Source organism: Seriola dumerili, unplaced genomic scaffold, assembly GCF_002260705.1.
Source record: "Seriola dumerili isolate Sdu_G_001 unplaced genomic scaffold, Sdu_1.0 BDQW01000230.1, whole genome shotgun sequence".
Taxonomy (NCBI): domain Eukaryota; kingdom Metazoa; phylum Chordata; class Actinopteri; order Carangiformes; family Carangidae; genus Seriola; species Seriola dumerili.
In genome coordinates this window covers 3882858-3951345 of record NW_019174485.1, presented here as the reverse complement: position 1 = coordinate 3951345, position 68488 = coordinate 3882858, and the positions used below count along the sequence as shown (strand labels likewise).

At 39.6% G+C, this 68488-nt stretch overlaps 5 protein-coding genes across 10 annotated transcripts in view; all 5 read left to right on the top strand.

Moving 5' to 3' along the window:
* The first annotated feature begins 10332 nt into the window (after nt 1-10332).
* Nucleotides 10333-29462, top strand: gne (glucosamine (UDP-N-acetyl)-2-epimerase/N-acetylmannosamine kinase). 2 transcript variants are annotated; one of them, XM_022755709.1, is made up of 14 exons: nt 10333-10432; nt 20993-21064; nt 21566-21714; nt 21920-22166; nt 22442-22649; nt 22742-22894; nt 23124-23336; nt 23591-23678; nt 24140-24350; nt 24621-24750; nt 24833-25054; nt 27262-27444; nt 27728-27844; nt 28123-29462. In XM_022755709.1, the coding sequence occupies exons 2-14, from the start codon at nt 21011-21013 to the stop codon at nt 28356-28358; spliced, it is 2211 nt and encodes a 736-aa protein (XP_022611430.1). In that variant the 5' UTR covers nt 10333-10432; nt 20993-21010; the 3' UTR covers nt 28359-29462. The 2 variants fall into 2 exon arrangements, with proteins under 2 accessions (XP_022611430.1, XP_022611429.1); XM_022755708.1 differs by lacking the exon at nt 10333-10432 and adding an exon at nt 19404-19427.
* A 2015-nt stretch (nt 29463-31477) lies between these two features.
* Nucleotides 31478-42684, top strand: clta (clathrin light chain A). 3 transcript variants are annotated; one of them, XM_022755500.1, is made up of 7 exons: nt 31478-31745; nt 32511-32539; nt 33818-33935; nt 34271-34382; nt 37225-37278; nt 39799-39834; nt 41423-42684. In XM_022755500.1, exons 1-7 carry the CDS (start codon nt 31568-31570, stop codon nt 41592-41594), a joined length of 699 nt encoding a protein of 232 aa, XP_022611221.1. In that variant the 5' UTR covers nt 31478-31567; the 3' UTR covers nt 41595-42684. The 3 variants fall into 3 exon arrangements, with proteins under 3 accessions (XP_022611221.1, XP_022611222.1, XP_022611223.1); XM_022755501.1 differs by lacking the exon at nt 39799-39834; XM_022755502.1 differs by lacking the exons at nt 37225-37278; nt 39799-39834 and having other exon boundaries at nt 31479-31745.
* An 834-nt stretch (nt 42685-43518) lies between these two features.
* Nucleotides 43519-55505, top strand: LOC111229269 (sialic acid synthase-like). Of its 2 annotated transcripts, none has more exons than XM_022755526.1 (6): nt 43519-43541; nt 51594-51809; nt 52051-52150; nt 52531-52685; nt 53638-53904; nt 54484-55505. In XM_022755526.1, exons 1-6 carry the CDS (start codon nt 43524-43526, stop codon nt 54667-54669), a joined length of 942 nt encoding a protein of 313 aa, XP_022611247.1. In that variant the 5' UTR covers nt 43519-43523; the 3' UTR covers nt 54670-55505. The 2 variants fall into 2 exon arrangements, with proteins under 2 accessions (XP_022611247.1, XP_022611246.1); XM_022755525.1 differs by lacking the exon at nt 43519-43541 and adding an exon at nt 51165-51416.
* A 321-nt stretch (nt 55506-55826) lies between these two features.
* On the top strand, nt 55827-59858 carry LOC111229256 (sialic acid synthase-like). Its single transcript, XM_022755507.1, has 6 exons — nt 55827-56060; nt 57157-57372; nt 57451-57550; nt 57832-57986; nt 58474-58740; nt 58878-59858. Exons 1-6 carry the CDS (start codon nt 55929-55931, stop codon nt 59085-59087), a joined length of 1080 nt encoding a protein of 359 aa, XP_022611228.1. The 5' UTR covers nt 55827-55928; the 3' UTR covers nt 59088-59858.
* A 6495-nt stretch (nt 59859-66353) lies between these two features.
* The window catches only part of LOC111229278 (sodium/potassium/calcium exchanger 2-like), a 12842-nt gene continuing 10707 nt past the window's right edge, over nt 66354-68488 (top strand). For both annotated transcript variants that reach the window (XM_022755544.1, XM_022755543.1), the window contains exon 1: nt 66354-67308. In XM_022755544.1, coding sequence (XP_022611265.1) covers nt 66388-67308 — 921 coding nt within the window. In that variant the 5' untranslated portion in view covers nt 66354-66387. The remainder of the gene's footprint in view (nt 67309-68488) is intronic.

The following is a 68488-nucleotide window of genomic DNA, read 5'->3' as shown; positions in this document are numbered from 1 at the left end:
ATTAACGCCCACCACACAACCAAATATGAACATAAAGGTAGTGCAGTAGACAGCAAGAGCAGAGATTTAGATTTCTCTGAGCAGATTTAAGACAAATTTAAATAAAACCTACAATAATGTGTGTAGCTTTGAAATAGTGTTATGCAGCTGGGACTGCTCTGCCCTAGTAACCCTCATGGGTCAGGGAAAACTACTGTGACCGAGAACAGAATAAATTTGTCCTCTACACCTGTCTGAAGAGGGACTAAAGAATCACATTTTAAGAACGTGATTGTGGCCAAACCGTCGACAGGCAGTACATGCACTTAGTTCCCTGAATATAACTCTATTAACGGTTTTATAGAGACTTAGTGGATATTTTTATTGGACAATATAAAATGCAGAGACAGAGTGAAAAATAGAGTATGTGGTTCACAATCAACAATCGATGGTTTGCCCCTTTGGCTCATCAGATTTAAGCAGCTCAAATGACAACGTCTGAGGATGTGTCACGAATTTGAATCTAGCTCACAGACCGCTGTGAATGCTTACTTTAGCTTATTGTTACATAGCAATACTGCCTCCTCAGCCACCTCCCCCCAAAAAAGAGAAACAAAAGAAGCACAAAATATTGGATCAGGAACAAAGTGTCATGTTTACCTGAGGAGACAAAGTGCACTGGAGGCAGATCCTTGCAGGGCACCTCTGACAGGTTGGGCCTGTCGAAACAGATGCTCCCTTCAGGTAAACGAGAGGAGGAGACTGTCTTTTACTGGACTGCAATCATTTACACATTGGGTAACAGACAAAGGTTGTCCGGAGTTATATTCCACAAGAGGAAAATATTGTGCAATAAATGATAAAAATGTGGAAATAAGACACAAGTAGCTACATTAACTGATGTTTTAACAAGGTTTGTTTGCAGAAAATCTTTCTGATCAATGGGAAGATATGGTTTTGTCTTAATTCTGGAGAGCAACTGGGAGTTTGGCAGATCCCTAACTTGAATTTTTTCATGGCTTCATAATGGACACAAATCAGACAGGACTTAAAAACACAGCTTGTTTTCACCTGTGTTAAAAGCACACTTGAAGTGTCCAACCTGGTATTGTTTGAATTGAAGTCAGAGTAGAAAAGTTGGACTGACTGCAGAGCTGAACAGACTTCTGAGTCAGGTGAGGAGAGAAAACATGACGACAAAGAAGAGCCAGTATGGAATGTGATGCATGAGATATGAAACTCACCACCCCCAGCTTTTAGAGTGCCTACTGTGTGTGTGTGTGTGTGTGTGTGTGTGTGTGTGTGTGTGTGTGTGTGTGTGTGTGTGTGAGAGAGTATCTGTGTATTTGGGTGTGTGTCTCTATGCGTATATGCGTATATGTGTATGCACTCTTATGAGCATTGGAGCATCAAAGAAACAGCCTACAAGTGAGACAGAGCACAGAAACGAGACAGAGGAGTGTNTGAGAAGCTGATAACAAGGAGAGAATGAAGAATTGTGTGTGTGTGTGTGTGTGTGTGTGTGTGTGTGTGTGTGTGTGTGTGTGTGTGAGAGAGTATCTGTGTATTTGGGTGTGTGTCTCTATGCGTATATGCGTATATGTGTATGCACTCTTATGAGCATTGGAGCATCAAAGAAACAGCCTACAAGTGAGACAGAGCACAGAAACGAGACAGAGGAGTGTGTGTGTGTGTATTTGTGGGCTGTTCTGTGAAGTCATCCTAATTAATAGCCGAGAGTGTTTGGCTGAAAGCGGTGTTACTTAAATTAGAAATCCCTCTGATGTCCAACTTGGCAGGGTAAACTAGCCACATTAGCACACATGTTCCTGAGAGTTATCATCATAATAATAACAATAATAATAATAATAAAGATAATATGTTAAATATCTTTGTACAGTGCTTTCCTAAACAGCTACAGCTACAAAGTACTATTCACGAAAAGAATAATCTATCTGTCTGTTTACGGCCTTTAAGTAATAGTGAACTTCAATCACACTGACAGAGACTCTGCATCAGCAATACAGGGAATGGGAGCAGGTAATAGTGTGTGTGTGTGTGTGTGTGTGTGTGTGTGTGTGTGTGTGTGTGTGTGCTAGTAGTGCTGTTTAAAGGAGGTCTTGGTGCAGTGATCAATACACTATGGGTCATAGTTAGTAGTTTTATGAGCTACTCATCCTATTGCCTTTTATTTTATGTGTCAGTCACCAAATGCCCCCACACCACCACCACCCTCCCCCCACACCTCTTTCCTTTGTCTCATAATCCTACACACACACACACACACACACACACACACACACACACACACACACATTCCATCCATCCATTTGGCAATAAAGATTGCGCTGACTGAGCAGCCTTACAGTAACCACCCATGGCTCACGTCCAGTGAGAAAAGGTGTGTCCGTGTGTGTGTGTGCGTTTCCCCCATATGTCCATTGCCATAGGATAAAAAAGGGTGAGTGAGTGAAAGTTTTTATTCCTATACTTGGCATTTTCAGATAATTCTGTGAAACGTCAAACTGAAACACCAATAAAATTACTTATTTTTTTTATTTTTATTTTTTAGTTCACAGGAATAGTATATCTGATCAAAGTGTGGCTGGATAGAGATTGTTACAAAAAGAAAACATTGAAATTTGGGCAAAGGGAAGTGGAAACTAAAATCAATAGAGAGTTTAGTTGTTACTTAGAGCTTTTCTACTCACAAGAGGATTTTAGCATTGTGTATTTTTTTGATCATCCTTTTAAAAGGTGTGGTGTAGCATCTTACTTTTAATATTTTAAAGGAGCTATTTGTAAGTTTTGCTATATTTGCATAGCCAACATTGACATCAACAGCTGCTTACTCACCAGTCTGGAGGGAAGGGTGCAAGTTCAGCATCAAACTTCATTACTTTACTTGCCAAGAGCTGTCTCCAGTGATGGAAAGCGACAATCTTGTTTTCCTTCTATATACTTCTATAGCTTTCTTTCCTCTACTGAAGTTAGCATGCTAACCAGTTAGCCCCGGACCAGTCGGACTGTCTCAATGCTTTCCATTACCAAGTCATTGTCGGGGCCAGGCTGCCCTGAAGAAGTAGCGAGGCCCAGACAGCATATTATAACCTCTTTTTCTATAAATGCAGTGATTGGCTGAAGTACCTTTTGCAAGACTGGTGAATAAACAGCTGTTAATGCTAAAGCTGGCTATGTAGCTACAGCAAAACTAACAAATAGCTCATTGAAGTATATTTTGATGACAATATGTCACAGTCTGTTTACTCAAGTAGAAGAAAGTACGATTTTGAATGCAGGAATTTGCTTGTCATGGAGTATTTTTAAATATGGAGTATGGAGTACTGTGGTCTTACTATTACTTACAGTAAGTAGGTATCTGAGTTCTTCCACCACTGAGGATGGCAGATGGTCAAAGATGGTGGTTGAATGGACTGATGGAAAAGTCTCTGTGTTACACAAGAAGCATATTGGACACATGGGAAACAGGAAGCAGTGGGGTTTATGGGAATTATGGCTTTAATTTTAAATTTTTTGAAAAGAACCTTTTATGATATATTTTAATGCTTTAATGGAAATTAGTAAAACGCACTCACACTTGCTGACAGACACAAGACACAGGCCACCCACAGTTTCTCTCTGTCTCTCCTTTGAAACTCTGTAAAATGACTCCATTCTTCAAGAAGAGCACAAATCAGTGTTCATTGATTATGTTTTCTGTCTTGTCCTCGAGAGACACACACACACCCACACACACACACACACACACACACACACACACACACACACACACACACACACACACACACACACACACACACACACAAACTGCTGATGGAGCGAGCTTTCCAGTGCAGCGGAGATCTGTGAATACATTATATAGTATGTACACTCAGAGAGGCCATGCATATTTGATGGCTATAAAAAGGTAAGGTTGGGGGAGAGTCATGTTCGCTCTGCCCACTCTCTAAGTACAGCACACTTTCTACCTTACAAAATTATGCTTCATTATTCAGAATAGCACATAGATTTGTAATCACAAACAGCATAGTGAGAATTTTCAATTGCTCTATTAGAAAACCATATTTGTCTATTGTGTCAGCAGCCCTGCTTATCACCTTTAGATTACACTTGTCTGTGCGTCTGATTTCTTTTTTTTTGCTCTCATTCAAAGTTTCACCATCAAATATCTGCAACTACAACAGTGTGTACTATTGCATCAGTTTTAGAGCTATTCAATGAATGTCTGGGCTAAAAGCATTTTCCTCTCCTGTGAATTACTCTGTTTGCTCCGGCTGAAAACGCCCATACAGCCTCTCTCTGCTTTACATGTGACTTTGCAGATATGATGTGTGTCCTTGAAAGAGACCTTGGCTTGCATTGCAGTCATGATGATGGCAATGAAACAAGCTCTCTGGCTATGCTACTGCCCCTCAGTGGACAATATAGAAAAGTGCATCTGATTAAAAGAGATATTTGCACGGCATGATGGAACTAGTTTGGTCACATGGGTGGAGGGAATTCCCAGAGTGATTATGTATGATTATAGTCTGAGATGTAAATCATTCATGAACATTTTTTTTCTCTTTGAATGACCAAGTAACTCCACTCTGCGTTGAAAAAACTACTTTGAATGATGGAAAGAAATCATAGAAATAACATGTATGTGACTGACAATAGAGAGGTGAAACATTATGTTAGAATTAGACTTAAAATGCAAATTTTAGCTCAGTTTCATATCTTTTTAACTCTCACAGTCTGGTTCTCATTCTTGCACTGGGCTATTGAAGCAGAGACTGAGAGGACAAATACATTTAATTTGTTGTTTGATGGAGAATGCTGTGAAGGAACTCGTCATCAAAACATTGTTTTTCAGAAACTGCTGGTTATAATTCTTTGTGTTTTATATCATGTAAATATGACCAATGCCAAAATATTCTTCCCAAAAGTATTGTGCCCCCCCCCCCCCCCCCTCAAAAAAAAAACTGTAAAAAATACAGTGTCTGAAACAGGCCAATATAAATGTTACTGTGAATAACAATTTCCTCATACCAGCAAACTGCACAGTGTTGCTCCCACCCGAATGCCAAACTGTCCCAAAAGTGTCAACAGCTTATAGGAACAAAAGATACTCTGTTCTTATGTGCAGTCTGTCCTACTTTCCTTAGTGTTTTTCAACTTCAACACTCCCCCCATGAGGGATCATTAAAGTTTATTCTCTAATCTAAATTGATTCAATCAGATACAGGAAGCAGTCACAGCCCTGCTACGTCAGGGTCTCAATGTGGAGCTGCTATTCACCTCTCAAAATGCCTGATAGTGTCAGAGAACACGTTATTAGTGTAATAGGAGATCAGCAGAAGAGATATAATATACACACTGTCCCATTATCATCTACTGTAGCATCGCTGAATGTCAGCCAGCATAACCTGATTGCTCCTCCTGATGTTTATCTTGGTGAATAAGATGCTGAAAAAGAAAGAAAAGAAACAAAGTCACCAATTCTCCTTTGAAAAAGAAAGACAAACAGATTATGTGGACCTCTTGTATTGGCAGATCTTTCCAATGAGTCGCCCCCTTCGTTTTGTCTTCATCAGTGATGCAGCAGGAATGTGTTAAAAAAGAGGTGAGCAAAGAAAGAGAAATGGACAGACCATTAAAAGGAGGTGAGATAAGGTGATGCTGAGCGGTAGCAATTGATAATCTGTGTGTCCGGATAGGATTTTCTTTATCTACTGTGTTGGTTTGTAGTTACTCAGCTTCAGCCAGGGGAAATCCTGCTTGTTATCGCACACAACTGCAGTAATGAGATGCTCTCTGCACCTTAACCTGGCTGAGTGAAAAACACTACAACTGGGGTATTTTTTATCCATGCTCTGTGTGTGTGTGTGTGTGTGTGTGTGTGTGTGTGTGTGCGTGCGTGCGTGCGTGCGTGTGTGTGTGTGTGTGTGTGTGTGTGTGTGTGTGTGTGTGTGTGTGTGTGAGAGAAGAAGAAAGAGAGATGCCTTGTGGTTATCCTGCATCACATGAGCATGATTATACAGCAGGGAGGGGTGCTGAGATCTGCTGAAGAGTTTGCATTTATACTTGGGATTAATGGCACATGGTAACATTAGGTATTTGATGTAGCTTATTCTATTTGGGTTAAAAATTGACATTGGAGTTTTTATCATTGTAGTGGAAAGAACAAGTAAACACTGAGAGAAGTCATTTTGGAGCCTTATCAGAAAAGGAAATTTTTTTTTTCAATTTTGAGAGTGAGTTCAGGGTTTTATAACTCAGCTACTCAATCATCACTCAGTCAGCACCAGAAGAAAATCTTTCACTAGAGGAACTTCACAACAGGATAGATTAAATTAAATTGGCAGAAAACCAAAAACTCACTATAACATGATGTGGACTATAAAAGAGGAAGCATGACCTGAATGGCAGCTCTCATTCTGCTTCTGCACAAAGCCAAAACCACATGACAGTCACAAGTTGTAAACTCTTGAGTTTCGTGCACGCATGTCACACATTTTCAAGCCAGCCCTCTTTCTTCTTCTCTTTTACTTACTCCCACATCATTTTTACAGCAGATATTGCTCTATGTTCAATGGTTATGTAAAATCATTGTAACGTATTCAAATGTCCACATTTACACATTTTTAATTCATGTTTTTTATCCCTGACATTGACATGAAATATCCTCATATTGAATCACATGAGTTTTATGGCCTATATATCATATAATACATCATCTTTTTTGTTTGTTTTTTAGCATTACTTACAGTGATCATATAAGCTATCCAAGCTTTGACACATGTTAAGTGTGTGGAATTTTCTAAACTCTGGTTGGACTTGCTGCATTTTCCCATATACAGACTACCAACTAGGAAGAGCAAACCAGATACTGTGACTGCAGTGGAGTGCATCCCATTCAGTGCAGCGAAGCCCCCTGGATACGTTTTCTCTTTTAGTGCATCAAAATGTATCAGTTCCTTCTCTATCCCTCCACAGCTGCTATAAAACGGATGCCATGGATGTTGCCAGAAGGGAGGGTCATGCTTCATTCATGTAGATTACATCGCGATTACATCAAGAGAATTTTACACTTTCACATTTGCAGGGTAGAACAGGTGGAAGGAATAAGCTCATGAAGGACAGTACAGCACAATGCAATCAAGTACTAGCTTACACCGAGTATCAAATAAACAAAAACTGAATTGTCCAGGAAGGGAAATTAATATTTCACCTCATCACAGCAACACTAAGTGTTAGGGAGAAATCTTATCATCGGGGGTCGAGGTATTTCAGTGAAGAAAGAGCGCTGGAGCCCAGGATGTCTTACGCTGAAGATGTTTATTGAAGCTTGATCAAAGAGAAAGGAGGAATTATCAATACACATTTCTGTGCATGATGTCACCTCAATTCTGAAAAAAAGAAACCCTGTGGCTGGTCTTTATGCAGTTCCAAAGATTACAATAGATAGCTTACACCCCATATATAGAAGAGGGAGAAGAGGGATGTGTGAACATTCTATTGGTCCATTAGCCATAAACAAGGAAACATGATTTACACACACACACACAGGTGCTGATCCCAGAACACCAAGCCTTGTTACTGATCATCCAAGGTCTTCTGTTATCAATCATGGCACCAGCAATATCAGCATAAAACCACAGCTGTGTCTGGAGCGCCTGAGCATCTCCTCCTGTAAGATTTAATGCAATAGCTGTGGCACTGTGACCTAGGGCCTTATACTGACCTTTCACCCTGAGTCATTCACTCACTGTGGACATACAGAATATTCCCTCACACTAAGAATATGTACTATATATGTATCAGGACATGAAATTGGAAAAACCAGCAGTGAACTACAGCAGAATGTAAGAAACTAATTATACATACCTGTCATGACTACCATCACATACATGGTTATGCCTGTGAGGGTATTAATCAGGTAGTAGCCTAATGCATTTGTCCTCAGGAGGGATACTACAGGAATGCTAGTACTGTAATATAAATTGGTTTTATTAAAGAATCAGGGAGTTATATTTGTTTCAAGATAAATTTTAAAAAAACAATTATTTTATACAGTATTATATAATAAAATTTAATCAGGTCATCTGCTATATCGAGGGAATCTATGGTGTATGATGTTTTTGTAAGTGTACAGCCAGAGACAGCCAACAGCAGTCCTGCGGTGCAAACTCACTGTTAAAAGCTGTGGCCCAGGCCAAGAGTATCCCTTCACTTAACACACACATGCACATGCACACACGCACGCACACATGCACATGCACACGCACACACACACACACACGCACGCACGCACGCACACACACGCACACGCACACGCACACACACACACACACACACACACACACACACACACAAACATAAATAGCAGTCTTTTGTGATATCTCAGGGTTGAGTGGAAGGAGGAGAGAACAGAGGGGGAGGTAAAGTAAGTGCATTGCAGTGTCTGTACACGTCCTACTGCGTCACACACACACACACACACACACACACACACACTCACACTCTCTCTCTCTCTCTCCCTCTCTCTTTCTTTGACAGTGACTCATCCCCCAGGCCACTCCCCCCTCTTACCCCATCTCTGTTCATCCTCCACACACCTAACAAGTGATTTGTCAACACTCTCTTATCTGATCCTTTCCCTCTTTCTTTCTTTCTTTCTTTCTTTCTTTCTTTCTTTCTTTCTTTCTTTCTTTCTTTCTTTCTTTCTTTCTTCAGCCCACAATCCTTCTACAAACTTTCTGTTAATTCTTTCCTAACTTTTCTTTTTTTCTTCAGGCAAATCCCAACCCAAATCCCAAACCTTCTCCATCCAGCTCCCTCTCAGGACTCCTCCAAACCACCATGATGCCGTCAGTTCTTATGCAACCCCAGTCCTGGTTGTGGGGGGGAAATAGCCCTGCAATGCAGCACAGTTATAAAATAGCAGTAGGCATTCTGGGGGCTGCAGCTGAGACATAACCCTGCCACTTCTACCACTGCTGTGTGGTTACACTGCTCTGCACTGGTGCTGCTGTGATACTCTCTTTAGCCTTAATTTATTTGTTCCTCTGTGACAGACTGAGGTCGTATTCAGAATGAAAGTAATAATACATTTTCTTCAAGGTCAAATCAGTATAACCTTCTGGCAGGATTGTTTTCAGACACACTACATCACATGTTCATATGTTCAGACCATACCCAGTTACACTGCAATAAACACATAACTCAATTTATAACACTCAAAAATTGAGAGCATTTACTTTTACATAAAATAATATTGTAGCCACAGCTAACATCTATTAACAGTACTTAACATTAGATACTTATTTACAAATCTGTCCAGCATGAAAGTGTAAATATAGTGATTTGCTCATATACAGTGAGGTCCAAGAGTCTGAGCTCACATTTGCTATTCACTTGAATGGGAATGCGGATTTCCCTTATATTCGGCGTTGTTGCCAGGTTTCATGACGTAGCTGAGCGCGGGCCTAAAGGAGCATTAAGTTTGCCAAGATACGGCAATACCACTTCCGTTTAGTGTTCAAGAAAATAAGAGCTTGATTGACGATTCTACATTACCAAACTTCCAATATGTAATTATCTGAACAAGGAAGAATTGTATTTACTCTGTACTTCTGCTATTAATTTGTACAGTTGCTCGTTTTGGTTCTTAAGTTACAGTTCTAGAGAGATGACAACTTGAAATCGCTTTGCTATCTCAGTGGGCCTCAATTTGGGTTCTCAGGTTACATGCCCAAGAGCTCTGGCGTTTAGATCCACATATGTGCTCAGAGACTGATTTACACTTGCTTGGTGGCAGTAATAGAGCAATATTCATAGCCTACCCTATTCTTTAGTACAAGTTGATATATGGCATTAGAAATATACTCTAGGGCAAGTACAAGTCTAACATTCAAACTGTTACTTATAACTGAAAAAATAGAAGTTTGAAAGAAATTTACTTAAAATATCCAACAGTAGTTGTTCTGCAGAATGGCCCCTTGTAGAGTCTTACCTTATTGTTATATATATTACAGCCTATTATATATTTTGTATTGTATTGTATTGTATTGTTAACCTAGCATGTTAATAACTGTAACTACCAGGGGTAATTTTCTTTATACTGTGCAGTGTTTTATCAACTGTGCATTTTTTATTTTATTTTTTATTTTTTGTAGTATGTCTTGTATGTAAAACCTGAGTCTGTAAAATTACTAATGCTTATGCTAGCAAATGTAGCATTTTCCATTTTTGGTTTTATTATGAAGATCCAAAGCACGTACATCCGGCGGTCCTCCTAATACTTGACGGTGCTCATCGCTATAGTGTGAGCCCCCAGATGCCCTAGAAGTGGACTGATAACGATTGTAAACCCAAAGCAGAGGAGAAAGAGGTGGATGTAACCATCGATGGTTTCATCATAGAGCACAGCGTCTCTGGATAATTCAAGGTAACAGTTATTACGTGGGAATCCGCAACAGTTTTTGTATAATGACCACCAAAGAGTGGCTGAGAACTTGGGCTAACTTGACTGTTTTGGTTGGCAGTCACCGGCTAACGTTAGCTAACTTCACAACGCTGCGAGACATTTCAGTCAGTGTGTGTGTGAGGGGGACCTGGGCAACGTGTCCCAAACTCTAGCAATGATGATATGATGGTATTAACAAAGGTATTAATCCGTGTGCTTGCTTGTTAACAGGATAGTAGATCCTAGCATAACATTGTAATTTTAGCTAAAGTCGGAGCTTTGTTCGACTGTGGATAACGTTCATTTTGACACAGCGATTAAAAATGCCAAAATAAGAAAAATTAAGTCGGCGTGATGCTGTCTCGCTGTGCTTGTCTGAAATTGCTCACACTTAACTTGAATTTCAGGGATGGAATTTGGATCAAACTGGTCGCAAAATGAATTTTTAACTAACAAACTTTTCTGGCCGCACAAAAAGATGCCTTTGTGTTGTAGCCACCGAATTACGAGGGAATTTGTTTACATGTATATTAAAATACATTAGTTATATTACATTTAGTTATAGCTAGCTAACTACCCAAGTGCTAAATAATGCACACTGTCTTGCTTAACATTATATTACAACGTTAGTTTGTCACCATTTGTCGAAAACCTTACCAAAAAAAACATTACTCTATCCACAGAATGTGGAGATGTGTTGTGCTAATCAGACAGTTGCAACGCGCCTGTACAACCAGGCCACATCAACATCGTTCTCAGTTAACCCAATACAATGCAACATAGATCGGTTACTTCATCTTAATTGAACCAGCGAGTGTGAAGGAGAGACCTAGACGGTTTCTCACGTTCAAATATTTAGATAAGCAGCTGTACCTAAAAGACCCCAGTCACGGAAATAAAGTTAGTGTTTGCTTCCTTCTAAAGTTGACATTATGCCAACATTAACGATGATATTACACACTGTTCTTTCAGACTTTTGGGTTTGGGGACTACAACGACTTAGTTATTTGGTAAGCCAAGCCAAGTAAAGGCATTAAGAAAAGATGTAAAACAAGAAACAAGGCAAAATTGAAAGACACATAGGTAGGAGCCAACCCATATCAGAGTAGCAGACCAGAAAGACAGTGTAAAGCCTAATTATATCCTGGGTAGCTGTTCCTTACAAGGCTGCTTGGAGAGCTTTGTGCTTGGACCTCACATATTGGTGAACAAGTAAGTCAATCTTAGAGTCTTTTTAATTTTACGGTTATCCTGCAAAGAAGCAGATTGAGTGCACAGTTCATGGCCCATTGCTTTGTTTGCCTCATTGGAGTGGGTTGTGTACCCAGTCAGTGTTCCATTTTGCAGCTAGCATGTTGATGTGGTACACACATTGCCCTTCCTTTATGTAAAAAACAGACATACATATATATATATATATATATAACAGGTGCAAACATTCACTTGATGTTATGTGTATGTTGTGTATGTTGGTGTGTCTGTGTTATAGTACTGTATGTTTGGCAGCAATATCCACTAGACCAGGGCATCTCCACTGCCCCTCATTAGTTAGGATTAAGGCTGTAACTAAAGATTATTTTCATTTTTTATTAATCTTCCAATCACAGTTTTCTGAAAACCCAAGACAACATTTTCAGAGCAGCATTCCAAAACCCAAAGATATTCAATTAACTGTCATATACTGTAAGACAAAGAAAAGCAGCAGTTTCTCACATCTAAGAGGTGTAACAAGGTAATACTTGCCTTTTTTGCTTGGAATTTGACCTCACAATTAATTATATATATATACTATATCATATATATTATATATATATATATATATAATAGTATATATATACATAAAATAGTTACAATTAATTTTCTGTCAATCAACTATTCAGTTAATCAGTTAATTGTTTCAGCTTTAGTTAGAATCCATCAGATATTATGTTTTTTTTCCCAAGGGAATTAATAAATTGAGTCATTAATTCATTAATTAATTAAGTAATTAATTGAATTTAATTAACTAATCACAGACATCAGTGGAATTTACCCATTGAGTCTAGCTATATTTCCATTCAACTATTTAAATGAACTGCAGTTACATTTCAACAGATAAATGCATTTACAACAATAGAAACAGACAATGGCACTCTCAAGGAAGCCACATAGCAATTAGAATGGATGAGAGGCTTGCAGCTTTACTTCAAAGTGACTGTAAACTTCTCACCCTAAGGGCAACTCTCAAGGATCCTGACTGTTTAACACAACTGTTCCAGCAGAAAGAATTTCCCTTCGGTCATGGAAATAGTCTTCGTACTTTTAAGGCCTTCACGGCTGTACTTTTTTGTAGTTTTCATTACTGTGAATGTCTGTGGGATTTTCTCTTGCCTCTTTTAATTTTTTTTCTCTGAAATGAATTAATTTTGGAAAAGAATATGGCAAAGTTACCTTGAACTCTTTTGGCAAATAGAGGAAAGCAGAAGCCTGCAGGTCCCTGAACTTCTTAAATAAACAGAGAACTCTGTTTAAAGTAAATTACACTCCTGTGAATCAGATGTGGCAGATTATGTTAGCAGCATTGTTTTTTATGGCTTTTTTTTAATGGACCTCTGCCAACATATGTCTGATCAAGGTGTTACAGTGCATCCTGTTACTACAGGAAAGACCGGAGTTCAACTGTGACTCTGTTTAGGTTTGTCTGTATGGGAGTCTGGTGGGAATGTGAAAGTATAGACAGAAGCCGTTTTCAGATATGAACTATGTACACTGTCCAGAATTGCCTTCTCACACATGCAGCGCACAACTTGCGATCTCATCCATGTCAGACACTTTCTCAACTACTTGAAATACTCGACGAGGGGTGGCGGCTGTGTAAAGCATGCAGGAATAATGATAAAAACGTCATCAACATGACCACTGGCTCGCTGTTATTTATCTGGACATTAACCCGCTCTATTCACTCATCGGCTCACTCGGACATTACATGGACTTTGCACTGGGGAACAGGCAGGGTACAGTCAGTTCAGTGTCCTGTTCAGCTGACTTGTACATTTGCGCACACATCCTCCAGGTAATTTCTGGAAAGTTCAGGGTCAAAGTTCATGTGTGAAAGCAGCTATAGAGACTAACTGGGATGATTAACAAAACTAACACTCAGCCTGTAAATGTATATGGTCGAGAAGATTTGCATGATCAACGTGCTTCATCAGGATGTTAAAAAGATATGAAAAGCCTAGTACTTAAACAAGAGACTACCTTAATTCATGTGTGAATGAACAATATGTATGTTTAATATGATACAGTAATATAATAAAGTATAAATCAGTGTGTTAATTAGACAAACATCATAATTCCATTTCTTTATGAAGCACAAAAATTAGCAGTTGGAAAAAGAATATCGAGAAGGGAAAAATTAAATAAAAATACTGAACTAGATGTTTTTCACTACCCTATGAAAAGCCCACACTTCATACATTGCATGTTTACACAACCAAAAGATGCTGAATGAAAAAAACTGAGCTATTCATATTTAATTAATCCTGGCCCTGTATGGAGCACACAGTTTATTAAGAATGCTGGACATTAATGCGAGCCCGCTAAGTAATGCATTATTAAGAACCCAGGAGCCCAGCTGCTATTGTAACCAATGTGGAGATACAGTGTATGCAGAATAACACAACTACAGCTAACCTAATGAACAGAGCACATAGCCACAGGTTTTAGAGCCATCTTAGAAGATTAGAAGGCTATGTAAATATACTTTCGCTTACTGAAGTCTTTGATGGAAATTTGTGGATAGTGGAATTATCCTTTATAAAGTGTGTTGGCGCATGTGGTGCATCTGCCACATCTATAATCACCCTGAGTGTTGAGCTAAGGCTTAGGCCATGTTGTGATTGACTCTAGCCTTAGGTGAGAAAATGCTGCTCTCCCATTCACTTGAATCAATCTGTCCAACGCAGGGGATTCTGGCAAAAATTTAAAAAAAAAAGATATACAATGAAGGGCTGTCTGGCAAAAATGTTGAACCTGAGAGTGGTGTTAATTCAGCTCAGCAATGTCATGAATTTATGTTAATTATTCCCATGTTATTTCTTTACCTACACTATTGTCTTTATTTCTTGGTTTGCGTTTGGCACTGTTTTGTCACATAGGAAAAATGGTGCAGATAGGGACTTTAGGACTTCCCAAACATTGAATGGAGATAGGGATATTATACTACAAAGGATATGTGTGTGAAGAGTGAATTCCAGCAGATCTGGAGACATTTATTTTTACAATGTGTGCCATGTTGTTCTTGTGTTGCTCTGAGCAACCTAAAATGTAGCATTATTATTTCTTACAGTCTTCTTGATTTTATTTGCATCTAATTCTAATAAGAATTACCTTCACTGTTTCTGGATGTTCACAAGAAAAATGCAAAAAATCTATATTATTATTATTTTTTGTAATTATTTTATGCTTTTATAACTTCAGATGCTTTGCATCACATTTATTCCTTCACACAGATATGAAAGAAGCTGTTTCCGGTAACTTTGAGTTTCTCACCTCTTCTGAAACTGAATTTTGGTGTGGTAGAAGACGAGGCAATACCTGCTAAGTATTTTCTGAATCTCAGCAAGTTTCATATAAAGCATATTGTTTGTGACATTTGTCATTTTATATGTTTATTATATATGTATTTATATATATATATATATATATGTAAAATATGTTATAGTATAGCTACTGCTCAGACTGCTACAGCTACTGCTGCATATCTGGCAGGATGTCACATGTTCTTTCTTTGGTCTACTCAGCGACAGTGTGCTTTAAGCCTAAACAGCCCAACCTCGATCTCGCGCAGCTCCTCCCCCCAGCTGTATGTCTGTGTCACCCTACCGCCCTCTCTTCTTTTCTTCCTTCCTCTTGCCGCTTGATGGATCATGCATGCCCTCCCTTTGTTGCGGCTGGGCTAAAGAGAGAAATTTGAAAAAAAAAAGAAAAAAAAAAGGAGGATTGGAAAAAGAGCAGAGACTATCCACAGAGGCGTGGGATGGAAAAGCATACGGGTTCTTTGTGTACAAACCCTCATGTGAGTCAGATGGCTTTTTATCTCTTCCCTCACTATTTTTTGCAGTTATTTTCTTATCATTCTCTTCCTACTCACTGTCCATCCTCCCTGTCTTTATTCTGTATGTTCGGTATCTCTGCCTCCATTGCCATGTTATCCCTGCCTTTGCTTTCTGCATGCGTACCTACCCCCTTACCATAACGCTGGCTGCTGATGCTGTGTTGTCATGCTTGAGTAGGTGTCACGGTGTGCTGAATGAGATTTGGGGTAAATCACAGGATTCAGTCCAAAAGGTGTTTTTTTGTGTGTGACCTGACACATGAACATTGGAGAAAGGAACAACAGCAAAGAATGAGTGTTGCTTTGACTACGTGACACAGATATGATAGACTCAGATAAGTTAACATTCATGTGGTGATGTTACATTTTTAAACATCTGGTACCCTGTGTTCATAGTAGAATGCATTTGAACTTTGTTGTTTTGTCATGTTTAATAAGATGCTGTCCAAATGGTGTCCTAACCCTCCTGAACCTCGTTTGTGATTTCGTATGTCTGATTATAATTGGGATAATCAGCAAACTTAAGGTGATGATGAGGAAGATGATTAACAACATTAACATTCAAGACGAATATAATGATTTAACTGAACTAAAACTAAACAGCAGCACTTCAGGGGCACTCATAGTGAATGAAAAGAAGACAATTTGTATAACCAAAAAAAACTAACTACATCTCCTCAAAGGTGTGTGAATGGCAGAGATGTAAGTCAGTTCTTAAGTAGTGTACAGGCTTTAGTGGCATCTAGCGGTAGGGTTGTGCAATCTGACAATCTTATATTGTGATCTTATTTTGGCATATGATCTACTTTTCAGATAAATTGTCTAAATAATCATCTAAATAAAGGTCCTATATTTATATATTTTATTGCAAAAGCCTAGCCTGATAATTTCAGTTGGTGACGGCAGTTCTTGTTCTGGTCTGGGGCCTTGGTGAGCTCGGTGTAGCACCTCATGTACCAGCTCTCCACCTGAGAACACGGAAAACCTTTATCAGCGATGGAAAGATACTTGCTGTCAAGACTCACAATAAAATCAGAGCGGAAACAGAATGCAGATTGTGATTCAGATAGTGGATTGTGATTCTATCCAAAAAGATTGTCGTATGATCTTTTGGCCAGATTGCCTACCCCTTTCAGGTGGTGAGATCATAGATTACAACCAACTGATTACCCCTCACCTTACACTCCCTTTCGAAGCATGTTGGAGAGCCTATGCGGAGCCTCTCTGGAGCCATTGTTTGGTTTGGCTGTTCTGGGCTACTGTAGAAACATGGCGGGTGCTGTGGAAGAAGACCTGCTCTGTATGTAGATATGAAGTGTTCATTTCATAGAATGGAATATTGAACACGAATTTCACCAATACCTCTAGTTTGGCATCTGCATTAATACATCAAATTTGTATCTATTAAGATGACAGAAAATACACTGTAAAATGTAAATTTTGTCCGACTTAAGTATTGATTAAATTGGGCTTAAGAAATGATGTTGATTTACGGTGACATTAATATTTTTTGTATGCAACTGGTTAGTTAATGAGAAATACAGTGGCAAGAAAAAGTATGTGAACCTTTTGGAATGTTATGGTTTTCTGAATAAATTTGTCATAAAATCTGATCTGATCTTCATCTAAGTCAAGGGTATTGCAAATATAATGTGTCTAAAATAACAAGAAAAAATCTGATCTTTCATGTCTTTATTGAACACACTCATTCAACTTTCAAAATGGCAGTGTAAAAAGTAAGTGAACCCTTAGAATTAATAACTGGTTGACCCCCCCTTAGCAGCAATAACCTCAACCAGGCGCTTCCTGTAGCTCTGGATCAGAACTGCATATCGTTGAGGAGGAATTTTTGCCCATTCTTCCTGGCAGAACTGCTTAAGCTCTGCCATATTCTTTGGAATAGAGAGGGGATACTCTTTTCTTGGATTAATCACGGTGAATATATTTTGAGTATTTTAAAAATACACAATTACTGTTCCCTGAAGTACTTTCATACAAATTACAAAAAATACGAATGCAATACATATCCAGAATGCATGTAAGACAATTACTGCCCACATCTGATTGTAAATTTACCAACATGAGCATTTAAAATTATTGGGGAATAGCAGTCAGCTTTTATCAGGGTTTCTGCCAGTGTCCAAGAAGCCTGGTAGCCCACCCGGCTTAAGTGTTGGGGTGTTTGGGGTGGATCAGTTTGAAACCTAGATATAATGGTTGAAAAGCTCACCAGCATCATCTGTTGGTTATGAGGCTTTGCTGATTGCTCAGCTTTGGGTTGTCCTCGGTAATGCTGTTAAAACAAGAACAGCCACAGTCTGAATGGCCTTTGGGAATCCCAGGACAAATCCTGGTGACAAAGTCGATGTAGAGAGTAAGTTGTGGTGAATAAATCGGTCAAGCTGGTGTTCAACTCCAGTGCGAAATCAAAAGCTGATACTTACTAATTTCTAGACTTAGTTTACTTATTCATCTTGTTTTTTATGTTCAGTTTTCAGTTGCAGTTTGGTTAGCCTTAGGCACCAAAGTTATTTGGTTAGGTTTAGGAAAAGATCATGGTTTGGATTAAAATAGACGTTAACGCTAAATGTTTTAAAAAGCTTTTCTGCCAGAACTTCTCATGTGACTCATTAAAGTGATCCAGTTGAACCTAAAGCCCATGTGTAAATAGCCAAAATGCCTATTTACACCCAGGTGCAAATACCATTGTTGTCTACAGACACCTGGGTGCAAATAGCATTGCTGGCTACAGATGTGGGTGCTTATCTCTACCATACTATATATACCTGCATGTAAATAGCCACATTGGCTATTCACCCTGGGTGCAAATAGCATGTGCCAAAAATCACCACATAAGCAGACAAGTGTAGCACCTAACACTTCCGCCAGTGATATAGAGACCCATTAAAAGAATGCTGAGATTTAGTTGTCTGACAAATCTTAAATTTAGATTTAGATCTAATTTACCCAAAAAAATAATACACTTTTGGTTTGGCAGAGCAAGGTCCTTGCCTTATTAATGAGTCTGGCTATTGCTTAACCAATCATATAGTAACTCACTGTAGTGTCATGTCAGAGGCTGTTCTTGGTACTCTAACAGCTAAGTTATTATGTAAGATTGTGTAAGATTTTAAGTATCCGAAGAAGTCTCACTTAATCATCTTAAATGATCACTTGTAATTTGGACATAACTCAGTATCATGTTTGTCTTATTATGAGACACAGCCCATGGATTGTTCAAGTATTGAATGGTTTTGATTGCTGTCTGTAGTACGCTCAAAGGACAATATTACTAGGTTCAATTTTGCAACCTGTTGACACACAATCTGCTATGTCAGCGGTGCAAATATAAATTAAATTGCGTGACAAGAGACCAACATGTTAAATTGCCAGTTACGGTTACGCAACAAGATGCATGTCTGAACGCTGACCAAACCCAAGCGGAACCACTTAAGAATAGAAAAGTGGATTTCTCCAGCTTACACTGAATAAAAAAAACAGGGATGACAATCCAGATTGAAAGTGGTGAATATTGCCATTTTTGTGTGTTGCTTTTGCCTTTTTTTCAAAGCTGATGCAGATAAACTACATCATGGCTGAAATGAAACTGTAGCATTGTAATGCAAAAAATTGTAACCCTATGGCAGCATTCTTTGTGCAGCTGAACTCACATGACAGCACAGGCCTTTAAAATATGCTTGGATGAGGCCTTTGATAAAGGACTTGATATTTTCCAAGTTGATAAACTTAATAACTCTTTTTTGGCATAACTCTATTTGGCATTTCTCTCTGTCTAAGTAAGATCCATTCACTTGATTGTTGTTTTGGCTCCTCTGCAGGGGTGATACCATTATGGCAGTACAAAGACTCCATCCACAGTGGGTAATGATTCTACATTTACCATTCATTTAAGACAGTATTTGGCAAAGCTCTCATGACAAAATTACAAGCAGCATGGACTGTGGTAAACAATGGATCACGCCATGGAGAACATGATGGAATTTAACATTTGTGCCACAGCGGGAACCCTGTTTTTTTAATCCTTGTTTGTTCATTCCGATGTCAGTGACCCCTTCAGTCGTATTCCCAGAAATGCAAAGGAGTGAAACACAGCTCAGTCTAGCTAAATCTAACCTCAGGACTTTTTTTTTTTATTCCATGCTCTCAATCTGCTCAAGAATTTGTAGTCCCTGTGTGTTTATCACATTGGCTTGAGTATATAGGCTACATACTACATACAGCAACACTGTATGTTTTCTAGAAATGATATCAACAAATTGTTGTCTTTTTACAGTATTTAAAAAGTAGACTTTGAATGCTCAATTGGGCATGTGCATCAGATTTTTGTTTTACAACTCAGTGACTCCATTTGAACCCTCAGGAGACTCTAGCCCGCCCACATTTCAGGGGAAGGATAATGGAAGTACATGGTTACGCTATTTACTGTATGTACATCTACATATATACACATGGTACATAGTTGAAATTGAATGGAGTGACGCAAACAGGTTGTAAACATCTAGCTTCTGTAGGATATTCATCTATGTTTGCAGCAGTCTGTCATCATTTCTTGTGTTAGTCATACCATACCAGACAAGAAAAACAGGGAGCAGGTTTTTCTGTTTTTTCACTTTATCACTGGAGACCTGTCACTTTTGAGCACCCATTCACAGGTCTCTGTCAGGTCAATGAGGTTACAGACAACAAAAATCAAACGGCTGGGAGACGGAAGAGAGGAGAGGACATGCTAACTCTCCACACACCAAAATGTTCACAGACCACAATATGTGTTGACTTGATTAATTTTTTTTATCATATCATATATTCAGTAATAACCTGTTTTTATTGATGAAGCACCCATATTGCCCACTTTGATTTTTTTAGCTGGTAACTGGCAAAAATAAGTTTGTTTGATTGATCTGACAGAGCTGACAGTGACACGCTTACCACTGCCTTTTTTTTACCACCACTGCATCGTTTTTGGGCTGATTTTTTTTTTAACCTTTGTCCAAGGGCTACAAATGAAAAACAGCCTTTTGACTGACTCTGGCACATTTACAGCATTATTTCATGAATTTGTACCGTGACTGGTGATTAAACCAGTAAATTAATAGTAACGTTTTAGAATAGTAAAGAATCCTCATTCCCAACCAGTTTTCTTCTGTCATGTGACCAGAGTGTACCAGTGTGACTTCTGCCTTGCCATGCAAAGCACTGTCCTACAGCATGTTTCTAAGGTCTGGAAAAATGTGACAGCATGTGTTCTTTATGTGAAATACAAAACATTTTTAGCGTAGTTTTGTTGTGTTTTCATGCTTCAGCATCTGAATATTTGGAAGGCCCAAGTGAGTATGACCTGCTGGTGGGTTTTGATTGGAAGTAATGGATAACATCATGTTTTACAGTCTCTTTACTGGATCTCAGTGTCTCCTCTTTTTATGTTCTAGGAGCTTTACTATCTAAGAATGCAAAGGGGCAGAGAAAGGATGGAGAGAGAAAAGGTGTCAGAGCTGAATCAGGTATGTCTCTGTTTTTTTTTCCATATGAAATTGAAATGAGAGTTTATTGAGAATTCTCTAGTTGGGGCACCTTGGTGGCTCACCTGATAGAGCACGTACCACATAGGCTTAGTCCTAAGGCAATCGATTTGACTCCGACCTGTGGCCTTTTGCTGCATGTCATCCTCTCCTTGACCTTCCTGTCTTTCTCTAACTTTAATATCAGAATAAAGGCAAAGATGCCCAAAATGAATAACTTTTTCTTTTAAAAAGAAGAAATTTTTCTAGTTCTAAAGAAGCAGAAATACATATATTAGGCCTTTTTCTGTAATTAAAATACAGGAAGGTGTGGGGATGTAAATATTCCTGCATACCTGAATATTGGAATAATTACTTTTAGTCATTTGTATCAGGCATCTGGTGGAGACCGGGGCGTGTTTCTATGTGTTGTATATAATAACAATCAAATCAACAAATGGTCTTTGTGTGTGTGTTTGTGTGTTTCACTTCATTTTGCTGTAGTGTAAGAGGAGGTTGAGAGTGTGTGTGGCGACATGCAACAGAGCGGACTACTCCAAGCTGGCCCCCATCATGTTTGGGATCAAATCCCATCCTGACGAGTTTGAACTGGAAGTCGTGGTGCTTGGGTCACATCTTATTGATGACTACGGGTAAGAGCAACAGCATCCTTCAAAAAAAAAAAACTTGTTGCAGATGTCCTAAAACAGTGAAGTTGTGTATTAATTATAGTGCACCTGCCAACACAACAGTCCAACAGTTGTTCAGTTGGGTTGAAATCTGGATTCATCATGAAACTCTCCTCATTTATTCAGATTTTTTCTTTAATTTGTTGTTTTCCTACAACCCACCCCACAGGAACACTTTTCGGATGATCGAGCAGGATGACTTTGACATCGGCTCCAAGCTGCACACTATTGTGAGAGGAGAGGATGAGGCGGCCATGGTGGAGAGCGTTGGGCTGGCCCTGGTGAAACTCCCTGATGTCCTGCAGAGGCTGCACCCTGACATCCTGGTCGTCCATGGTGACCGCTTTGACGCACTCGCCCTGGCTACGGCTGCAGCGCTGATGAACATAAGAATACTTCACTTGGAGGGGGGAGAGGTGAGGAGGCTTGTCTGATGAACAGTGTCTGCTGTATGACAGGAAAGTTCTGCTGTGAGAAGGTAGACACACATTTTATTTTATCTCACACTAAACTCACAATGCATATAGACTGTTATACTCCTATCAGTATATGCTGTTTTACCTTTTCTTACCTTTACATTTTTAAAGCCAAACAGAAAGCAATAATGGAAGCACTCACTGTAGATCATAATATATTCTTATTTCTTAATGCACTTAATCGTGACCACATGTCAAATAACTGCTTTTCCCAGGTGAGTGGTACAATTGATGACTCGATTCGCCACGCCATCAGTAAACTGGCCCATTACCACGCCTGCTGTACACGCAGGGCAGAGCAGTACCTCATCGCCATGTGCGAGGACCATTCCCGCATCTTGCTGGCTGGTTGCCCTTCATATGATAAGCTGCTGTCAACTCACCACAGAGAAGACTATAAGGATATTATTAAGGCCTGGCTGGGTATGCAGGGATACAGTCATTGGACAGAAATATAGTGTGAGACGCTAGTGTATGTTTGTATGTGATGTGTGGTGTATTTGTTCATGTTGCAGGTGACAAGGTGCAGGAGCAAGACTATATTGTGGCTTTGCAGCACCCTGTCACCACAGACATCCAGCACTCCATTAAGATCTATGGGCTGATGCTGGATGCCCTACTCTCCTTTAACAAGACGACCCTCATTCTCTTCCCTAACATTGATGCCGGTTAGTTCACCTACTGGTCCATTTAGGGACTTTTCCCACTTGTTTTTAGAGGCTTTGTTTTTTTCTATATGTGAGTGTTTTGTCAAAGTAGAACTAGGATCATTGGGATTAGTAGTTGAATAAGTAAATGTTTCTACAGGGGGATCCAAAAAATCAAAAGTCTGAGACCAATTTCCCATTCCACCAAACCTCTGTATGTCTCTTGACCCACCCCTTCCCACGTAAACAGGTAGTAAGGAGATGGTGCGCGTGATGCGGAAAAAGGGCATCGAGCAGCACCCCAATTTCCGAGCAGTGAAGCACATTCCCTTTGAGCAGTTCATCCAGCTGGTCTGCCACGCCGGCTGCATGATCGGAAACAGCAGCTGTGGAGTGCGAGAGGCAGGGGCCTTCGGCACGCCCGTCATTAACCTGGGAACAAGACAAACTGGCAGAGAGACAGGTGAGGAAGACAAAAACCAAGATTACTGTTAACCTGCTTAACCTGGCGTTGTTGCAGACCTCATTTCACCATCTGACACAAGATACTGTTTAGTTATGAATATTAGAGGATTGTGGCAGCTGGAAATAATGCTATGGTGTCGAGATCAATTTCATCATATTAACAACCCAAAGCAAACATTATTCTGTTAAATAAATTCTGCACTGGGTTGTTTATCATAACAACTGTGTTTATGATATTTCACTCTCTGCCAGGCGAAAATGTTCTACATGTCAGAGATGCTGATACTCACAATAAGATCTACCACGCTCTGGAGTTGCAGTTTGGAAAGAGATACCCCTGGTATGACTAATGTCCTGCTTGTCTATCTCACTGGGTTTTTGTCTGAGCCCTTTGTCCTCCAATTTTTCTCTTTTAGATCCACTTTTCCTTGTTTCTTTCTTCTTCTAAAAGTATTTATTCTTCTTGCACTGGATATTATTTGGGCAAAGTTACAGCAAGCAAAATGTAAACTTGGTGTTACTCACTTGGTTAATATTTTTCTCCAGCACCTCAATTTGATTTTCACCTCAAAATCAAATTGAGGTGCTGTTCAACAAGTTAACCTAGCTGGGGAAGCACAGGCTGCAGACCACTGACCACCTATTTTGCTCTGCTTTCTGATTTCTATCTGGATGAATTTTTTAACTCTGTCTGTGTAAATGATGGTTTAGATCATATAAACCGTCATTATTCTGAAGCAATATAATTTTTTCCAAAAAGTAGATGAGTATCAACAAATGTGTACTTCTGTTTCCCATCAGCTCTAAGATTTATGGTGATGGCAACGCAGTGCCTCGTATTCTCAAGTTTCTGCGTACCATTGACCTGGATGAGCCCCTCCAGAAGACCTTCTGTTTCCCCACGGTGAAAGACTCCATCTCTCAGGACATTGATCACATCCTGGAGACACAGAGCGCTATGTCCATCGACCTGGGAGGAACCAACCTCAGAGTGGCTATCGTCTGCATGAAGGTAGGCTGAGCAGACCTCTACCTAGACACATCAGTGTATTACTTTGGATTTAGCTGCAGTAAGTATTTATCATGACGATAGGTGCTACTACTCATAAAGATATTGGTGTCAGTGTGTGATTAGTCAGTCGTTTTCAATTTTCCATTAATCATTAATTAACCATCCTTTATAGACCTTTTAAGCCTTGTAATAACTTTGGAGATACATTACTTTTACTTTGTCCTTTTAATTTGTTTATTGGTACATCACATTTGCTCCCGCTCTGTCCAGGGTAAGATAGTAAAGAAGTACACTCAGCCCAATCCGAAGACCTTCGAGGCCAGGATGCAGCTCATATTAAAGATGTGTACCGATGCCATGCGGGACGCTGTCTCCTTCAACTGCAGAATACTTGGTGTCGGTATGTAAACGGACACATTCTCATTCCTTACCGTTCCAACCGTTATGATGCTGGAAAACACATTATAAAACTATCATCTCAGGAGTGTCCACGGGCGGGCGTGTAAACCCACAAGAAGGTGTGGTCCTACACTCGACAAAGCTGATCCAGGAATGGTCCTCAGTGGACCTGAGAACACCCATCTCCGACGCCCTGCACCTACCCGTCTGGGTCGACAACGACGGCAACTGCGCTGCGTTGGCTGAGAAGAAGTTCGGTCATGGCAAAGGAGTGGAAAACTTTGTGACGGTCATTACAGGAACAGGTGAGGAGGCAGGATTTGAAAAATGTCATAATCCAGTTATGGTTTTTAAAACTCATTGTTTTTTGTCAAGATAATTAGATTTTTAGAAATGGTGTATTGTATACTAACGGCCGGATGCACAGATCGATGCTGCTGGCGATCGGCAATTGCCGGTTTTCTGTTTGATTGGCTATAATCAGTGACTAGAAAATCAGTCTCAGATACCATATTCTGTGTCGGTCAAAGTTGATGAGCATGCTGAAAAGTGAAGAGTTGTAACCAGAGAGCAGTCCCATGGTTTTTGTTTACCCTTGTTCAGAGTGAGAGAGAGCAAGCGCCCTTCACAGAGTTATTAAATAGTTAATAGTCAATGTTTTATTATGAATATACAATTGAATTTTCCATTAAAGAAAACTTCCAACATGTTTTTGTAGAAAGAAAATAAGATTGGTCAAAATTAGAATTGACAGGTCAGACTTCAAGAAAGGAACATCACTCTGGTGAATTAGTTATGCGTCTTCCAGTGTTTCCTCTAAATAAATAAACATATGAAGATCAGCTAGATGGGGCTGTTGAGTCAGTGGCAAAGTTTGCACCCAGGCTCAGAGCACTTAATTTTCCTTGGCTTTTTAAAGAAGAGCTCTAAGGCTCTGTTGTAGGGAAATTCTCCAAGAGGTGGCCCATTGATGCTTAGCAGCATACATGCTGCAAGGTGATCCCCCTGCAGCCTGTTTCTCAAGTCACTCTTCACCTACAAATAGAAACAATAATGAGATTGTTTCTCTCAATTTCCTACACCCTAATCAATTTAAAATTGTTTCTAGTTTGTGTCTGATGATATAGTGTTAAATGTCTTACTCTGTTCATTGTTGAAAAATCCCTCTCACAGTTTACACTTGAGATGGGCACCGTCAGGGCAATGGCTGCCAGCTGGCTCATGGAGGGATACAGCTGTGCCCACTTGTCATTTTGTGATGACGATGGTTACTTGGTCCATATCCTGAAATACATTTAACACAGTGGGACAACATCTCATTAAATAAGTTCCTCCATCATCTTTCTGCTGAACTCCCCCATTAATTTGGACCTAACATTTTACCTTAAAAGCTCCTGTGAGTAAATGCTGCTTGTAAGATGACCATTCCTGCAGCAGAGTGGTTTCAGGCTGCTGCTGCAGGAACTTGTTGGCCAGGGTCTTGAGGTCTTCAGTGATGACAGTATTGTCTTCTTTTAGTGCCTGGGGTCCCAGCACATGGAAAGCTTCAATTATCCCCAGGTTATGAAATCTCCTGTCCAGGCTGTCCAGGAGACCATCCAGATATGGCCCCATTACCTAATATATGGTACAAAAAAGAAAATGAGTGCCGAGTTTGATTAATTGAAACCTTTATTTGCACAGGGAGATAAGCTAGAGTTGGCCTTCTGCGTTCATATATCTGAAAAACATTTTTAAAAAGACATCTTCAACATAACTGTATTACTGATTCAGTCATTAATTATTGACCTCTCAATAATACCTGACATGCAGATCTAGCTGCCTCTTCACGAAGACATCTGTGCTCTCATCCACTTCCAGCCCGATAGCCACAGAGGACTGGATGTCTTTGAGGATTGGCTCCTGCACCACTGCAGCTAAGATCTCCAACATCTCATCTATTATTATATGAGACCGGTAGTTGGTCGTTTTTCCAATCTAAAAGTAAATTATATTAAATATAGTTTTGAGATTGAGGCAAGCTGACTTGCAGTGATGATATGCAAATATAAACAATACACAGTAGTAGCATGATAATAATTTACTTAGCAGGTACAAATATGTTATTGCAAGACAAAGCAGGTCGTACTTAAGATGATCTGATCCATCAATTTAAATGACTTCCTATTAATTCACCTTGTGCCAGTAAGGCCTGAGACCTCACACTCTGTTTGTGGTGCTCCGTACTCATGTGCCTATGACTCTGACCTGGTGCCTGACGTGATGTCACTTTCAAGGCTCTCACGTGTAATTAACTCCAATAGGATCCCCGAACCACCCCACTCCCTCCCTCCCCTCTCCTCCCCCCGCTGTTGCGCTCATCATCACACAGGCTGTGCTGTGAAGGCGGAGAGATGTGGCGGTGGTGCATTTGCGACAATAAAAAAAAAAAAAAGAAGAAATTTGAAGGCGTGGCGGCTATGTAGAGGAAACACTGGTCTTCTACTAATAACTATTGTGACTCTGTCTGTAGGTATTGGAGGAGGGATTATCCATCACAGTGAGCTGGTCCATGGCAGTACCTTCTGCGCTGCAGAGCTGGGTCACATCATGGTTTCATTAGAGGGCCCAGAGTGTTCATGTGGCAGCCGCGGATGCATAGAGGCCTATGCGTCCGGCATGGCCCTGCAGAGAGAGGCCAAAAGGCTGCATGACGGTAAGTGCTTGTTTTTAGTATATATGAATCATCATGGAAAGTGCCAAGACTCAGTTACTCCCAAACCAGTCAGAGAACTGAGAAAGGTGTGTCTTCTACACAATGGTGTGTGTACACTCTGAAAACAACTTTTTGTTTTATTTTCCTTCCTCTATCTTCCTCTTGCATTGTATGTGCATAAAGGAATAGTTTACTTAACAATGTGAACATAACACACAGGTGACACAGGCTTTTCCATGTAAGCTGTAACATCTGACTTATGTCATATTGGTGTGTCTCTCAGAGGACCTGCTGAAGGTGGAGGGGATGGATATGAAGCTTTCAGAGCCAATCACAGCTGCCCACCTCATCAACGCAGCCAGACTGGGGAACTCCAAAGCTGATGCCATTCTGAACAAGGGTCAGAGGGCACGCACGCACGCACACACAATTCTGTTTAAAGGGTTGGGTTTTACTTAACTGTTAGAGAACAATAGTGGGTTCGGACACACCTTACTTCTTCTGTGTGGGAACACTGTGAACATAGCATGGAGGTAGGTTTGACAATGAGTCACTCTATTAGCTTGGTCCAATGCAGTGTAGTGGAAAAATAACAACAGAAAAAAACATTTTTTTTGTTTTCTTTTTTTTTTTTTTTTTTTTAATTTTTTAAATCTGTCCTCATCTCTCCCTCTGCAGCTTCCACAGCTCTCGGTGTGGGCATCATCAACATCCTCCACATAGTGAACCCCTCGCTGGTGATTCTGTCTGGAGTCTTGGCCTCTTACTACCAAATGCCAGTGCAGCACATCATCAAAGAGAGAGCGCTCTTTTCTGCCCAGAGCATCAAAGTTGTCACATCAGACTTGGAGGAACCTGCATTACTTGGAGCTGCTAGCATGGTGTTAGACTATACAACCAGAAGGACATATTAAAGGATATAGCCCTGATTTACCATGGACCCTACCAACAACATGACTGCAAAACTGAAGTGCCCAGATAGATACATCAGCATATCTAAGGCATACATTTCTAAGACTAAAAGACAATGTGTTAAAACCATCATGTCAATGTTTAAGATGAGATGAGGCAAATATTAAAAAAAAAGAATAAATAGAAAAATATATATATATATACATTTTTTTTTTATTATTATTATTTCCTGGTTGTTGATAACCTTGCTGAACACAGTTTTACTTGTGTGATACTTCCATGTATGAAGTGGTTCCATTGCACAGACCAGAAATCCCACCTGTCTTTCAAACCCACGTAGGCAAGGTTTAATGAAGCCCCGGAGCTTTTTTTGAACAAAGCATATACTTTAGAGTAAACTACAAAGCCTTCTGCAAGGTAAATTGTCCCACACAGGACAGGACTGGCCTACTTTACTTGTTACATGATGTGGTTTTTAATGGAAAGGTCCTTTAAGAAATAGAAAGCTTGTTTCAGATGTGACCAAAAATATTGCTGAGACATGCTCCCTTAGCTTCATCTCTGTTCTCTCTAAACGCTTGTTTTCTCACTTTTCTTTAAATCTTGTATGAAGTATGGATTTCCATCCTTTTTTCGGATAAGGGTGACTTATGTTACATTTCCATGTTTTGTTATTAATTAAATTATTTAAGGTGTTGTTGGTAAATTACAAAAGTGCTTTTACAAGGGTAGTATAGTTGGTGCTCTTGGATGTTTTAGAGGTATTAAATCATTATTATAAAATGAGTATAATGCTATACTGGCTCATTAATGAAATATGAAGGCAGCAACTTGTTTAGCCTTATTGCTGCTACACTATATTTGGGGCCTTAGGATGAATCTTTTGACTGAATCAGTTTAAGCAATTTCTCTTTCTTTCATGCCTTTCGGAGATATATTTCATCTCTGTTGTTTCATATGTACTGTTATAAACTTTTGAAGTATTGTAGTTTTAATTGTACACAGACAACATGCAGCTATTACAAAAACACGAAATATCTTTTAATTTACATCCTTGAAATGTGTAAAATGTGTGTTTATTGATAAATAAACCCCAATAAGAGTCATTTGAAAAAATGGTTTATGTAAAAGAATGAGAAGATAAACAAACCTGATGGTGGGAGGATCTGTTTCTGGGGGTCCAGTAGAGTCAAGAAGTTGACTGAGCTGCTGTTTCCAGAAGTAGTTTTTCCCATTACCCATATTTTACTTTGTAACAATGCCTGCAACATTATTCAGTTCACATCGTGTGACTTTCCTGGATATTAGATATAGCCAGTAACATAGCCTTGTTTATGGGGAAAATAGTGTGAATGGAACTTTTGGCTTTGACCATTCTGTCTCCTGCACTCTTTATCCAAAATCAGTTACATGACTGGAGCTATGCAAATCTTACACTTACTTTCCCTGCTGCCAAGTTTTGAAGTCAGTATATTACCAGTTGAGTCCGTTCATAATTTAGTGTTGTACCTCACACTCATCATGCAAATTATGAGTAATTGTACCATTTGTTGCTATGCTATGTTGTTTGTCCTTATTCAGTTATTTTGATGATGTTATCAATTTTTATCCCCGAATTACAGCTATCATAAAAAGTTGAAATACAAAATATAAATGTAATGTCCGTCAATTTCTTTTTTCTTTGTCTTTTTAGTTAATCATTCATTCCCATCAATAGTTACCTTGAATTTAAACTCAGTTGAAATTCCAGAGAAATGTTGAGCCACTCCAAGTCCTTGGTCCCCAACTATGTCCCAATAATAATAAAACGTAGTCATATGATATGTTTACAACTCTGTACTTAGAAAAATGCTCACCTGTAAGCAAGGCCATTTTTCGTCGCTTTTCACCGTAGCTGAATGCATGGAATCCCCACACACCAACCTAATGACGTAGCGTGTGACGTAAAGGCAATATGGCGGCGACCCAGAGCGAAGGCATAAGTTAACATGGATAATAAATCTTAAATAACTTAGCGTGTAATTGTTTTATATCCAAAAAAATTTAAACATATATTCTAGCACACTTTATTATGTATAAAAACTTGTAAAATTAGAATGTTTCATGTCCTCTTTAAGCTATCTTTCACAAGGAGGAAGTGAAATTTGATACAATTGGATGTGTGTTCTTGCTCCTTGTGGATCTTATGGTGAGCAACACTGGCTTTGGCTCAGGACAAAAGGCTAGAGTTTCTAATTTTCTAATTGTCATGAGTTCTAGTTTGAAATGCTGTGGTAGTGCTGAGTCCTTACAACAGTTTAAGTGCTGAATCACACTGATATCAGTTTGATGTAGTTTAACACCATTATATTTGCTCCCAGCTTTGTACCCTTGGGTCAGCTGAGTGCTTGACTGACACCTGAGCATTTGAGACTATCGTTGTTGTTAATAATTTACCACCATGACATTATACTAGGGCTGGGCACAACAAGTGTTGCCAGGGTGGCAGAGAGAAAACCAAAGACTCGGCAGGCGTTTGACAGAAGTTCTATGATCTGATGAGACCAAAATTAAACATTTTAGTTATCACACTCAAACAGTGTTTCGTGTTTAACCTAAGTAGTGGACGTTACTTAGGCAGTAAAAAAAAACTACTACTATGGCAGTATGAAGGAGTGGGGATCTCTGCTGCAGGCCCTGGGAGGTTTGTAAAGGCCGACAGTAAAATACACCCTGAAGACCCCTTGTATATGATACATCCTATATACATCCATATGCATACATATAAATAATATGTATGCAGAGTATACATTTGGACATTTATATGCTCATTTATTTAGTTTAGTATGTGATGACAGAATATTGATATATAGAAATAAAAATAGGGCCTGACAATGATCGCATTTATCATGTAGAAATTAAATCTCGCTTTATCGCAGACTGCGGATTTTTGTCACAACTGTCACAGCACGTAGCCGGTCATGGGACCCGTATACAAGAGGATTCAAAGATTTGATTGGTCCAAATTTGAGGAAGCTGCTGTGTGATTGGTGCTCTGTACTATCAGTCACCCATTCTGGTCTGTGATTGGTTGTTCATCCGTTTCCGCTTCGCTAGTTTTTACTATTTTTTTTTTTTGGTCGTCCTTCTTCCCGTTGAGCTAATCGCTTTCGGTCAAGCGCTACACCTGCTCCCCGTTTCTCATATTTTTCCTCATATAAGTACGCACAACATGGATGATTTTGACATGCTGAACGCGCCCGCCGCTGGAAACGGTGTCGGCTCGGAGGAGGACCCTGCAGCCGCGTTCTTGGCCCAGCAGGAGAGCGAAATCGCGGGGATTGAGAACGACGAAGGATTCAGCATCTTGGACAGCGGAGAGGTCCCCTCGTCGCTGGGAGAGTCAAACGGTGGGTGGCTGCAGCTGTGGTCAACCGGAGACAGTTTGCCTCTGTTCAAAGTTAACATTGTGTGTCCAAATAACTTTAACCCTATTTGACTGTCCCTGTTACTCAACGATAACGGTTCCGTTAAACGGTAATCTGGTCCGGGATGGACACTGAAGTGGACGGTCTTTCAACCAGCTTGCTAACATTAGCTGCGCTAGCAAATTAGCTACGTGAGCATAGCTATCTTTGACGTTAACTTGTGTCTACGTTATGTAAAAACGTCAAAAAACACAAACACATAAAAATGAAACTCTAGATTAACTCTAGTTAATGTTTGTTATGTGATGATTCAACGTTTCGCTCGTGTTTCTATAATGAATGAAGCTGTCTGATAACATCAGTTCCTGGCTGTGTCATTCATTGCTGCCTATCAAGCTTAACTATATGCTGACAGCGCTATGTGTAGCTCGAGCTGTGTTTGCCAGCTAACTTTACACTCTCAAGAGGAAACTTATGGAGCTGAATGACCTTTGACCATGACTGCCTCATATCCTCGAAGCTGCAGCTCAGTTGTGGTTTAGAAATTGTAGGTGGTACGAAATGCTGACATGTCACATTACGAAATATGTGTGTATGAAAATCTTGAGGATTCAGCAAGAGTAAGGGATTCCCAGTTAGTTAAGGCCTAGTCATTATAAAGTTGTTGTGTTTTTTTCCCCCATATATATTTTGTCTGGTTTTACTTGTCTGCTTGATTTCTAACAGCCATTTTCCTTGTCTTTTTAGATGGTGCTGTCAACGGAGAGCTTCATGGGGTAAAGCTTTATTTACTTAGTTTTTGTTGTTAATATTTTGCTCTTGAATTGTCAAATTGTGTCTGCCTTGATCTCTTTACCTCTAAATAATGGAGCTCTTACTTGCAGCCTCTCAAGACCTGTGTTTTTATCTCTGCTGATTCTGCAGAGGATCTCGTTTCAGTTAATTATGATAACATTGCACTCATACCTGGCCTTCATTCCTATCAGTATTTTTAATGTTGTGCTAGGTAAATGTTGCTAAGATCTAGGAGCATTGCAGTATCGCTAACAATGGATTGGTGAAGCGATATGAGCATGGAGGTGATTGGACAGGTTCTAAATATGCCCACAGCTAAAACAGATTATCTAGACCACTTAATTTGGACGTATAACTGAAAATTAATCCACCTGAAATGCCAAAGATGAACTCTCAATGCACAGAAAAAATGGTGTGCCCACACAACTACATTAAGTACGTAAGGTCAAATGAAAACCTATAAGTTGTTCTGCAAATTATGATGGATGTTTACATTGCACAGCCTGGGTAGCAAACCCTTCACTTGTGTTCGCCTCTAAAGAATTTCGATAACTTGTTGGTTAGTGAAGTGAAGTTTAGTGAAGTACCATGTTCAAAGTGAGTACAATTTAGGGAGTACAGTGTTATAATTATTGATAGGGATGATGCCCAAAATATAAAACAAAAGTTGTTATAAACCAGAATTATCCTTAAAATGAATTCATAAGATTAATACATAGTAGTCTTGCTAATGCAATGTTGCCCCAGCGGATTTTCTTCATTTTATACATCAATTCTGCTGCTTTCTTGTTAAATAAAATGTAAAGAACACTAAATATTTTTCTTTTAGCACTTTAGTAGTGTGATTTTCGTGCTAACCTCAGATGTTTGGGTATCTGGCAGTCAGATTTGCTCCAACTTCCTTTTCCTGTGCTGGCATTGCAACATTGCTGCCTTTTGCATTGTCAGGACTTCTTTCTAGCTGTGAGAGAAAATAAGCTGATACAACTCAGTGGGCCAGATTTGGTTTTTAATAAAGCCTTTCAAACACCATACAGCTAAGCTTTACAAGCATATATACTGCATACATATAGGAATAAGGACAACAGACTGACTACAATAGATGATGCCAAATATCCTTGCAAATTTCAGATGATAGTTGGAAGGTGAGTTATTGAATAATTCAGGATGAAGGACCATTTCTGTACCATATCTCTGTAAATCTCATTGAGAAAGTGCTTTTCTACCATCTTCCTATCATCATTTCCCTTGTTTCTCAGGAAAGCAACGGTCCATCAGATGCTTATGCAGCAATTTCCAATGCAGACCGGCTGCAGGCCGAACCTGAAAGCCTACGCAAGTGGAGGGAGGAGCAAAGCGAGAGGCTGGAGTTGCTAGGTAAGCACAGGCCAGAGGGAGTGGACGGACCCTGCTCTTTCAGATGTAAAGAAGTAAAGGTTAATATTGTGACAATTGTGCCAAGTGTTGGTGTCTCAAATCTAGCAGGTCTTTTTCATGGTATGTGTGTAAAACATTAGTTAAAGAACACGCATGTTAACATTGACTGCCAAACCAAACGTAAACGTCGTAAATTCTTCCTTCTTTAATTCCTAATTTTCCTCCCATGTCTCCTGCCCTGTCATTCATATCATTGTCCCCTGCTGTTTTCTTTACCCTCTCATCTGCCTCCTCACTTCTTTATCATTCCTCTCCTTGTTCATCTCCCTCCTCAGACGCCAACTCTCGCCAGCAAGAGTCAGAGTGGAAGGAGAAGGCCAAGGTTGAGCTGGAGGAGTGGCATGCCAGGCAGAACGAGCAGCTGGAGAAAACCAAAACCAATAACAGGTACTGGCATCTTAGTGCTCACTTATACTCCCTTTATGTACGAAAATAGATATGTACATTTCAAATGATGATGCAGCTATCACTGCCCAAATACGTCCACGTTAACTACATTTGCATGGATGTTGAGCAATACATAGTTTCTGACGACAACAAACATGGCGACAGTGGAGGAGCTCGTAATAATGTATCTCCTTAAGAAGGAAGCAAAAGCAGAAGCAGCGTTGTAGACGGCGGTGGTCTGTAATGCCGTTGAATACATCACATATCATCTCTTCAAAAAGTTTGGCCATTTTTTTAAATTTCTTTTTCGCGTCCTGTGGTTGTTGCTCACTTGAACTATTGGCTACCCTGTCCCCACGATTTCCGATGGTACATCTCTGTTTTGTTCGTATCCATAAGCTTTCAGAAAACGTGCACAAGTACGGACAAAATGAACACAGTACAAACAGAAGACTGAGTCTATATCCATATATGTATCTAATGTTGAGCATAAATTGGCCTTTAGAGGGAAAGAAACAGGACAGAAGGTTAATGGAAATGAGGGAAGGCTAATATTACTGTAAAGAATCAAAAAACCAAGATGGTGGATTCACAACAACACACAATTTTGGAAAATGTTTGAGTATTTAAAAAGGTTTTTAAAATTTGGTCATATCGTTATCTTAGAATAACTCCACCTCTGTGTTCCAGATCAGACTAAAGTTGTCAGATCTCACGACAATTCCCCCGGCTTGTTGCATTAGCAACATGTATTCAGGGCTTCCACGATAACCGTAATATTGCAATACTGCACTGTAGACAACACTTGCATGTGTGTTTATAGATTGGTAAGCCCCTCCGGTTGATCTAGTTGCCAGCTGCCAATGATTGGAAAAGCCCTCATCTGATACTGTGATTAATATTTCTGCAGTGGATTCATTTAGGAACATGCGTTAAAAATTGTCCTGCAGCGCACCGTTTTTCTGTTCAAACGAGTTGTTGTTCGTGATTAAAATCCTTCCATCATGGAAACGTGTTTAGACATGTTAGATTTGGATATTTCCGGGGAAAAAAAGCGTTAAATCAGTGATTTGTGTCCTTTATTCATCCAGTATTTGCTGTAAAAACAACTGTTTTCATGTAGTGATGAATGAAACTGATGGCAGCCTTATTGACTCTGTCTCTACCAATCTAAGCTGTGTCAATGAACCCAGCGTAAAGAGCTGAGCCAATGCAAGTCACAAAATGGCGGATCGCCAATTTACAAACATGATTGGGGAGATCTGTGCTGTGTCCCTAGCATTTAGAAATCCAGTGCAGCACAAAAGCAACATTCAGAGATGAAATAATTTGCAAAGATGGTTATCTGAAAGTTGTGTGCGTTTGATATGACGCTCTGCCTTGTCCTGGTCTGAGACTGCTTTGCAGCATGGCACCACTGAAAAAACAACAATAAACAAGTATCCAATTCCTTTTAAAACTGAATCATCTTTGTCATTTTAATAGCAACAATATACCTAATAATTGCCTAATAATAAGTCTATTTATATAGAACTAAAATCAGGATAAATTAATTAATTTGCAGAAACAAAAAACACGAATCACTGCAGGGGAAATTCCTTCACCGGGACATATTTATATTGTTAGGGACAATCCACAGGGCTCCTCCAGTTGACGGTTTAGCTTCCTGTTATTTTTGGTGTGGTACAGTGGCTCAAGAGAAGCTTTTAAGAATTCCTCTGTGAAAAAGTAAAGCATCATACTAAGATTCAACTAAAATTCAAATGTAGTTTTAAAAACATTTTTACAAATCTAGAATCTTATGATTAAAATGCTAATTGTCACGTTCAAGGAGTTTTGTCTATTAATTGTGTTCTAAGTATAAATTTTGTTAATTGATCTTAACTAGTTTAAAATGACAACACTCAATGTCATTGTAATGTGTTATTTTCTTTCATGTTTAACATGTACTAAAAACTGGATGGCTGGTACATTTGTGTCCTCCACCAGGTACCTCATCATTCTAACTAGTTGAGTTAGCAAAGTTTGTCTCAGTTTCTCTTGCACTGTAATGTAGCCCTGTGGCCCTATTAATAATGAACTACCAGCAGCCATGACCCTGCTCATCTGGTGACCGTGTATGTTTGCTTGATGGAAAACTGTTTCTGCTCTATAATCCGATGATATGGATGATTTTTGTCTCGTTAAAAATATTTAACTTGTATAACTTCTCATACAAATGTGGAAGTATGGGACAAAATCTGCAAAGAGTTGGGGCTGCAGCCAACAGTTATATTTTACCATTTGGAAAAGATGGGTTCCTTTCTCCCAAATTTAGCAGGAATTAAATAAATTTTAATTGAAGGCTTTGTCTTGCCAACAGTCAAATAAAACAAATGTATTTAGTTGAAATGATATGAAGCAACAATGAGCAAATGAGTCCACACATGAGAAAAGCTGTAATAATAATTACCTAAAGATCCAACATACTGAAGAGTCAGAATTCAGTTAACTAATAAGTTCAGAAGGTGGAAAATTTGAATTTGATACTATTTAAAGTTTTTCACTTACATAATTTGTCTTAAATGTGAAGAGCTAACAGTGTCATGTGGATCACCAGTGCTGTGTAATTAAAGATTTCAGGGGGAGAACACAATCAACTGAGAGCCTCCCTGAACCTTTGAACCCCCCCAACACTTCTATTTAGTCCCTCCAAAAACCTGAGCCTTTGATTATATGCCTGAGCGTATTATTGTGTGGTAACCTGTAATGCTTGTGTTTCCATCCTATTCTCCCTTTTACTGCTGTCTCTCTTCTCTCCTGCCTTCTTGCTGCTCTGTCGTTTGGGCGGATGTTTGTCCAGGGTGCTGGATGAAGACTTCTACAAGCAGCCCTTCTCTGAGCTCATTGGTTATGTGTATGTTGCTCCAACTAACATCCTCCTCCTTAATTTTTTTTGTTTTGTTTTTGTTTTCTCCATCGTCATCAGCCCCCAGCATCCAACCATTGACATCATATTCCTGTCATTAGTTAGGGCATTAGTTACCTCCCCCTGTGTTGCCATGTTTTACTTCCATCTTCTGTCTTACATATTTAACTACTTGGATTTTAATTGTTTCTCTTCTCATCTAACTTGTAATTGCTGCTTTTGTTTGTTTTTGTTTTTTTTTAATACAAACCGCAGTAATTTTCACTGCATATGTCTGCATGCCAGTTGTGAGTGGATGCCTGTCAGGATATTTCAGTAAAGGGAATGACTGCATGCAACTACACACTCACTGCCAAGCTCCTCAGTCACATCCACTGAAATCAAGTTAATGCTTTCATCACTGTGCCCGTGTTGATTTCTTATCCATTACTCACTTGCAGATCATTTCCCTTCAACTCATATCAGCAAAACATTCTGCAAAAACATTTCATGTTCAAGTTTCCAACAATTATCACTTGCTTACATTAATTGTATGAAGTTTCCCACAGAAAGTGTTTTGTTTCTTCTCAATGACTTCTTATATTTGTGATTTTCACCAAATTAATCTACAAAGTAATAAGAGTAGGATGCCTATAGATTTTATTTGAAGTAATTGTGTGTTTACATGTGGAAGTGGTGTTTGTAAACTAAGATGTGGTCTCCCCACTCAAAGTCAGTGGAGGATAACAATACAAAATACTCACCCTAACTTTCCACATTCCCAGCCACAGCTACTCACTTATGTAAAGACACGGGCTATGTGCAGAGCAGGATACCGCCAAACTAAACATACATAGTTTTATTAGTTGCATTCCCATCCGAACCCTTCATTGAACAGTGTATTTAAGTATCTTATTTAAAGTTATTAGGTGTTATTTTTGTCATCTCTCCTCTCCGCTTACTTAACTAAGTATAGTTGGGGTTTTACACACACTGCCCACAGGATTCAGAATTTGAAGTTGAAACCCTGTTTGATACCCTTTGAGGATATTTTCTTTTATAGGCTGCAGAAAGGTCATTAATAGTTTTTGGCCAGTAATCATCTCTTTAGAAATACAGTATACTATAGTTCATATATAGTATTATAGTTCATTTCCAGGTAGCACTAAACATTTAAAATTTGGTTTTCCTAAAGCTGCCGATGTCCAAGCTCCAGCACTCACTGTCCCTATTGTATCTCTCCTTTCTGTCTTATTCTCTTAGATTAAATGTACAGCAAGATTTTATTGCTGGCACCACTGCTGATGTCATGAATACACAACTGCTTCAAACTGAACTGTGTTCATGCTTTATTAGAAGTTTAGCTGCTCTGTAGCTACTGCTGTCATACAGGGTGACATGCTAATTCGCCTTAAGCTAGTTATCCAATAGCCTGAGCTGTGCAGCCTTTGGTTTTGCTATCAAGTTACTTGGGACCATCCATTAGCCTGCATTGTGGTGTACACAATGCCATCGTGTGTGGTGAGAATAGTTTGACATCTCTCCTGATTAAATATTTGTATTTGGCGTTGGTCGATGAGCTGTTCTTCTTTTTGGAAATTAGCAACACTGTTCTATTTTCAATGTATAGTAGTAGTTCTAGTATCAATTTATGCATACCCCTTGGTAAAATGCTTTTGTCTGGGAAAGAGGTATTTTATTATGTTCTTTCAATCGTCCGTTTTTTTAATGTGCACACCTCAATGCAGCCTATGCAGGGTATGATTAGCTTGCATGTGGGATTTTCCTAATTCTATAGAACAAATTGCTGTTTAGCCTCAGCAGTGTCGGTGTGACACTGCGTCACACCACTTCTTACTCCTTCATCCTGTTGGTTTGAGTCTGGGACAAGGACTGCCGGGCCTCATTTATAAACATTCAGTAAGACCAAATGTGCTCGAAAGGTGTGAATACCACTTTCCACGCAAAAGTTGTGATTATTAAAAAAAAAAAAAGAAAAGGATACAGGAGAATGAACACACCTACACAATCTCTAAAACGATGCCTGGAAACTCTGGAAAAAGTGGGAACCAGACATAATTGGTAAAGTAGTGAAATAAATGCTGTTTATTTGTAATTTATAAAGAAATAAAAAATGTTTTGCCCATCTTAGATTAGGATACCTCTGAAATTATGTAGTGTTTATGACCAAACCTATTATAAAAGATTTATACAGTTTTATAAATGAGACCCCAAGCCATAATGGCCTTGTGTGTCTAACTGACAGAAATATGGCATGAGACAGTATATACACTCTCACCAAACCAAAGGCTGCACACTATTCTTTCTGTAGAACACTGTAACAAAAAAAAATTAAGGTTTAAAAAAAAAAAAAAAAAAAAAATGTTGCTTTTGCATGCTTGCTTTCTACATCTGCATTTAGCTCATTTTTGTTGTCTTTCATTTCGTCCCCTCCCCTCTCTCTCTCTCTTCTAAATTCTGACTTGTGAAACTGTTTCTCCCTGTTTTCTTTTCCTATGCACCTTAAAGCACACACATTAACCATCCTTGCTACCGCCTAGACCAGTTAAGTAAAAATATAAAACCCCAGAACCTCCAAATACTCTCTATTTTTGACAGGCGATAGATGCAGTTCTTTGTGTGTGTGTGTGTGCGTGTATGTGTGTGTATGTGTGTGTTAGATAATTATGCCTTGTACAGATACCCAGTTTACCAGACCAACAGATCCACTGCCTAGATAGAGGTTTGGTATAATGTCCCTTCTGTGATGTTGTGGTCCTTCTAGTCCCCTGTGTATTTGTAGTTGGTTGTGACAGTGAATGTTCATTGGCTTCTCATCCCCCATTTTGCTTTGTGTACTGTGTTGTAGTTAGTAGCTGAGTTTGTGCCTGCAGTCGGGGTGGGGACTAGAAGAAAGCTTTGTAAATAGAAATAAAATACGGCAGTGGAATTATTACAATGTTTTGTGGGTTGGGTGTGATGATGGTTTACATTTGTTTAGCCATAATGTGTGGCTTGCATCTCAAAATGTTTTGTGATAGTGGCACTGATCCATTTTTAGTTTTTAAGTTTTGTCTTTTTTTTCACTTTTGTGTTTTAATTTCAAGTGTGTGGTAAGTCCTGTAGTATAAATGTCTTTTTTTTTTTTTTGTTTAATCGATGGTTTAAAAACACCTGAACCTTGACTAAGAGGACATTGATTGATCTGTTCCACGATTATGACACATGAAATCAAAGTGTAAACGCATTCTTTGCCACACTTCCAATAGCCTGCTTTTCAGCTGCAGCAAAGTGCATGGCTAAGGCCCAGTAGTGCTTCCAGTTCTTTTGGGCTTGGTTAAAAAAAATAAAAAACAGAACTTGTCATATTATTGTTCCTTTTTTAATCAAGGACAAGTATACAGATGAGCTTGCCATCCCTATACTTGGGTCTTGTTGAGGAAAGAGAACATTGTAAATATGTAACTACAGGGCAAATCCAAGTTTATGGGTGTGGGCAATCTCCCCTCTGTCTTTTTAACCAACCAAAATGCTTATCAGACCTTATATAATTATTACTATTTTCAGCTTCAGTTTGTTTTCTCTTTGGATTTCTCATCAGTGTTTTAAACAGTGGGATCCAAAAATCTGAGACCACTTTCCCTAGTGGTGTCAGACTTTTTGATCTGACTGTACCAACCCATACTGTTGTGGAGAGTTGAAAATACAGGCTACTGTACTGTAATGTGTAAGCAGAGTTGGGGGCATGTCACAGGTAATGAAGACAGGTGGATGACTGTTTCTGTGTGAAGATTGAACTGTCCTGCTCTGAGGTAGACTCTGCTGAACCGACAAACTCCCACCAAGCCAAGAAAACAATACAAAACACAGACTTATCTGTCATGAGTTCTATTGTGGAGATTTATATCCGATACATACGGGGAATATTTTTCAAATCTTGAGGATTTTTCTGGCAAATCAGTCAGTCATGCCAGAGTCAACAGTGTTGAGCTCAGGAGTCACTACCAAGTTTTCCATCAGAACTTGTGTTTGTTGAGAATCAGCAGAGGATTTTCTCAGGGCTGTACGTATATCTATGTTTATCTTACCTCTTCCTCCACTGACTGTTCTCTATTCCATGTCCTTTCCTTCTCCTCTTCCCTGGTGCATGTAGGGCGGCTGAGGAGGCGATGATTTCAGATCTGGATGAGAACAACCCCGGCACGGAGTGGGAGCGGGTGGCTCGGCTCTGCGACTTCAACCCCAAATCCAGCAAGCAGGCCAAAGACGTGTCCCGCATGCGCTCCGTCCTCATCTCCCTGAAGCAGTCCCCACTTGTCCGCTAGGCAGCCAAGGCTGGGCGTTATTCCATATCATCCTCCATCACCACACACCAACCAACCCAACTACCGATGTCCCATCTGTATTGTAAGGACAAGGGGGCTTGAACCTCATCTGTCCATATCTGTTTGCCATACACAGCCCTGTGTTTTCTCCCCAGTGGAAGGATATAGCCAGTGGTCCCACCCCCACCTATCTCCTCCTGCCAGGGCTGTAGAGATTAGCCTTGAAGCACCAGCTCACCATTTTCTACCCCCTGAAAGGTTTTTACCTGTGTGCACCTCTTCCACAGACCAGTCAAGACCTTGTAATTCCTCTTCCTTGTTGTTTAAAGAGATCAGGGCCAGTTAGATCTTCTCCGGGTCTGACGGTCTGTGGTCTTGTGTAACACTTTTGTAAGGGTGGTGAGTTGGGACACTAAAAGGGAAGGGTTGATGTTTGTTTGGGCCGACAGCTACACTACAACCTGCTTCTCATGGCCCCCAAATAATATCATTCCCATCATGCTGTACTCTCACTCTTAATCTGTCAATCTTATGAATCTTTCACTTCACCTTCAAGGGTTGATTGATGATAAATGGATTTATTCACTTTTTGCCCTCCAACATATCACCTCATGTTTTCCCAACCTTACAAAAAAAAAAAAAGTATCCTCAGAGTTTTTCTTTTTTGTTTTTTTAAGGACCAAACTCTAAGACAACTCCAAATTCAGTGTGTGTCCTTTGAACTGTGTGTGTAGAGCCTGATTGTGGCATGTTGTGTTAAATTTTCCAATCTATGCATTTCCTTTTGAACCCCCCCCCCCCCCCCCCCCCAAACCAGGAAGTGAACAAAGTCCAGTCATTACAATAAATGTCAATAAATGTGACCCGTTTGTATGTGCATTTAAACCTCAACAGTGTGCGTATGTACTCTATGTGTGCACCTTTGTACATATACAGAAGGCAATATATATACAGTATATAAAACATTTATGTCACTGAAATTAGACAGTTGTGGTTTTAAAGAAAAGTAGTTATCAGCCAGCTGCTGCTTGACCATGCGTGTTCATTGTCCATTTGATTTCAATATCAGTAAAAAGTGAATTAAAGTGTTTATCCTGTCATTCTTCCACTTAATATTGAATGTTATTGTGTGGCTTCTGGAAAGATAAAAGTTTAACTGTAACCTGTTATGTATAAAATAATTTATTTTCCATAAAGGAGAAAAAGTAGCTTGTGTAGAAAGTAACAATCGCAGTCTGACACATTCAAAAATACAAAGGTTGGCAACAAATGCTTAGATTTATAGGCAGCTTGCTCAGACTAGTTACACAATCTTTGGTTAATCAGTAAATAAAAATCTACTATTTCCTCCTTTTAGCTCTGTTTCAGTCTGTCTAGTGCTTTTTTGTTGTGCATAACAGCATTAATTATAAATTATTGAACTTAAAGCTGCACTAATCAATGTTTTTATGGAGGATATATTCTTATGTGTAATACGAACACAGAGCTAAAAGGTGAGTCACATTCACCACATGACTGGAACAAACTGCCAAACAGCGACTGCAATGAAATGGAGATGTGGAAGGGAGGGAGTGTGACCCCAAATCACCTCCCCTGACGTATGACTTTCTGTTGGGTTAAAGTTGCATCTTTGAAGCTTCACGAATGCAGAATTTACCCACCAAAATTGCTTATCAGACCTTATATGATTATTATTATTTTCAGCTTCCGTTTGTTTTCTCTTTGGATTTCTCATCAGTGTTTTTACACCAGGACCGCCAACATTCTAGCACCCCCTGAAGCCGCCACAATGGTCATTTTATCCCGGTAATTAGTAATTTATCCCGGCTGTAAAATTGTACTCTGTTTTTATTTTCTTAGTGTCTGTTGCTTTAGAAATACAAAATGTCCAATAGATTTAAAGTTAGAAAAAGTATTTTTGCCAAGAAAATGATCAAAATGGCAAAGGTAAATTAAAAAGGTGAAACTGTGCCTATAAAGAAGATAGTAATTTTTAAAAAAAAATGTTGTTTTGTGCTGTCAAAATCAATCGAGACGATACGTCGGGTCTACAAGACAGTGAAGGAGCACAACCAGAACTTCACCCCACAAGTGTCTCCTCCCAGTCAGTCGTCTTGTCTGTAGCGTTAACGCCATATTTTAGAATTTACTCTCATTGAAATGGGGCACTAGTCCTCTGGGAGGACAACAATGAATTACTTCATTGTCAGAAGCCATGACTTCTCGATTCAATGGATTCAACAGGACAACAACTGGGTGTAAATAAAGGAGTTTATTTAACTAAACTACTATCTACAGAGTAAATGCAAGGTGTAATAATCATAAAGATGAAAATAATAATCAAATGAGCAGTGTGATAAGTTGGCAATGGTGGGAGAGAATATGTTATGGCTATACACTATGGCTATACAGCTAATGATACTACATCTACGAATTAGGTTTGATGGTTAAATATTGCTATATTTCAACATCAACCCAGTCATGAGCAGAGTGTTAAGACCGGCCTACTGTGAGTTGCACTGTAGCTGAAGACCCTCGGCTGGAACCCAGGTGGCTGTGGTTGCTGTGGTAACCCCGGAGACGCGGGATCTAGGTGGATTCTCCTGCTCGGCTTCTCTGCAGGCGGTCGTGCAGAGGTGTTATCTGCCGGCGTCCCTTGTGGGTTGATGCGAAAGAAACTCTAATGCTCTTCACTTTGGCTGGATAACTTTAGAGGAGACTGGCGTTGACCAGATGACTCTAAAGTTGTCAAAATCTTCAAAAAGGAAAACTTGATGATGATTAAAAGTTACAAAATTACTCTGAGGCTCTTCTGTTGTTTTGGTTCAGTTGGTCTTGACTTGGCTTATAAAAATAAAAGATCGCGCATGTAGACAAAAATTATGTTACTTGGAACTTGTGGCAAAGAAAAATAAAAGACGCGAAAAGTGCAAAAATGGCTAAGAGCCATGAGTTTGTGGCTAGCAGCTTAGAGCTAAGAGTTTAGATGGCTACAGAGCCGGGCTTTGAGCCGGGACTCTGAGCTTTGAGCAAAGTTCTCAGCTTCTAGTTTCTGCATCGTTTTCTAACTTCAGCTTTTCAGCCTCTAGCTTTTAGCTTCGTTTCTCGCATCTTCTTCCTTCTTAGCATCTCGCTGAGTTTCTGACTTTTCGCGTTTCTAACATTTCTGACTTCTAACCCTTCTGGCTTTTCTGACTTCTCTGACTTCTCTTCATCTGACTTTGTGTGAATTTTTCACAACTGTTTTATCCCCTGGGGGGCGGGTGCATGTTTCAGGGGCATCACTCATCTTCTCCTGTGTTTTCACTTGGAGAAGAGAGTAATTTTCCACTGAACTTTGGAAAAATTTAATTCTAGAGGTTACTTATAAACTCGCACAGCCGTCTTCCACCATGACCACAAAACATTAAATGAAATAACATATAAAACTACTTGCACTAATAATGGCAGAGAGGAGTAATAGGAGTGTTGAGTTCATATTACATCCTTCAAACCTGGAATTAATCATGATACAAGTGGTTAATTGATCAAACAACAATATAAACATTTCCCAAAGCTAATAGTCTATAAATGTGGATTACACAGCAGTTCTTTGACTGTAATAATAATAATATGGACATGTTGGATGTCATGTAGTGTGTGTTACCTTGTGTGAAGGATGCTGACAGTATGGTCACATGAAGGACATTGTCTTAAAATCTACATGTTACATTTCAAACATTCTATGGGATAGAAGTTTGGGATTAAACTATTGCATAGGAACATCTCATGAGTTACAGAACAGCTAGATATTTAATTTTACATTCTTCCTCAGATCTGTGTCTGTGAAGAGAGTTCTGCTGGTCACTACCCAGGATTGGAATGTGGGTTGTAGTTTATGACTCTTATCTAGAGAGGGACAAAGGAAGTGTGTGTGTGTGTATGCATTCATGCATGGCACAGACAGGCCAGGATTCACACCTTAGTGTTAATCAGTCCTTTTGTTGTTATTTGTCCTATATAAGAAACAATCAAATATAATTAGACAAAGTCTTATTGTTACAAACTGGAGATTTTGCCTATATTCTCCAGTTGCCTGGTGTCCATTGGTTGATCCTCTGGAGCTGACCCTTTGACCTTTGGTCTGGTTCTGTGTTGTTCGGACATGCTAAAAGCATGGTCTGTTTGTGGAAGAGGGGTCCTTTGTCTCTGTTCCCTATCAATTTGATAGTTTGATGGTGGGAAGAGTCGCAAAGTGTCAATTGTGGGTCCATAACTCTGCATGTCCTTACAATGAACTTCCTTAATGGCTTTTGACTGATGCCAGGCCAGGTATGTAAGCTACATGTCCTATGAGTCATCCCTGTTTGGAGTGCAGTATGATAACATCTCTGATCTCTACTGAATAGTCAAACTGAAAGCTCCTCACACTGTGTGTGAATAAATACAGTATACATTTGTAAAAAGCACTCTGCCTTTTTAGGAGGAATGATTCCCTGCTGAATTGCACAGATATTGTGATGTATCACACATGACTGTCTTGCTGTTCAGTTTAATGCATTTTGCAGAATTATAAGAAATACTATAGTGAGTCTTCCTTGAGATGTATTATCTCTGTCTTTGTGCCAGCACGTGTGCTTCTTGGGTGTAGCCCATCCTTTCTTAAACAGGATGGATGGCTTCATAAGTTGAAATCTGATATGTATAACTAGACAAACCGGCTATGACCAGGTGTAGGGGCAGTCTGTTTATCTCTGTAGTCAAGGACTTGCGCTAATCAGAAACACGCTCAGCAATGATGTACCATTCAATCCAATGTCTGAATGTGATAGGATATCAAAGGTTTAATTATGCCTCAGTATTGTGGTGCATGTACTAACCCTAACCCTTCTGACAGATAGGTGGGATCAGGACTGGGCAGGCAGGCAAAAAAACAGAACTGGACGTGGCAAAATACCACTATTGGTGACTGAATGATCTGGCGAACAATGGTGAGATCAGTGTGTTTATACTGGTGTTGATGGCAAGATGAATATCAGGTTTGGAAGGACACTGGTGGGAAAAGGAAGCTCAGGAGGCCACACTCAGCTGCACTGGGACACACACACACAAAGACACACCAATAGCATGGACTGGGGACAAACAGAACACGAGAGGGAAGGGAACACAGCAGAGACGACAGGAAAACGGGACCTGATCCTAACAGATAGATAACAGGCATTATACACACAACACACACTAAAAGCATTAGTGGCAAATGAATTGCATGGCTGTAGTGTGATTTGTACAACTTTAACAAGATAAATGTTGGGCACATCTGCATGTCAATGAGAATGCATGCAAATATTAGCTGGGTATCAGCTGGTCAGCTACATTTGCATCCTTGCACTGTTTGCTTTCTGTACGCCACAGGTAAACAAAGGAAATATAGTTGCACCACCAGCCCTGTCCAAACTGATAAGTGCATCACAGCTGGCTTGTAAAATTCCCTCATTCAATAGTAACATCATCTCTGTTTGGAATGATCTGTCCCTGCCTAATTTCTCCAGCAGTAAATCATGATAAAAGTGTGATGTGTGATTACATGTTTGAATATATAGGCTACTCTTTAATCACATGCAGTGCCTATATATGTATAGTGTATTTGTGGGGAATTTACAGACAAATGGTGTTCGGATTTCTCTTGCAACCCCTGTTGATTTCAAAGGTGCCAGATGTGGTCCTGTAATAGTAATTAATGTTTCTGTGTTGTTCATCTATCAAATAAAATTGATCTCAATAAGCTTACTTTATTTTTATTTAACAATGCTCTATCTTTTCAAATTTGATTTGGGGGTTTTCCAGTCTCACCTTACTTACAGTACATGTCAAGACTATGTTTAAACTAAATTTTGTGTAAAATTGTCAAGTAATGGTTTTATTTAGTTTCAGTTTTGGAGTTTATACATTTTGCATTTTAAGCTAACCCTAACCCATGTCAAGAGAGTTTTTTCAGGTATCTTTTTTCTGGGAAAATTGTTTTGCCCCAGTAAATGTAAATGGAGGGGAAACCAAAAACAAAATGAGAGTACATGTTGTACTGTTGTACTGATGTACATGCTTGGCTACCAAGTCATTTTGGATTCTCTGTGTCCTTTTTGAGCTGCTACTTCCCTCACTAAAACGTATTACAACTAGTAAAACCAATGTGCATCGTTATTATAAAGGTTTTGCAAAAATGAAATAACAAAATCCTCAGATTACATCATTCCTGGCACACCAGTAGGCCTACATTTAAATTGCTGAAATTTCCATTGTGAAATATGACACAGGCACAGGCTCATGTCATGTGCTGTTCCACACAATATCTGGTTTTGTGAGTCCATGCTTATTTTTTGATTGTGAGGATCGTCTTACTATCTGGCATTTTAATCACCTCACAGTCTGAAAAGACTAATGTTTAAAGATGTGATGTTTATCATCAGAGCGTCTGAGTCACATCACAACAGCCCTGCCAGCTACATTGATTCAAATATAAATTTGATCATATGTAAAGTAATTACATACAGAAGTCTTCATTTTTTGCACCATCAGGTGCTGCACTGTGGCTTTGTCATGACATTAAACTTGCCTTTGGAGGAAAAGAGACAAACTCCAGATAGACCATATATTAGGGTCTCCTAGTTGGTTTCTAATTAAAGTATAATTTGGTGTAATAATGTCTAAGTATAATTTATTTTGGATTTAAATAGGGTATAACTATGTTTGTATACTGTCTAATAAAGAACAAAGTTATTTATAGTTTTGTCTAATTTGATACAAAGTATGGCTTGTTACATATAAGGGGCACACAAGTAAGAAGTTATTGACTAATTTATCCCGGCTGTAAAATTGTACTCTATGTTTTTATTTTGTTAGTATCTGTTGTTTTAAAAATGTCCAATAGATTTAAAGTTAGAAAAAGTATTTTTCCAAACAATATGACACTGGATGCACCATTATATCAAATGTGTATATTCCAGATATCTGTGCTTTCATTTATTCTTATTTCCCTCAAACTGACATATTTGGTGTNCTAATCAGAAACACGCTCAGCAATGATGTACCATTCAATCCAATGTCTGAATGTGATAGGATATCAAAGGTTTAATTATGCCTCAGTATTGTGGTGCATGTACTAACCCTAACCCTTCTGACAGATAGGTGGGATCAGGACTGGGCAGGCAGGCAAAAAAACAGAACTGGACGTGGCAAAATACCACTATTGGTGACTGAATGATCTGGCGAACAATGGTGAGATCAGTGTGTTTATACTGGTGTTGATGGCAAGATGAATATCAGGTTTGGAAGGACACTGGTGGGAAAAGGAAGCTCAGGAGGCCACACTCAGCTGCACTGGGACACACACACACAAAGACACACCAATAGCATGGACTGGGGACAAACAGAACACGAGAGGGAAGGGAACACAGCAGAGACGACAGGAAAACGGGACCTGATCCTAACAGATAGATAACAGGCATTATACACACAACACACACTAAAAGCATTAGTGGCAAATGAATTGCATGGCTGTAGTGTGATTTGTACAACTTTAACAAGATAAATGTTGGGCACATCTGCATGTCAATGAGAATGCATGCAAATATTAGCTGGGTATCAGCTGGTCAGCTACATTTGCATCCTTGCACTGTTTGCTTTCTGTACGCCACAGGTAAACAAAGGAAATATAGTTGCACCACCAGCCCTGTCCAAACTGATAAGTGCATCACAGCTGGCTTGTAAAATTCCCTCATTCAATAGTAACATCATCTCTGTTTGGAATGATCTGTCCCTGCCTAATTTCTCCAGCAGTAAATCATGATAAAAGTGTGATGTGTGATTACATGTTTGAATATATAGGCTACTCTTTAATCACATGCAGTGCCTATATATGTATAGTGTATTTGTGGGGAATTTACAGACAAATGGTGTTCGGATTTCTCTTGCAATCTCTGTTGATTTCAAAGGTGCCAGATGTGGTCCTGTAATAGTAATTAATGTTTCTGTGTTGTTCATCTATCAAATAAAATTGATCTCAATAAGCTTACTTTATTTTTATTTAACAATGCTCTATCTTTTCAAATTTGATTTGGGGGTTTTCCAGTCTCACCTTACTTACAGTACATGTCAAGACTATGTTTAAACTAAATTTTGTGTAAAATTGTCAAGTAATGGTTTTATTTAGTTTCAGTTTTGGAGTTTATACATTTTGCATTTTAAGCTAACCCTAACCCATGTCAAGAGAGTTTTTTCAGGTATCTTTTTTCTGGGAAAATTGTTTTGCCCCAGTAAATGTAAATGGAGGGGAAACCAAAAACAAAATGAGAGTACATGTTGTACTGTTGTACTGATGTACATGCTTGGCTACCAAGTCATTTTGGATTCTCTGTGTCCTTTTTGAGCTGCTACTTCCCTCACTAAAACGTATTACAACTAGTAAAACCAACGTGCATCGTTATTAACAAGGTTTTGCAAAAATGAAATAACAAAATCCTCAGATTACATCATTCCTGGCACACCAGTAGGCCTACATTTAAATTGCTGAAATTTCCATTGTGAAATATGACACAGGCACAGGCTCATGTCATGTGCTGTTCCACACAATATCTGGTTTTGTGAGTCCATGCTTATTTTTTGATTGTGAGGATCGTCTTACTATCTGGCATTTTAATCACCTCACAGTCTGAAAAGACTAATGTTTAAAGATGTGATGTTTATCATCAGAGCGTCTGAGTCACATCACAACAGCCCTGCCAGCTACATTGATTCAAATATAAATTTGATCATATGTAAAGTAATTACATACAGAAGTCTTCATTTTTTGCACCATCAGGTGCTGCACTGTGGCTTTGTCATGACATTAAACTTGCCTTTGGAGGAAAAGAGACAAACTCCAGTTAGACCATATATTAGGGTCTCCTAGTTGGTTTCTAATTAAAGTATAATTTGGTGTAATAATGTCTAAGTATAATTTATTTTGGATTTAAATAGGGTATAACTATGTTTGTATACTGTCTAATAAAGAACAAAGTTATTTATAGTTTTGTCTAATTTGATACAAAGTATGGCTTGTTACATATAAGGGGCACACAAGTAAGAAGTTATTGACTAATTTATCCCGGCTGTAAAATTGTACTCTATGTTTTTATTTTGTTAGTATCTGTTGTTTTAAAAATGTCCAATAGATTTAAAGTTAGAAAAAGTATTTTTCCAAACAATATGACACTGGATGCACCATTATATCAAATGTGTATATTCCAGATATCTGTGCTTTCATTTATTCTTATTTCCCTCAAACTGACATATTTGGTGTCTTGGAAAAAACTGAGATCTCCACCAAAATACAACTATAACTATATCAAAACAAGCAGCTTCTTCCTATCTCACTCCACTCTTTGTTGTGTTGGATGCATTTCGGTTAGTCTGCAAAATCCAGGAAGAGGAAGTGGGATGAGCTAGTTTCAGTTGACTGCAGTTTGATTCAACACCTGCTCCATTACGTGTAGTTTTAGCACCTGTGGAGGTGGGGCTCCTCGGGCTTACTATAAAAGGCACTTTGTACCACTTGGACTTCCTGCAAATTTTTTCACCTGAGGGACGTTCGCTTCACTTGGCATCTCTCACCTGTGAAATTGTGAAAAATCTCACTCCTGTCTGCTATTCACTCATCAGTTCACCTATATCACCAGAATGCCTCTGCAGTTTGAGCTGTGTCCCGGAAGAATGATCGGAGGTAACCATCCATGCTTCATCATTGCTGAAATTGGACAAAACCACCAGGGAGACATCGAGATTGCCAAGAAAATGATAAAAATGGCAAAGGGAAATTAAAAAGGTGAAACTGTGCCTATAAAGAAGATAGTAATTTTTAAAAAAAATGTTGTTTTGTGCTGTCAAAATCAATCCAGTCTCTTCTCTTCTCTTCTCTTCTCTTCTCTTCTCTTCTCTTCTCTTCTCTTCTCTTCTCTTCTCTTCTTCTCTGCCCCGTTGTCTTCTCAGGACTGTGGTGCAGATTGTGCTAAGTTACAGAAAAGTGAATTAGAGTACAAATTCAGCAAGCGAGCCTTGGAGCGCCCCTACAATTCAAAACACTCCTGGGGCAAAACTTATGGTGAACACAAGCGTCACTTGGAGTTCAGCCATGATCAGTACCGGGAGCTGAAAATCTATGCGACAGAGATTGGCATCTTCCTCACAGCCTCTGGCATGGATGAGGTAACATATATTTGAATCCACAGCCCAGGTCCACTTTAATCCACAAGACAAGTGTAATACATTTCAGCACACTGGCTGTTCTTCACATTATTGTATTCTTTAAGATGAAAAAAAAAAAATACAACGGCTGAAAAGAAGAAGAAAGAATTGCTAATACTTAGCCTATGGAGGTTGGACATTGAAAGACTTAAGAGCAGAGAACATACATAGGTTTGTGCTCTAACTACGTTGATTTCCATAGATGGCTGTGGAGTTCCTCCATGAGCTGGATGTGCCTTTCTTCAAAGTTGCTTCCTGCGATGCGAACAACTTCCCCTATCTGGAAAAAACTGCCAAAAAAGGTAAAAAGCTGTATAGTATGTAACTTAAAATGACTCTGACCTGAACCAATGTTACGGAGGTACTCGCCTGATAACATCAGCTAAATGTTGCTTTCCTTGTTCCTCAACATCTACAGGTTGTAACGTCTTTTAAAAAGAAAAAAATTAACAGAAAATAGGTGTGCGAGGGTTACAAGCCAGTGCATTAAATCTCAGATTGTTTACCATATGTTGATGAAAGTGATGTTTTATGAATAAAGGTTCATGCATGCTGTCATAGCTTAGCATGAAAACCAAGGCTGAGCTTGCAAATGTAAAGAAAACTTTGTAAATAAATTCAGGGTGGTAGATCCTATGACAGACATCATAACTTTCTCTATGTACCGATCTGTCTGTGTCAGGGAGGCCCATGGTGGTGTCCACTGGGATGCAGTCCATGGAGACGATACGTCGGGTCTACAAGACGGTGAAGGAGCACAACCAGAACTTCACCCTTCTGCAGTGCACCAGTGCCTACCCTCTGGATCCAAAAGATGTCAACCTCAGTGTGATAGCAGTAAGAGCAAAAGAACAAGTGTCTCCTCCCAGTCAGTCGTCATGTCCAATTAGTCATCCCTGTTTGGAGTGCAGTATGATAACATCTCTCATCTCTACTGAATAGTCAAACTGAAAGCTCCTCACAGTGTGTGTGAATAAATACAGTATACATTTGTAAAAAGCGCTCTGCCTTTTTAGGAGGAATGATTCCCTGCTGAATTGCACAGATATTGTGATGTATCACACATGACTGTCTTGCTGTTCAGTTTAATGCATTTTGCAGAATTATAAGAAATACTATAGTGAGTCTTCCTTGAGATGTATTATCTCTGTCTCTGTGCCAGCACGTGTGCTTCTTGGGTGTAGCCCATCCTTTCTTAAACAGGATGGATGGCTTCATAAGTTGAAATCTGATAAAAGGTATGGTACGTATAACTAGACAAACTGGCTACGACCAGGTGTAGGGGCAGTCTGTTTATCTCTGTAGTCAAGGACTTGCGGGGGAAAATGGACTCCTCGACAGATCATGCAGTAGTGGAGCCAGGTGGAGAGCCACAGGTGACTGGATTCTGACAGATAGGTGGGATCAGGACTGGGCAGGCAGGCAAAAAAACAGAACTGGACGTGTCAAAATACCACTATTGGTGACTGAATAATCTGGCGAACAATGGTGAGATCAGTGTGTTTATACTGGAGTTGATGGCAAGATGAATATCAGGGTTGGAAGGAGACTGGTGGGAAAAGGAAGCTCAGGAGGCCACACTCAGGTGCACTGGGACACACAAACACAAAGACACACCAATAGCATGGACTGGGGACAAACAGAACACGAGATAAAAGGGAACACAGCAGAGACGACAGGAAAACTGGACCTGATCCTAACAGATAGATAACAGGCATTATACACACAACACACACTAAAAGCATTAGTGGCAAATAAATTTTTACTTCTTCCCTTTCTCCTCATGAAGGAATACCAGAAGGAATTCCCAGATGTTCCCATTGGATATTCCGGACACGAGCAGGGGATCTGCATCACCGTGGCCGCGGTGGCGATGGGGGCAAAGGTCGTGGAACGCCACGTGACCCTGGATAAGACCTGGAAGGGAAATGACCATGAGGCGTCCCTGCAGCCCACAGAGCTGGCAGATCTGGTCCGAGCCATCCGACAGGTGGAGGTGGCGATGGGATCACCTGTCAAGCTGATGCTACCCTGTGAGAAGAGCTGCCACGATAAGGTTGGTTGGATTCCATACAAGAGGCTAAAGTTCAGGGTGTCTCCACTTTAGCTGCTCTCATTTTGGCCATTCTTTCTTTTTTTAACCTGTCGCTCACAAGTCCCCCAACTTTAATATAACCCCATTTTAGTTTTAAGCAAAGGGACTTTTTCAAATAATAAAGAAATTGTCTTTGCAAACAATGGTCCGCCATCTCCCATCAAGAGTGTGACAGATCACTCTCTGGGCACATGAACACACTTCTTTGTGCATGCTATCTTTGTTTCTATCCTGTTGTTTTTTGCATGTGCACAACCACCACCTTAGTTCAGGAAAAACACAAATATGTGAAAGTAATAAACAGAGAATAGTAATAGTAATATTATTTTTCCTAACATGATGTGTACTGTAGCAGATTTAAATAATAATTAAATTATTTCCTCCAACTGATATGAGCTGATATGATGATCAGATAGATACATATAAACTAGCTCCACTGGAAATCGTATGGTCCAATATTTTTTCCTTTCCCAATTTGTCAGTTTTAATAATATGACAATGGTTTTGTTTTGTTTGTCTCCTCTCTTTTTTTGATTCCAGTTGGGCAAGTCAGTGGTGGCCAAGGTGGCCATCCGCAAAGGCGTGGCTCTGAGCCTGGACATGTTCGCAGTGAAGGTTGGTGAGCCAAAGGGCATCCCTCCAGAGAATATGCAGCAGCTTGTGGGCAAGAAGCTCAAAGTGGACGTGGAGGAGGATGACAGCATCTTGGCAAACATGATAGAATAAGGGAGAGAGAGAGAGGCAGACAGACAGAGAGAGGGATAGAAGGAGAGAGAATGAGAGGCAGAGAGAGAGGCACACAGGTAAATGATTTACAGTGAGATTGACATTGTGAACAGAAAGAGATACAGAAGAGCGAATGATAGGGATGCCAAAAAGAAAAACTGAGGATTAGGACTTTTGAGTGAAAGAGAAAGACAAGAGGTTTGAAAGGCAAATTACACTCAGGCTGAACAGGTCTGAATAGAAAAATTAAAATTACTCAAGCAGTGATGTTGACAGTTTATTTAAAAGGGGTGTGTTGTTGTGAAATGTATTTGTGTAGTATTGCCAAGCCAGTTATGCACCTCAGTTCAGAACTCTGGATTAACACAATAACATATTCTAACATAATGAAAACATATTCTCACAGTAAAAGCCAAAAAGTGGAGTTGCATGGCTGTAGTGTGATTTGTACAACTTTAACAAGATAAATGTTGGGCACATCTGCATGTCAATGAGAATGCATGCAAATATTAGCTGGTTATCAGCTGGTCAGCTACATTTGCATCACAGCTGGCTTGTAAAATTCCCTCATTCAATGGTAACATCATCTCTGTTTGGAATGATCTGTCCCTGCCTAATTTCTCCAGCAGTAAATCATGATCATGAAAGTGTGATGTGTGATTACATGTTTGAATATATAGGCTACTCTTTAATCACATGCAGTGCCTATATATGTATAGTGTATTTGTGGGGAATTTACAGACAAATGGTGTTCGGATTTCTCTTGCAATCTCTGTTGATTTCAAGGGTGCCAGATGTGGTCCTGTAATAGTAATTAATGTTTCTGTGTTGTTCATCTATCAAATAAAATTGATCTCAATAAGCTTACTTTATTTTTATTTAACAATGCTCTATCTTTTCAAATTTGATTTGGGGGTTTTCCAGTCTCACCTTACTTACAGTACATGTCAAGACTATGTTTAAACTAAATTTTGTGTAAAATTGTCAACTAATGGTTTTATTTAGTTTCAGTTTTAGAGTTTATACATTTTGCATTTTAAGATCAAAAACTGGAATGACTACCATTTTCTTCGTCCACCTTTTCACCTGTACTGTGTGCTTTAATTTATGGTTCACTACGAAAGAGGAAGTCCTCCCACATCCCGGATGTGCAGCGCATAAACTGTTCCGGTCGGCTTTTCCCAGAGACAACTCACCACAGTCTTCTGTGAAGGAATTATTTTAACTGGTTGCTCTTCGTTTCCATTCTTGTGAACAAAATGCCTTTAAAGTTTGAGCTGTGTCCCGGTAGAATGATCGGAGGTAACCATCCATGCTTCATCATAGCTGAAATTGGACAAAACCACCAGGGAGACATCGAGATTGCCAAGAAAATGATCAAGATGGCAAAGGTAATTAAAAAAAAACACACGCAACAACGTATTAGTTTATTTTGAATATTTTTCCTTTCTCTCGTTTTACAGCTTGCTCGCACGCGTGCACACACTCAGGAATGACATGACGTCCAATTTACAATCTTGCTCGCCACAGCTTCCTCCTCTGAATCGTTAATTTGAATAAAATATAAACATAGCTAGTGTATGTTTATCGAGCTTAAAACTTGAATCAATAGTTATGCATATAATGGGGTGTTTAATGCAGGCTACTAGCTGTATGCAATTGGCTGTAAAGGACTTTTGTAACAGGATGTCGAGCCATGTAGTAGAATGATAAATCGCCGGATTTGTGAATGGAGTCTGGCGTGTAAATTTATGCATGGCACATAGTAGTAATAAAAGTGGCCTTACTAGACTACTATATTCACGTGACGCCATTGTACATGCCAGTTTTTTCGACATTATAGATAAGATAATATGTCTGATTTTCACCTTAGTCCCAGGTACTGGTAGGTGTGGCTGCTGACTTAAAACCATGTATATAATTATACAAAGCCACAGTATGTTGCAGCCTTGGGCTACATAAAAGAAACGGTAATGATGCTATCTGCCTTCAGTTCAATAAAAAGGGATAGATGCATGGAGTGTACTGGTGCCGTTGGTGGTTTGGTTTCTGGCTGTAGTTTTGTGCAGCAGTGGAAAGACATTAAATGTACATTAAAAAAAAAAAGAAATTCAGAAATAAAGCCAAAAGCTTCAGTATGACATCTCCTTTATAGTCTAAGTATTGCTTTGTTTTGACAGGTATTGCAGCCTGTCAGGGCTGTAAATATATTAATCCAATGTTAGTTTAGTATTGTGAATTTTATTTTCCATACATGTTGATTTGTGTATTTGCTTTTAAACAAAAAACATCATATTGTGTTCAGCTGACCTAGTAGGAAGCTCTTGTTATCTCTTTGTGATCTCTAGCACCATCTTCTGAATTTACAGTTATATATCACTTGTATTCAAAAAAATTATTGGAATCCCTTAAAATAAATCATCACTACTTAGTTTGATTTAAAGGCTTCATCTTCTTTTTAGCTCTCACTTATATCCACCTTCACAGGACTGTGGTGCCGACTGCGCCAAATTCCAGAAGAGTGAATTAGAGTACAAGTTCAACAAGCGAGCCTTGGAGCGCCCCTACACCTCCAAACACTCATGGGGGAAAACATACGGTGAACACAAGCGCCATCTAGAGTTTAGCCACGAGCAATACAGGGAACTGCAGAAATATGCAGAGGAAGTGGGGATCTTCTTCACTGCCTCAGGGATGGACGAGGTAAGAAAGATAGAGAGGTTTCATGACATTTCAATCAGGTTTAAGTTGAAGTTTAACCATAACTCATTCTGTCTTTAGATGGCAGTGGAGTTTCTCCATGAGCTCAATGTGCCTTTCTTCAAAGTGGGATCTGGAGACACCAACAACTTCCCCTATCTGGAGAAGACTGCCAAGAAGGGTGAGCGTGAACTGTTGTTACTGGAAAAATGTTGACCATAAGCAAAGAGATCTAAACCTTGAATGTGCTCCCTATCAGTCGGGCTGATGTGCCTTTTGATGAGCAAACAAGCCACAAGTGTCTAGTGTATGATTCTTATTCAGACTGCTCTTCCTTGACATTCCTGCTTGAACTCCTGGGACTCTCTGAGAGTAAAAAAAAGTGTTGCCATAGCAATTTGCCTTCTGCTCATGCTCATTAACATGATGTTAATTATATTTTTGCCCTCTTGTGTGTGTCAGGACGTCCCATGGTGGTGTCCAGTGGGATGCAGTCCATGGAGACGATGCGTCGGGTCTACAAGACGGTGAAAGAGCACAACCAGAACTTCACCATCCTGCAGTGCACCAGCGCCTACCCTCTGGAAGCTGAAGACGTCAACCTCAGAGTGATCACTGTAAATACAATAGAATCAGATTTTACCAAATGTTGGTTCATCGTGATGATGTTCAAGTAAACAAGTCCATGTTGTGATGGCAAGATATTTGTTTTGCCAAATCCAAATTTTACTGTTTATCTTCCCAGATATAAGACATGAAAGCTGATTCTAGTAAAAGTATTTCCATACCTTTTGTGTTAAAGTTGGATTAGGATAAGCATTTATTTTGTCCTAATACTTTTTAATTTAGTTTTTTTTTCCTTTTTTAAAACCTGAACTGGATAAAGTTCATAATCTAAGCTGTCTAAGTTGTATGAATTTGAGTCCATCCTACAACCTTAAATCCAGATTTCTCTGAGTTGTGTTGTCCACTCTACAGCAAAAAAGGCAGAATTACCATAACCATTAGTTTTTATTAATGTTCACAAACTTAGGCTATATCCTTATTATTAGATAGGAGCATCATAACATATGATTTTTTTAAACAGTATCTCACCCACAACAGGAATACCAGAAGGAATTTCCTGATATTCCCATTGGCTACTCGGGACACGAGTCTGGGATCAGTATTTCGGTGGCGGCCGTTGCTCTTGGGGCAAAGGTCATCGAGCGTCACATAACCTTGGACAAGACGTGGAAAGGAAGTGACCACGCAGCCTCACTGGAGCCCTCTGAGCTGACTGAGCTGGTCCGCTCCATCCGACTGGTGGAGAGGGCACTGGGCAGCGGCCTCAAGCAGATGCTGCCCTGCGAAAAGCCATGCCATGATAAGGTTAGAATTCCTCTTTCTTCAAGAAAATAAGGGTTAGGGTCAGAAAAGTTTAAGAAGATATTTGAGCTGTTACTTTTCCTAATTTTTTTTCAACTTTATGCTAACTAATGTCTCTCCCCTCTTTCTTTTTCCACTAGTTGGGGAAGTCAGTGGTGGCAAAAGTAAAAATCCCCAGAGGAACCGTCCTGACTGTGGACATGTTGGCAGTAAAAGTGGCTGATCCCATGGGAGTTGCAGCTGAAGACATCTTCCAGCTGGTCGGTAAGACCGTGTCGGAGGACGTGGAGGAGGACGACAGCGTCACGCCAGGGGTGGTGGACAGCTACGGAAAGAGGGCTAAGTGCTGAGGATGGAAGAGAGGTTTAAAATGAGTTTAAAAAAAAAAGAAGAAAAGAAAAAAAGGCACTTAATTTGGAAATTGAATTGTTTCCTCTGGGGATAAATCTGAAGGAGCTCAAGATGACACCTGCAGGAGTGTGATGGTAATTTTGTTCGGTGCTGCTGAGATCTCTGACATTCAAGTCACGGACCATACTGTAATTGGAGATTGTATTAGAGTCTGATAGTTTGAATATCATCACAGTTCCTGTGCTCTGAACACCCCCCCACCCCCCTCAGCTCTTCATTGCCAAAGCATTTTTTAATTTTCTAAAAGCCACTTATTACTTACATAATACACAAGCTCTGGCAAACAGGCTCTTTAATCAACCTACCATTATCTTACAAGAGGCTCGGTAGTAGTTCCAGCTTTTTGTTCTTGTGCAGTTCTTTACTGAGGTCGCACAAAAGCCAGTTGTTACTGTTATCTAAATATACTTTGCACTGTACACGGTCAGTGTATTCTTTTTGTACCTGCTCACTGAGCTGTCAGGATTGTCGGCCAGAACCAGAATGACTTAATCAAAATGAGTTAGTTTTTGTACTTGCTGTTTAACCTTATTTTTGTCATCAACCAGGCTTCTTCTGTCTTTATTTCTGGCACCAACACGGTCCACTAACCATCATTTAAGGATGTTGTCAGCATGTGGAAAATGTTGAAACTGAATGTTGAGAAATCTTATGATAATCTGAAAAGATGAAGCCTCCAAATAAAATATCAATTTTCAATCATATATCAAAATCTCTTTGCAGCATTGCTTTGGTCTTTAGCCGGTGTTAAGCGTGCATAAAAGTACTCTAACTGTCATGGCAGGTTCTTTATATGTAGATAATATATTCTGTATAGTAGCATTACCATTTATTATACTATGTAGCATATAATACTAGTACATACTGTATTACAAAAACATAAAGGAAAGTGGTGTGTGCATTGTCTCGGTAAGTATACATGATTTTAGTTCTTGAACTATTTATTTTTGATGGATCAGGTGATCTGTGTGGATATGAAGAGACATACAAAGACAGTGATGTTGCCAAATACCATCCTCATTGACAGTTATACTTTTAGCTCCAGTACTGCAGAGGTCATGATGCTAAATGCAGATGTCTCCCTCCTGTTATGATGAGATTTTGCCTCCAATTGCAATGAAGTTACTCCCGATGAGAACTGTAACCTCTCTAACACCAGAGTGGTCAATGACACCAGATGCAAAAATAAGTGTAAATTAACTAAGTGTATATTAAGATCATGAAAAGTGGAAAGCAATTTCAAAGGATTTTTTCAAAGCCTTTGAAAGTATAAATTCTTTTACACCATAGGCTCACCAATTTTAAAAAAAAAAAAAAAAAAAAAAAAAAAAAAAAAAAAATTTGGATGATGTTTTGGATGTGGATCACAACACTGCAGACCTTCCAGCTGATTTTCTGCAAATACCATCTTTGTTTATTACTGCAGGTTTAATGTTACATGGATTATCTTCAGACTGTCTCACCAGTGCACACAGAACACTGAGCACATTGAACGAGGAGAGGTTCATGATCACAGACTAAAGTAAGATTTAAAAATCCCTCATATTACCTTTCCAATACTTTCTTCTGCTCAGGTCAAAAACTTGGTTAGTAAGAATCAAAATTGAAAGGTCATAACACGTGAGTTAGTACTGGTGGGAAAAATCCCAAAATTGTGGATGATATGAGCCCACTGTGTGTTCCAGCTCCCTGCAAATGAGTTTACGTTTTGTTATGTAGAGAAAAGAACGAGTTGTAACTTCTTTTCATCAAATATACAAGTAGTGTTGTGTTTGAGCCACCAGATAGAGCTGTTCCTCTGTTGTCTACATCATCACAGGCTGGATTTACACAAGCAAGAGTGTCAGCCCATATCTGACTGTTACAGTGTCGGTTAAAGGCAGGAAAAACTTTTCTTTCTTTTTTTTTTCATATAAATTGTAGGGGCCACTGTGCTGGGACTAATCCAGTTCTCAGTCTGGATTTCTCTGCATTTGAGAATCAGAGGATTTTCCAAGGATTATGCAAAGTTGTCTGTCTGACACAAGTCTCAGGCCTTTAGTGTCATGGTTGTATAGGCTGGCTGTCTAGCTAGAGCTATATAAAGCTAATTACCAGCCACCTCAGTCATTGATATCATGACCCTCATCACAGTGTAGCAGAACTTTATCTGTTAAAAAAATGAAAGATGTATCAACACGTACTGAAATAGTAAAAGAAATAAATATTCATTAATGGTTTAATGGTTTTATAGTGCACTTAACATACTTTATATTCAATAATTTCAATATATATTTATATATATATATATTTATTTGAATTTTTTTTCATTTTGCACAAACACAAACAAAAGTTCAAGCTTTTTTTTAAGTACAAACAAAGAGCACATAACCACTGCAGCATTATCAACTATCACCACACACACACACCAGTCAGCCATAACATTAAAACCAGTCACCGATCTGACCGATTACCTTGGCTGTCCCTGCTCATAGATAAAGGGTCTCTCTCGAAGTCATATATAACTTAGAAGCTATTTCAGGCAGGAGCTTTAGCCAATAAGCTGCTGCTGATCCCAGCTTCACAGAGGAACATTATTCTCTTTTACTTTTCACTGACTGGCCTACCAGTGAGATGACTTGGCGACTCCTCATCTTGATTAATTGCAAAAAGAAAAAAAATCTAATCATTTAATGGACTTTCGAAAATTAGTCTGTGATGCAAAATCAAGGTTTATATTTATATAGCCAAAGTTTTGCTAATGTTTATGTTCAGTCACTGTAACTCCAGCTATCTCAAAGTCATCCCCCTGACAGATCTTATATATTTTTGTGAGAGAAGAGTATTGTTAAGTTAACCCAAAACGACTACCAAAGGTCTGCTGGTTTCTTCTGCATGCCAAGAGACTTAGTTGTATTTCAAGTTCTGCAGACGATGTACCTCAGCCTACCTAGAAGGAGGGTAAGGTTATCTTGGTTGGTTATGTAACAAGTTTAGTCTTTTCAGAACTTTACACAGCCCTTAATATAGAAGCTATGGCCCAAATAAAGAATTCTTACTGAAGTCAAACAACCTCTGCAGCAAACCAAGTGTCACCTCAGGCCGTGTCATTGGCTTGTTATTCTACATTGTAGAAGTACACTAATCTGTTACAGGTTTTAATATTGTGGCTGATCAGTGTGTATGTATGTATAGACTAAATATAGAGAGAACACAACACCTTTCAGCCATTTTAGCACAGTTTGTATTTTCCTTTTTTCATTTAACTTCAATATCCTCTGAGCAAGAGTTTAGCAAAACACACACCCCTGTTTCTTGAGGCTATTTAATCTTTTAAGTGCTCATGGCAGGGTGAGACCAACTGTAATCCATTAAGAGAAACATTTTGCTTGTGAGGGAAAGTTAGCGGTCCACTCCATTAAGGCTATGCGCCTGTTTAATTGGATAAGAGCAGTTGGAGGTGAGAAACAATAGGCAGGTCTGGTTGGATTTATTCCCAGTAAGGAATATGTTGTTTATGAAGGAAGTGAAATGGAGTAATGCTTTTTTTAAAAAAAAACATAATTCTGACAACAGACTGCCAAAATCTTACAGTTTTCTGGTACTGAGTCATTTTTTTTTTTTAATTAATAATTATTAATGACATATTCTTAGGGAACCCATTCTTCACCTCTCTCTCTGTCTCTCTCTCTCTCTCTCTCTCTCTCTCTCATACACACACACACACAGGTAGTGCACTTGTAGGCAGAGGTAGAGGTGGAGCTGTGTTAGGGACACGCTACTTAACAGAATAGGTCACATCATTTGAACTCACTTCCAGGTGGCTATTGAAGCTTACAGTTCTCACGTGTAAAGCCTGACCTGACCTTAGCTTGCGCAAATGCACACACATATAACCCTACTTCTTTCTTTGTAAGGACACTCGGTGACATAATGCATTCCCTAGCCCCTTACCCTAGCCTTAACCATTACAAATGAATGCCTAACCCCAACCCATACCATCAAGCTGAACCAAAACTGAATTCTAACCCTAAACATAAAACCAATACTTAACCATCAAAAAGCCTTTTGAAGTTCTGTCAGAAAGTGAGAATGTCCTCTCGTTCCCAAAATGTCCTCACTCTGTTAGGAAAATACATTTTTTTGGTCGTCACAATGTAGCATTTACAAGTACACACACACACACACACACACACGCATTTCAATCATTTTTGTTTATTTTTGTACATTATTAATTTGATTCCTTTTGGTAAAATGTGGAGGAGGGCCTGTCTGTGTGTTAGTCCATATTAGCATGTCTCAGTAGGCTTTATTGTTGTGCTATAAATGCAGGATACAGGATTGTCTCTTAAGAGCAGGTGTTGCTCCCAAAGCCAATTACAGACATGTGGGAAATGAAAGACAGAGGGCATGGTGGCATCATGTCCACCGAGTGGCTGTTTATGACTTAAATGTTGAGTGCAAACAAAAACGGGAAAGAAGGGGTGAAATATACTGAAGAAAAACTTTCTCACACATTCATAGGCAATAGGTGCAAAATTGCGGTTCTGGACTTGTCCAAAACTCCATAACTTTAGCTAGACCATAACATCCGCACAGTCCTGGTGTATTGCCTGGTAATTGACAAGACATTCTGAAATAGTGGAGATCAGACTCACCTCCTCAATTTGAGGCCTGAAGCTGATGGTTGTCCTGCATGTAGAGAGGCTGAAGTATGAACTGCCTGTCGATCCTCAAACATTCCTTCGCATATGGAAGCTGGTGCAACAGCATAACAACAATAGACAAACAATAGATCTATCTCCATCACATACCCACGTACCTTTCTTGAAGCTAGCAGTGGAGATGTTGAAATGTTACTGAGAATGTTGCCCTAACTTTATTTTGCTTATTTATTTATATATTTTTCTTTTCTGGGAGAGGGCATGGGAAGGGGTTTTGTTGTTATCATACTTGAAATTTATTTATTTATCCAAGAACTGTACCTGTCTACTTTATTGGACTATATTTTCTCTGCCTGTTTTTAATTATGTAAAACCACCATATCAAAAAAACTACGCATTCATAATAACCAGGAATATGAATACAAAAATCTCTGCAAAGGTATCAATAACTGTTATCTAAATAATATGCCAGAATGAAGATGTGCTAGAGTAAAGTTTCATTTAAAAATATCTTTTGTGCCTCTTCCTCTCTATTTGACATCCTCATTTAACCTAAGTAAGTTTAAGTTAAGTTTAAGTGAGTAAAGTTATACAACTCTAATACATACAGATATCATGCAGCAACTCCTCTGAACTTTGCTCCAGTTCATTTGCACAGAGCAATTGGGATAGTTTTCAAAGGCTTTATGCACAGTACCATGATCTGAGGGCACTTAGGCGTCAGCCCCATCAAGCTGTAAGCTTGTGTAAAACCCAACAGAAAGAAATGATACACGACACTAGGGGAAGGTGGGAACGGGAGCTGGAGGAGAGGCAATGACAGACAGCACTGATCCTCATTCTTGGGCAGTGACATGGAGAGAGAGAGAGGACAAGGAAGGTGGAGAAAGGTAACAGGAGGGAGGCAGTGTCAAAGGGGGGAGGAACACACGAAGGGAGGGAGGTCCTCAGCTCTGGAGCTGATGTCTTTGAGCTCCACCTCTGCTGTGGGAGGAAAATCTCACTGAGGATTTACTGTTGGGACCTTCAGACTGAACACTGAGCCCTCTGCATCTTTCGTCCTTTGGGATTCAATTTACTGGAATATTCACTCAGAGACTCTGGACGTGCCTACCTGCTGGAGTCCTTCTGGCTGAATGGGAAATATCTGAGAGTGGTATGAGAACAAAAATGATGTTTGTGTGCTTTTTGTATGTAGGTGTAGTTTGTCTTTGCTCCAATGTCCACATAGAGTCCAGGGTGTTTCTTGAAGAGCTGCTGTTACAGCACAGCTGGATCTGAAATCCTACAATAAATGTTTTATAATAACTGACATTGGTGTTTGATAGCAGTTTAGGACTGTTCAGCGTTTAGGACTTGTAAGAGTATGTTTCCACATTGCAGCTTGTTCCTGTCTGGATGTGTCATGATTGAGTAGCTGATGTGAAAATTAAGTTCTAAATTGTTGTTCAGTTCATTTTTTGGTTTCAATTTTTTGACTTTGTGCAGTGGCATCGGTGTGCAGGGCCTGAGGCTAATCTAAGTATATCTTCTCAGGGATTAAATTGCTTCCTAATGAGCTTTCACTAATGTCCAAGCTTCACTTAAAGGAGAACTCTCACTGCAGGTTCTCAGCACAATGTCAAAGAGGCCACAGCACTTAAGCAGAATTGGTGCTATTAATACTGCTACTATCAACTACTATTAGCAATTTAGTTAGTACATACTGTAATTCCAGAGTCATGGATTTCAGATTAAAAAAAAAAACACACAAAACTTTAAAATGTGATACTTTTGTAAACATGAGTTGTGGCATTATCACATAAACACTGACTGTAGGTGCAGATACAACACTGATCTATCATCAGCTTGGTCTGTTTATATAGAATATCCTGCCCAGCAATTATTATTCATCTGAACCTTGAACCTAATGTCAGCTCTCTTACAATAATATAGACAATATATCACTGGGTTAGTATCACTGATGCATGAACATGTAAGCAACAATGTTGTGGCAAGTTGAGAAGGAGTTTATTTGAAAAACTGTCTATCAATAACAGTTCACCAAATCTTCATCTGTGAGGCAGCTAGCAGCAGTAGTTAGATAAATGTGGTGTAAAAAGTTAAATATTTTCACCTGAGATGTAGCAGTGTAGAGGTACACAGTGGCAGAAAATGAAAATATTTAAATAAAAGTGTCTTAAATGTGTCCTTAAGTTGAGTAAATGTACTTGGTTTCTGTCCACTACTGCTAACAAGACAAGTATATAGTAAGTGGATGGATATTGAGAGTGAAAAAAGTTAAAAAGAAGCAACACACTCACATAAGAATCTTACTTTTATGTATTCTCTTCTAATATTATGCATCCATTAAAACTTGTATTACTTTTTTCTCTGTCATCTAGTGAGTAATATGAGGAAGCCTTTGAATGGGCTAGATCCAGGAATCAGACTGCAGGGCTTCCATTGTGTTTAGACCGGGGAGCAACATGCAAACAAATCGGTGAACCGGCGCGGCCTCTCAAACCCCCGCCCTCATCGCCACCAGCACCACCAACCAAGCTTTGGGGGGGATTCCAGACTTTTCCACTCTGCCTGACAACCTGCGCCAACCACCATGGATTTCATGCTACCCATAAGAAGTCGAGACATGATGGCTCCCTCCAGCTCTGCTCCTCTTCTGGGCCCTCACAACCGCTGCACCAGGTATCACTACCAGGGCTTCAAGAGAAAGCTGCGGCCTGGACGGATTATGGGCTTCATCATCAGCCTGGTGGTGGTCTCCACTGTCTGTTCATGGAGTGCCTTGTCGCTGGCCACAACGGTGGCCACCGAGCTGGAATCGGCCGTCGAGGGCTCAGCAGAGGCGGCAGTGCCCCAAAGAACTCTTCTGCAGTACCACAACCTCTCAGCTGCGACAAAGGACACACCGGTGGCCATGCGATCATCTGATGAAGAGATGAATCACGGGGACTACCCAACGGACTACTTCAGTGTGGAGGAGAGACGTCAGGGCTTTGTGGTGTTTCATATGTTTGGCATGTTGTACATGTTCATAGCCTTAGCCATCGTCTGCGATGAATTCTTTGTCCCAGCACTCACTGTCATCACAGAGAAGCTGGAGATCTCTGATGATGTAGCAGGAGCCACCTTCATGGCAGCAGGTGGCTCAGCCCCTGAGCTCTTCACCTCTGTCATAGGAGTCTTCGTCTCTCACAGTAATGTCGGTATCGGTACCATCGTAGGCTCAGCAGTATTCAACATCCTTTTTGTGATCGGGATGTGCGCCCTGTTCTCCAAAGAGGTGTTGAACCTCACCTGGTGGCCTCTGTTCAGAGACGTCTCGTTCTATATCATTGGCTTGCTCATGCTCATCTACTTCTTTCTGGATAATCAAATCACAGTGGGGGAAAGTATCAGCCTGCTGATGTGCTACACCTGCTATGTGACATTCATGAAGTTCAATGCCAAAGTAGAACTTCTCATCAAGAGCACGCTGGGCAGCAACCAGGTGGACGAGCTGGAGACTGCACCAAAGGTGAGCCCAATTTCATCCATTCATCCATTCATCCATCCATCCATCTATCCATCCATCCATCCATCTATCCATCCATCCATCTATCTATCCATCCATCCATCTTCCCTTAACCCCTATTCTTTTGAAGTACCCATCCTACTGCTGCCACTTTCTGCTGAACAGCAGTCATCTTTCACCCCATCTTGGGTGTGAACAGCTGAAGCTTACATTCATCCATCCATACATTTACCCCAATGCTCTCTTTCACCGACTGACCCCTCCAACCACTGAAAGAGCATCCCCATCAGAAACAACCATCAAGAGCTTTCTAAGTCTTAAAGGTACATGTCGGAGAGCAGGGATAATGAAGTGAAAAGGTCTTAAAAGTTGAAAGCATCCAACTAAGATCAAAGTATGAAAGACGCAGTTCCCTTTCTTTCTTTAAGAGAACATTATTAACATGGGTTTCTGATGTGGATGAGGTGATAAGTATTTCTCGGAATGAAACTGTCTGAGTTTCTTGGCTGAAATCTGGGCATCTCGTGATAATTGATCTGAGAAAAAGCATTTGGTTTTTACAGTGAATAGGATCACAGATAAAAAAAGGCTCATGACTACTGATCCTGAGTATAGTAGTGCTCCTGTTCTGGGAATCTGCAAGGGTGTTATATTGAGGCACAGAAGGTGTTAAAACAGAGGTTGCTGAACAGACAGCACTCTGTCAGGCAGCCAAGTCCTCTTGAATTCCCCTCTGGAAGGATATAAAGATTTGTCTTAACCTGCCACCTGTGCAGCTCACACAGTGCCAGATGCAGAGCCAGACCGCAGTGCCTTCATGCTGACTAAGTCTAGGAACAGGCCTCATCTTCAGTCACTAAGTTTAGGAACCGAGTCCAGACCAGAGTCCGGAAAGGTTCTCAGAATAGGACTGATGTAACGGAGCTGGTTAGTAAAAAGCCCCCATTTCAAAGGAATTCAAATACAAAGACAATTTGTGTGTGAATACTTTTGACATGTTTATTACCCATTAGAGTATCTAAATTAACACAACGCACGTGTTTGTATATGGTCACATGTATCACATGTATCTTTAGAGATCACTGGTCATTTTCCAAAGAGCTGTGTCAGCGCTATTGGAGGACAAATATGTTTTCAGTTCAAAGTACACAAACGTAAAATTACTATTACATCCAACTTTGAG

Excerpts from the sequence above, each read along its gene's own strand:
- LOC111229256 (XM_022755507.1), top strand. The coding sequence starts at position 55,929 with ATGCCTTTAAAGTTTGAGCTGTGTCCCGGTAGAATGATCGGAGGTAAC. Across the intron at positions 57,987-58,473 it reads TCAACCTCAGAGTGATCACT|GAATACCAGAAGGAATTTCC; the intron begins GTAAATACAATA and ends CACCCACAACAG. Across the intron at positions 58,741-58,877 it reads AAAAGCCATGCCATGATAAG|TTGGGGAAGTCAGTGGTGGC; the intron begins GTTAGAATTCCT and ends TTTTTCCACTAG.
- LOC111229269 (XM_022755525.1), top strand. The coding sequence starts at position 51,285 with ATGCCTCTGCAGTTTGAGCTGTGTCCCGGAAGAATGATCGGAGGTAAC. Across the intron at positions 51,810-52,050 it reads CAGCCTCTGGCATGGATGAG|ATGGCTGTGGAGTTCCTCCA; the intron begins GTAACATATATT and ends TGATTTCCATAG. Across the intron at positions 52,151-52,530 it reads GGAAAAAACTGCCAAAAAAG|GGAGGCCCATGGTGGTGTCC; the intron begins GTAAAAAGCTGT and ends TGTCTGTGTCAG.
- gne (XM_022755709.1), top strand. The coding sequence starts at position 21,011 with ATGCAAAGGGGCAGAGAAAGGATGGAGAGAGAAAAGGTGTCAGAGCTG. Across the intron at positions 21,715-21,919 it reads CATCTTATTGATGACTACGG|GAACACTTTTCGGATGATCG; the intron begins GTAAGAGCAACA and ends CCCACCCCACAG. Across the intron at positions 27,845-28,122 it reads TGATGCCATTCTGAACAAGG|CTTCCACAGCTCTCGGTGTG; the intron begins GTCAGAGGGCAC and ends CTCCCTCTGCAG.
- clta (XM_022755500.1), top strand. The coding sequence starts at position 31,568 with ATGGATGATTTTGACATGCTGAACGCGCCCGCCGCTGGAAACGGTGTC. Across the intron at positions 31,746-32,510 it reads GTCGCTGGGAGAGTCAAACG|ATGGTGCTGTCAACGGAGAG; the intron begins GTGGGTGGCTGC and ends TTGTCTTTTTAG. Across the intron at positions 39,835-41,422 it reads CCTTGCTACCGCCTAGACCA|GGCGGCTGAGGAGGCGATGA; the intron begins GTTAAGTAAAAA and ends TGGTGCATGTAG.